This window comes from Tenrec ecaudatus, chromosome 3 (genome assembly GCF_050624435.1).
Source record: "Tenrec ecaudatus isolate mTenEca1 chromosome 3, mTenEca1.hap1, whole genome shotgun sequence".
Lineage (NCBI taxonomy): Eukaryota > Metazoa > Chordata > Mammalia > Afrosoricida > Tenrecidae > Tenrec > Tenrec ecaudatus.
The window spans coordinates 86,230,080-86,302,168 of record NC_134532.1 but is presented as its reverse complement, the minus strand read 5'-3'; positions in this window follow the sequence as shown (position 1 = coordinate 86,302,168).

Below are 72,089 nucleotides of genomic sequence, written 5' to 3'. Positions count from 1 at the left end.
CATGGGAAAAAGATGAGGCTTCATACTTCAGCAGAGTTACAGCCTTGGAAACTCACATGGGCAGTTTTACCTGGTCCTATAGAGTTACTAGGAGTTGCAATTGACTCGATGGCTGTGTGTTTGTATACTTATTCATTTATCTATTTTTAATTGTACATGCTTTGAGGCTGCAGATTTCATAACCAGATTAACTGCTTTGAAACCTGGGTCCAGACTACTAGTAAACCACAATTATTTGTTATCTAAACACTGGGATGTGTTGTATGAGTGTGACTGTTTATTGTCCTTCTCAATTGACCAGGATAGGATGTCCAGATGTTAGGTCAAGCACCAGTCTCCTTGTTATCATGAAGTAGTTATATGTGATTAAATCACATACATCTCTGTTTAAAAGGCCAACTTCCATCATATGAGGGAGCCTGAATATATCAGTTAAGAGTTTTAAGATCAAAAATAGAGTTTTCCTACTGTGTAGTCTGCCTCCATATTACAACATGACATTCTCTCAGACCTCATTTTCTCATTATTCCTAGTGTTTGGCCTATAGTTTGGAGTATACAAAACTGTAGGAATCTTATGCCCACCTCTTGATGGGGACTTCTAGTGCCAACACTTATGGGAGCTAATTCTATTCACCGTATTCTCTCCCTTTCAATCTCGGTCTATCTATGTATATGTTATGCCACACAGAATGCGCTCTACTTTTATTGCTCTGTCTTGTATAGCACCCTTTAGCTTTTCTTGTTTCTGAATGCCTTTGAGTTGATGCCAACTCATAGCAGCCCTGTAGGCTAGGATGGAACTGTTCCATGAGGTCCCCTGACTGGTAACTGTATACAGGAGTAGAAAGACAAGTCTCTCTCCCTATTCAGTTCTATTATTAATTGAAATGATCATGTAGAACTCACAGACAATATTCATGTATGTGAATATGGAATTCATTAAGAAAGTTAACAGGAGGCAATGCAGGTGGGGACTGTTCAGAATACAGACGTTCAGTCAGGACTTGTCGCAAAGGTCTTGAAGGACTGGTAGGTAATATATGTCCCCAACCTCAGACCATTCTGCAGTGAGCCTCAACTAGAAGACACTCCATTCCAGCTCCACGATTCTGTGAAACCAATTCCCTGAATTAAATCTCCATTGGCACCCCATTCCACAAGCCAGATATTGCACCAAATCACTCAGGTTTACTTGCGCTGGGGGGGGGGGTGGTGAGAAATTCACCACTCAATCACCTGCACTGCCTCCTGTTTCTGTGGCTGGTCAGGCACCTCTTGTGTGATACCAAATTGTCTTCTCGGTCAAGGGCGTTTGTTGTGCAGGGGGATTGGGGCTCAGGGGATTCATTCCCCTTCTAACTCTTCCTGGTAATTAGATCCTTTTCTCTACTGCTTATCAGAGGGATAATTTGATACTGAGAAAATATCAATCCAATGGACACCGTTAAAAATAATTCACATCTGAATGCTATCAGTGTCTGCCCTCACCGCCTTAGTAGGGTTCATGATCGAGAAGGTTTTTGGTGAAAGAAGCAGAAACTTTCTGTAGAAGAACCATATTAAAAAATTCACTCCCCTTGCAAAGAGCAATATAAAATAATCCACTGGGCCTTCAACATATATTGGGTTATATAGAAAAATGTAACACACACAGAGAAAATGAGAGAGAAGACAAAATTTAAAATGTTGTGAAAAGATCATAGAATATTTTATTGATTACAAAATTAAAATATGAAGCTATCTTTTCATGACCATCTGAGTCTTGACACACCAGAAGTTGGTGCTTCTAACTCTTTAATTATTACTTAATGGATACTGTGCTCTTCAACTAATACTACACTTAAATGATAGTTTTATATCCTAGGGAAGTCTTATACCATGTTTCTTTTGAATATTCTTTGAAAATTAGGAACACAATGAAACCTGAATGGGTGAGATCCAGACTCTTTGGTTGATTGGATAAAGTGCTCAATGAAATTCTCACACAACCCTAGCTACCAATGAAGGTGCATTGTTTTTTTTTATGATAAAAGAAGTAAATAAATCTTGTTTTCAAATGTCAGCCTTTTTCTCACTAATTTCACCTTCATTTTCTTAAAATATCCATAACTTTCTAGCTAACCTCTCTGCCTTGAATTTAAGAACCAATAGATCCCATCAGAAGCCAAAATTTTGGCGGGATGGTTATATTTCACCTCACACTGAACATGTTTTAAGAAGAGATAAGTTTCTGGAGAAAGACATTATGTTTGGTAAGACAGACAGGGAACAAAAAGGAAAATCTTCCACAAAGTGACTGACACAGGAGCCGCATAGATGAGCTCAGCATAGGGACAATTTGAACGTGGTGAAGGCCCTTTGGTGATTCATTCAGTTATACACAGTGTCTGTCTGTGTCCAAAATGACTCAAAGGCACCTAGCAGCAACAACAACAGGTTCTCTAAAGAAGGACAAAACAAACAAACAGGGAAAATGGTGACATGGGAGATAAAGAAAGAGGAGGGAGAAAAAGAGGGTTTAACTTTACTTCAAGGTAATGAGTCAAATTATTTTTAGGAAAAGGCTCATACAATTGTAGGGTGTAGGAAACCCTATGATCATAGGTCAACTAATAAGACAATAATATCTGCTGTCTCAAATATACCCAGAAGCTGATGAAGACAAAAGCTGCAGATCAAAGAGCACATTACAGGTTTTTGCTGCTTCATACCAACAAACCTACAGTTCAGGGGAAAGAACCATGCAATACTGAGAAAAAAGTAAACTGTGCCAGAATGTAAATGTACATGAAGAAGGCCCTCTAGTATGTGAATCATACAAAACTATGGATAACATTGTGATGAATGGATTTGCTGTACATTTCATTTTGCACATGTGGAACCTATACACAGACCTAACCAAACAAAGGGATACTGCATGGATTAAGATCATAAAAATTGCATCAGGGTTACATTTTTATACTATACTTAGTCAATATGTATGCTGTGCATATATTCTGAGACATGGGATAATATGAAGAATAAAAGCACATAAGGTGAGGTGTGAGTGGGGGAGGCTCATTTACAACCTGAGATATGCAAATGAGACAATCTTGCTGAAAGCTCTGGGTCCTTACTGATTACAACTCAATGAAAAGAAATCCCAAGTCCTCAAAACTGGATCGTCAACATCATGATAAATGGAGAAAAAGTGGAAGTTGCCAAGGATTGTATTTTATTTGGATCCATAATCAATGCTTGTGGAAGCCGCATGCAAGAAAAAAAAATCATCCAACATATTGCATGAGGTGAATCAGTTCCACAAAAAGGGAAACCAAACCCAAACCAAAGCTCACTTCCATTCGGTTGATTCTGACACCGACTGCCTCTGAGACAGAGACAAACTGATCCCGTGAGTCTCCGAGGCTGTGCATCCTTATGGGAGCAGACAGTTGTGCTTTCTCTCACTCTGGTGGGTCTGACACCCCTGAAATTTGAAGTTCACAGTCCAAAGCCTAACAGATCTATTTAAAGTGCTAAGGAATCAATATATTACTTTGAGGAATAGGTGTGCCTGATGCAAATCATGATATATTTGATGAACTCATATACAGGTGAGTGAATAAGAAAACCGCAAAAGAATTGATGCCTTTGCAAACTACTATTTTACCTGTATAATTTAAGCTTTATGTATTTAATTTTTATCCATATGATATTGGAGAGGACCATTAGTACATCATTGAATAAAATATGAAGAGAAAAATTGTTTATATTTTCTCTGATGTTACCGGTATAATCCCTTGTTATTCTTTTTCATGAACTTTATTAAGTTAACAAACTATTCTTAGTTTTTGGCACATTTTCTTTTAAAAATATGGTGAAATAAAACAGTGTTCTTAGTAATGTTATATATATTGAATTTTTCTCTTTCACTCTACTAATAAATAGACGGCTTAAATGTTTCGTTTTCAAATGACAAAACCACATTTTTTGTTTTCCTCAGTGTGATAAATTAAATTTAGTGATAATCAATAATCCTTTTAAAATGTTGCCAAAAAGATATTTCAAAAAGAGAGATATCCATGACAACTTAGCACTCAACATTATTAATCATCTAAGAAATTAAAATTTAAAATATGATGAATTTATATTTCACACATTTCTAAAATAAAAAAAAGAACAAAAAAAGAAGTCAAACATTGTTCATCATTTTCATTGTTCATGATAAAAATTCACTGTCAGAAACATAGAAATTGGAGCAGGGGATTTCAGATTGTACCACAATATTGTACAAAAATACTTTTTACCCAGGGAAAGAGGGAACAGACTTCAACCCGGTGCTCCAATATGTGAATGTAACATAGTAACATGAAGCAGGGAACTAATTGAGAGGTCTGAGGGCTGGCCCCAATCCCAACTATGAGGACAGCTGAACCCCCTCCCAGAAGAATTTACTTCAGAGGACAGCACTGGAGCTACAGCTCAGAGAGAGGGACATGTCTGATCAGAGTACACAGGAGCAAATGAAGGGAGAGGAAGAGAGACTGGAACACATCCTGGCCCACCAGGCCTTGAGGACGATATCCCTGCTCAGAGCAGCCAACGCACAGAGAGGACCACATGGCTGGCCTCACTAAGTGATATGCCATCCCTCACTAACCCATAGCCCTACAGGGGAAAACACTGGAGATGTAGTGTGGGAATCGTGCCCAATCTGACCCCACCACACCAAAGCAAAACAGTAAGGGCACGCAACAGAATAGCAAGGGGAACAGAGCAAGGAAGTTCCAAGGGAATACCAAAAAAAATAAACTTTGGGGCCAGGGCATGGCACCCCATCAGACTCAACCAGAAAACACTCCTAATAGTCAACAAACAAACCTTGAACTATTTACAGGTTTTTCTTTTTTATGGTGAGGGTGGGGGGGGGCATTGATTTTTTTTTGTTTGTTTGTTTTCTTTTGTTGCTCTGTTTTGCTCTGTCTTATTTTGTGTGCATTATTATCTCTGCAGGTCTATCTATATAAGATTTGTAGGATAAATCTAGAGGTGAAAACAATCGGACTGATGGTTCTGGGGGGACATGGGAGAGAGGGAGGTGGGGGAAAGGAGGTGGTGTTAACAAACCCAGGGACAAGGGAAAAACAAGTGATCCAAAATCGGTGATGAAGAGGGTATAAGAGGCCTGGTAGGGCTTGAGCAAGGACAATGTAACCTAGAGGAATTACTGAAACCCAAATGAAGTTTGAGCATGATTGTGGGACAAGAGGAAAGTAAAAGGAAATAGAGGAAAGCACTCGGAGGCAAAGGGCATTTATAGAGGTCTAAATACCGGCATGTACATATGTAAATATATATGTGATGATGGGGAAATAGATCTATGTACACATATTTATAGGTATAGTATTAAGGTAGAATATGGACTTTGGGCCTCTACTCAAGGCATCAAGAGCTCACTCAAGGCAAGAATGCTTAGTTCTATTAAACTGGCACTCCATGATGCTCACCTTCCTGACAGGATTGCTGAAGACAAAGCAGGTGCATAAGCAAATGTGGTGAAGAAAGCTGAATGTGACTGGCTATAGAAAGATATAACATCTGGGGTCTTAAAAGCTTGAAGGTAAACAAGCAGCTATCTAGCTGAGAAGCAACAAAGCCCCCATGAAAGTAGCACACCAGTCTGTGTGATCCCGAGGTGTAGATAGGATCAAGTATCAGGCATCAAAGAGCAAAAAATCGTATCCTTGTGAATGAGGGAGGGAGTGCGGAGTGGGTACCCAAAGCCCATCTGTAGGCAACAGGACATCCCCTTTCAGAAGGGTCATGGGGAGGAGATGAGCCAGTCATGGTGCAGTGTAGCAATAATGAAACATACAACTTTCCTCTTGTCCTTAAATGCTTCCTAGTCACCACTATCATTATCTCAATTCTACCTTAAAATTTGGCTAGACCAGAGGATGTACACTGGTACATATGGGAACTGGAAAAACAGGAATCCAGTACAGATAAACCCCTCTGGACCAGTGGTGTAAGTAGCGATACCGGGAGAGTGGAGAGAAGGTGGGGTAGAAAGGGGGAACTGATTACAAGGGTCTACATATCACCTCCACCCTGGGGACAGATAACAGAAAAGTGGGTAAAAGGGGGATGTCCGGCAGGGTAAGACATGACAAAATAATAATAATTCATAAGTTATCAAGGGTTCATGAGAAGGTGGGGTATGGGGAGGGAGGGGAAAATGAGGAGCTGATACCGAGGGCTCAAGTAGAAGGCAAATGTTTTGAGAATGATGATGACAACAATGTACAAATGTGCTTGACAAAGTGAATGTATGTATAGATTGTGACAAGAGTAATAAAATGATTTAAAAAAATAAAAAGAAAAACTAAGAAAACTTTTTGCCATTGTTTTGGATTTAAATGTATACAACCTATTCCTAAGTATGTTATTTAGATAAATTAACATATATTATCATTAAAGGATGCAATAATGTTGATAACAGTGTTTCATATTACCCTCTTAGATAGTTAATATTTATTTGCCAACATGGCCCATGAACATGTGGGATTAATTGAAGGGCAGAGAAATAAATGGCTCGAGAAGCCTTGCCTCTCTTGTCTTTTGCTCTTTGATGATCAGACCAGTGAACAGCTGCCTTGTTTGTTCTGTGCCTCAATTTTCAAGTTACACCACCTGTGGGACACCTAACTCATGGACTGTGTTGTAATTTGAGGTACCTTCTGCTATGCCACACTATTGGAATTTACATGTCTTGAGCTGGGGACTATGGGTACCTGCCTTCTGGCTGACTGTTGACGAGCTGCCTTGCTGTTTGCTGCCTATGCCTGGATAGCCTGAATTGCTCTACAGAGCCCTCAAGACTTGAAAGACTGCCAGTGTCTCACAGCTGTCTCACAGGAATGAGTTGCACTGAGACGTTTATACTGCTTTATAATTTAATTAACTATTTACTTCTTATGTTATATATCTATCTGTATAAATATATATAAAGTTATTAGCATTCTGGTTTTGTTTCTCTAGAGAACCCTGTCTAACACACCTTCAAATTGGAAACATCCCAATTGTCCATCAACAAGATAAACAAATTATAAATCTGAATAATGGAAACTAGTATATCAATATAAATTACTACTGATGTACATAACAGCAGAGAGTAATTTTGCATAAATTATGCTAAGTAAAAAGTGAAGAACAAAAGAAGATGTATTATATGTTTCCATTTATATGACATTCTGAAAGAGGCAAACTTTATTTGTGATGAAATAAATCATAAAGTGTTGGCCTCTGGAGTATAATAATTGAAAAACTTTATGAGATAATGGATATATTCTATATCATGAGTAGCATGTTGGTAACATGATATGTGCAGTTTTCCATAAGTCATTGAATTATAAACTTAGATTTCCTATGTTTTACTATAAGAACATTTAACGAGTTTAAAGACACTAAAAATCAATAGAAAATACTATTTAGTAAATTGCTTTTCACTGAGATTTAGCTCATTTATGAAACTATTTTTAGGTGATTATTACTAAATCTATTGAATGCATAATATGTAATAGCAATTGTAATAAGCTATTTCCTTGCAAATATCTCATTATCTATGGAGGTAGTTACCGTTGTTGCTCTTGCTAGAAGGCATACTTGAGGCTTAAGAAGGGGAGTTAGGCCCCCAAACTCCCACAAGGGTAACTCACAGAGGCTGCAGGATTAAAGCCAGAGCCAGCTTGATCTGACTAGAATGGTCAAGCCCTTTTCCTGTCTGCCTGCTATACTTTTTCCTAAGTGTGTGTGTGTGTGTGTGTCTGTGTGTGTATGGGTGTGTGTGTGTGTGTGGGTGTGTGTGTGTCTGTGTGTGTGTGTGTGTGTGTGAAATAGGTGGTGGTCTATGGAGCATATCAAAGATACGAGCAGCAATCCATGTACATTTTTGTGAAGTATTGTGAAAGAATTTTCTAGATATTGCCAGTTAGAATACTACTGAGGCTAATTGGGTCCATATTTCTTTTTAGGGGCCAAACTAGGTTTGCACATATAAAAAGTGAAAAAAAAATAAAGTATATCTTTTAACACTAGGCTATAAAGAAAAGTAGGTGTTATTGGTGACGATGGTGGTGATGATGAAAACACCATTTACATAATTGATACCGTGGTTGATTCATAGATAGTTGCGTGGATATACAATCTGTCTGTCAGTAGTAGTGTTGACTAAATTATTTATAGATTATGTTGCCTGTGCAATAACATAATACAAATGTTAATTATGTTGATATCATGGAGAACTGGGATTTTTAGTATGGGAACAAAGTAGACCTAAATACATGATCTAAGCAGTTAAGTAAAATTTGAGGTTCAGAATTTGAATAACAATTTGCATTATAACTAATGAGTGAAATAACAGAATTGTAACTAAGTTACTAACATACCTGCATATATCTGTATAGCTTTTGCATTTTTGTGCTGTCAAATGCTAATTCCTAAAAAAGTAACTCAGGATCAAGTAGCGCCTTCACCACTGCCATTGAGTTGATTTTGACTTATAGCTATTCCATCGGACTGAGTGACGCTGCTTCACATAGTTTCTCAGCCAGCAAACATTTTTGAGAATAGCTAGCCTTTTGTTTCCCTGCATGGAGCAGGTGGTATGTGTGACTTCACACCTTGCAATTAGAAAATGAACATTTAACCAACAAAGCCACCAAATCTCCTTAATTAGTACTATTACTCAATTATGGCCTCTAAACAAAACATAAAAAAAGAAACTTAAATTATTTGAGAAATGCTCGACTTTAGGTTTGGGCAGCAACATGTGCCAGCAACAATTTATCCCTGTTGGGGGAAAAAATGAACAAAAGCACAAAATACAAATGAAAACATATAAATGTGTTCAGCTACCTGTCATTTTTCATAGTACAGGATGAGTCAGCTGTCGATCATTTTTCACAGTAACAGCTTTGCTTTACAACATCGCAATGATACATTTGGAGCAGAATTGTCCAATTAAAGTATACATTATTTGATTTCATGAATGCTACTCATATGGGCTTTGATTATGGGTTCAAGTAAAATTAAATACAAAACAAAACACAATAACAAGAAAGACAAGCTTGTAGTTAGTTCAAGGACTGTTTGTTGGATTTAGGAGTGTTTTCCGGTCGAGTCTGATGGGGTGCCAAACCCTGGCCCCAAAGTCGATTTTTGGTATTCCCTGGGGACTTCGTTACTGTTCCCTTGCTGTTCTGTTCCACATCCTTAGTGTTTTGTCTCAGTGCGGTGGCATAAGATTGCATGGAATTCCCACACTGTGTCTCCATTGTTGTCCCCTATAGGACTATAGGTCACTGAGGGATGTCGTGTCTCATAGTGGGGCTGGCCATGTGGTCTTCAGTGTGGATAAGCTGATCTTAGTCAGAATATTGTCCTCAAAGCTGGGTGGGCCAGGATGTGCTCTACTCTCTCTTCCTTCCCCTTCATTTGCTCCCGTGTGCTCAGATCACATATGTCCCTGTCCCAGAACTTCAGCTTCAGTGCTGTCCTCTGAAATAAATTCTTCTGGGGGAAGGGGCAAGTGTCCACGTAGTTGGGATTGGGACTGGCTCCTCAGACCTCTCCACTACTCCATGCCGGAATGTTGCATTCACATCTTGGAATACTGAAAAGAGGGGGGAAAACAGAAGGAAAAAAAAGAAATAAAAAAGAAATGGGTAGCGGGGGCACAGGGCACTAACCCACCCATGGGGGGGAGGGTATTGTTTACATTTCCATAGGGAAAGAGGGACCAGACTTCAACATAATTATACATTTGTTGCCATCACCATTCTCAACACATTTGCTTTCTACTTGAGCCCTTATTATAAGCTCCTTACTTTCCCCTTTCCTCTCCACTCCCTCCTCCCTCATGAATCCTTAATAATTTATAAATTATTATTGTTTTTTCATATCTTACACTGTCTGATGTCTCCCAAGCTCAAAAGGACAAGTACAACATGAGTCCTCTAAGGTAAACTTAAAAATGCAAAAAGGGAAAAAGCTACTGGTGTATCATTTTTTATTGAATATTTGATCAATTTCCAAGTGAAGAAATTAGGAGAATTCTTAAAAATTTTAATCATTGCATGTACTGGTTGTTGGGCAAGTTTCAATAACCGTCCTGTTGGCTGGTCGCCCTGTATAGGTATTTATATTATACCATACAGAAAGCATGTACTTTATGAGGGACCTTGAAATGTTAGTTGTAATGATCAACGTGATACTGTTTCTTTTTTATTTTTAACCCCAGTCATAGGTAGTAACCCAGATTTAATCATCAGATTAAAATGGAAAATACCAGTCCTCCCCTCCCCTCCCTCCTCTGTTTTAGAACCATTCGTTGTTCCCTTGTTTCTGTGTTGGGCGACACCTCCTCCCTTCCCCTACCTCCCACGCTCTCATGTCCCTCCAGGACCATTGGTCCTGTTGTTTTCTTCTCTCATTATTTGTCCAGCCTATCTTATCTAGGTGGACCTGCTGACATAGTAATATGTGCATACAAATGGATATGACTTTGACTGTACCCAAGTGGCCCATAAGAACATGGCTTTGACAGAAGCAACATCGACACGCTGATAAGCAGAAAAGCCACTAACATACAAAATTTACAAGGTAAAAAACAAAACAAATTAAAAAAGACTAAGCAAAAAGATAGCAAATATTAAAAGAAAAATTGCTAGTAGTTCAAGGTCCTTTCGTTGGCCTGTAGACCATCCTTTATACTCCCTCGGGCTCCCTTTGCTCTGCTTCCTCCGCTGCTCCATTGCACCCCCCCAGTGTTTGCCTCAGTGTGGCGGGGTCAGCTCAGTCACCCATCCCCCATTGTGTCTCAGGTGCTGTCCCATGTAGGGCCATGTGTTGGTGCAGGATGTCATATCTCGTAGTGTGGTCAGCTGAATGGTCCTCTCTGTATGACGGGCCCTTCTAGCTGGTCTATCGACTTTGGGCTTGGTGGACCCAGGTGTACTCCACTACGTCCTTTCTCCTTCTTTTGTTTCAGCTTCCTTCTGGATGTGGTGTGGTGGGTCAGTTCCTTTCCCACTCCAGACGATCTATTTTTGTTTTCTGTGGTATTCCCTTCGAGTGTGAGGGTCGGCCTAATTCTGGTTTGGGCCGGCTTGTCGTCCAGCCTCTTTGTGTAGACCTCTGTACTTTGCGTTGCCCTCCTTGTTTGGTGTGTCGTGTTGGGGTCCGTATGCATGTTCCAGATCTGTGGGGACACAACCGATACTCTCCCCCGGGTGGGTTAGTACCCTGCCCCCCCCCATACCCTCCATTCAGATTCTCCCCCTCCTGGTTCTCCCTCTCTCTCCCCACTACTCCTTCTTTAAGCTCTCATGTACCTCCCTAGGTGTGGCCTGTCCTCCCTCCAACTATCTATGCTTCCTCCCGTTTATTGTGGTATGGATGTTTATTCTTCTATTTCTGTCATGCTGATTGTACTTACCTCAGGGGGCTCATGTTGTACCTGTCCCTTTGGGTCTGGCTTACCTCGCTTAACATAATTCCTTCCAGCTCTTCCCATGAAATAACGTGTTTCATGTGCTCCTCGGTGCTTTTCAGTGCTGCATAATACTCCATTGTGTGTATGTGCCAAAGTTTGCTAATCCACTCGTCTATCGATGGAAACTTAGGCTGTTTCCAAGTCTTTGCTATTGTGAATTGTGCCGCAATAAACATTGGAGCGCATATGACTGGTCGTGTTTTATTTGCTGCTTCAACCGGGTATATGCCCAGTAGAGGGATGGCTGGGTCGTAAGGTAGATCAATTTCCATTTTCTTTAGGTATCACCAGATTGCTTTCCACAGTGTCTGTACAAATCTGCACGACCACCAGCAGTGGAGGAGGGTTCCTACTTCACCACAGCCCCTCCAACACTTGCTCTCTGATTTACTGATCTGGGCTAGCCTGAGGGGTGTTAGGTGGTATCTCATGGTTGTTTTGATTTGCATTTCTCTTATGACCAAGAGCAAGGTAACTGAGAGGAACTACTGAATCCAGAATGAAGGCCAAACATGGTAATGGGTCGGGAGGAAAGCGAAAGGAAATAGAGGAAAGGAGTAGGAGGCAAAGTGCATACAGAGAAGCCTAAATACAGACATGTACATATGTAAATATATTTATGTTTATGGGGGCAATAGATTTATATGCATATATTTATGGGTTCAGTAGTAGGGTAGCAGATGGACATTGGGCCTCCTCATGCATAATCCCCCAATACAATAGCACCTCGCCCTGCTAAGCAGCCATTGCAGGATACCCATCTTCCCGACATGATCACTGAAGACAGTCGTGTGTGTAAGCAAATGTGGTGAAGAAAGCTGATGGTGCCCGGCTATCAAAAAAAGATATAGCGTCTGGGGTCTTAAAGGCTTGAAGGCAAATAAGCGGCCATCTAGCTCAGAAGCAACAAAGCCCACAGAGAAGAAGCACACGGCCTAAGCGAACACAAGGTGTTGAATGGACCATGTAGCAGATACAAAGGAACAAAAACAATTATTGTGTGATCACCTTCCTCACATAATGGTTGAAGACGAAAGTGTGCATAAGCAAGTGTGGTGAAGAAGGCGGATGGTGCCCGGCTACTGAGAGATATAGCGTCTGGGGACTTAAAGCCTTGAAAGCAAACAAGCTGCCATCTAGCCCAGAAGCAACCAAGCCCACACGGAAGCAGCACACCAACATAGGTGACCATGAAGGACAGAGGAGACCAGGTCTCCAACATCAAAGGTGGGGTGGTGGTGAGAATCACATCACCGTGAAAGAGGGGGAGTGCATGATGGGGACCCAATGCCCACCTGTAGAGAGCTGAACGCCCCTTCCAGAGGGGTAGTGAGGAGGAGATGGGCCACACAGGGTTCAGTGTAACAACAATGAAACTCAAAACCTTCCTCTAGTTCCTGAACGCTTCCTCCCCTCCCAATCATCATGACCCCAATCCTACCTTGCCTTGCGGACCTGGTTGTACCAGAGGATGTACAGCGGTGCAGTGGGGATCTGGAGGCACAGGGAATCTAGGACAGATGAACCCTTCAACACCAGCGGTGGGAGAGGCGACACCAGGAGGGAAGGGCATGTAGAAAGGGAGAACCGATCTCGGAGATCTATGTGTAACCTCCTCTCTGGGAGATTGTCAAGGGGGAGGCGGGTGAGGGGAGACGCCGGGTAGTGTAAGATAAGATATAATAATTATTTATAAACTATCAAGGGACCAGGGGTGGGATCGGGGAGGGAGGGGGATGGGGAAAAAAAAAGGGAAACCGAGCTGATTCCAGGAACCCAAGTGGAAGGTGAATTATGATAGTGACGAGTGCAACGAATGTATAAGGGTGCTTTGCTCATTTGATGTATGCACAGATTGTGATAAGAGCCTTATGAGCCCCAATAAAAAGATTTAAAAAAAAAAAGAAAGAAAGAAAATGATTAGGGCAAAGAATGTACGGATGTGCTTTATACAATTGATGTATGTATATGTATGTGTATGGATTATGATAAGAGTTGTATGAGCCCCTAATAAAATGTAAATAAATAAAAAAATAAAAATAATAATTATTTAAAAAATGGCAAATACCAGTCCACTTCAGGTCACTGAATCCAGGAGATAATTCTTTGTGCTTTCCATTTCTTTTCTGATGACTTCCACATTTCTTAGTTTCATACCTTATGCATTTCACATTCTGAATATTAGTGTATCTTTGCAGCTGTTGCTTCTCATAAACAATAATTATAGGGAACCTAAGAGGACAATAAACCTGGTTTTATCTTGCTTGGTAGACCCTTTCAAGAAGTTTCTACCAAACCCTCTGAGAACCATGCCATGGAATAAGCACTATGATGATTTTGGCCCTGGTCTTACAGGAACATGACATTCCCTAAGGCCACACCAAAAAGACTCTAAATAGAAGTCTGACGGAATGAACTAGATTTTACCTCAAAACTACCTGCACTCTCAGATTTAGGATTGAAATTCCCTGGTAGAAGAGGAAGCACTGGATGGCCACCCCAAGACTGTGGAAATGGCAGCCTTTGGAACTTGGATAAAACCCTTGACTTAATGGGTGTCCTATGAAAGAAACCAACCATATATTTAATATCTCAATGCTCCCCTTGAGTTAATATTGCAAGTATTAATCTGTGGGGCAGGATCTGCCTTTGTAAGACATGTTACAGGAAATTTTCCTCTAGCACAAACCCGCACACTCAATGTAAACAGAGCTCACAATTAAATCATTTTGTAGAAAACAGCAACTCATGGATTATAGTTGAACTTTATTTACATAAAACCACCATATCAAAAGTTCTATGTGATTGGATATATTATTTATAATATCAATGAAATAGCCTTTTACATCAGGGGGATAATGTTTGACAATGTTTTCTTTTTCTTTTTGGTAGTTGTTGTTATTGTTGGTTTGGAATTTGGTCAAAATATGACTTCCAAAATAAATCAGAGTCATTCAATACCTGTGGACAAGCAGATGTATTCTGTTCTCCTACGTAATTCTAGCTCCAAGACAACAACAGTTTTTGTTATAACACAAACAGTTTTGATATTCACCTTCATGAATATATCACTGAAGATAAGGGTGCTGCAGCAAAGCATGGTGAAGAAATCTGATGGTGCCCAGCTGTCAACTGGAATAAAGTCCGGGGTTGTAACAATTATACACAACTGCTTTATGTGATTGAACTATGGAGTTATATGATATTTGTATTAACCCCCCCCCCAAATGGTTTGGGAAATAAAAGTAAAATCCAAGCCACAGCAATCTCAGTCCACATGGAAGAAGCATACCAGCCAGTGTGATCCAAAGATGACAATAGCAAAGTCCAAATATGATGAAGGGAAAAGTATCAGAGCTTAAACTGTGACCCCCCCCAATTTTCAGGCTAGACAGGTGGGTGTTCAAAATTCATCTGCAGAACATCTGTAGTATGATTAAGCCTTTGGGAGATCGCTTCTTACCATAAGCAGAGAACTCAAACAGCTTTACTATCAGACAGAGATTATTGTAAACTTGATAGTGGTAAATTGAACCAGTGTTTAATATGATATCTGATCATTTGACCTCCTTTTGACCCATCCTGGATTTGTTCTAGGCTCAAATATGTCTGCTTGTTCCAGGACAGAACTTTCTCCTCTGACTTTTAAAATATTGTTGGTACTCCTTTCTTTCTTATTCTGCGCTTTTATATTTATATTGTTATTTTTTTCTTTCTGGTTTTCCTATTGTTTTTGTTACATTTCCCAGTTTTTGAATCACAGATGAAGTAGATGCACAGAGAGAACTACTGATGCAATGGTTTATCAGTGACAAACCAGGGGTGGGGAACTTGAGGGGAACTGGAGAGCCAACAATTAACTCTTGAGTTGAGAGGGAGCATTAGAACATATTGTGATGAATTATACATGCCCTGACCTGAGCAGACTCATGAACACAGGTGGGATGATGGTGGGGATGAATGTAGGGATGGATGAAAGATGACAGGATACAGAAAGCTGAGACCAGATTCAACCTTTTCCCATGATGAGAGCGAAGACCGCCCAGTAACAGCAGTACATTTATTTATACAGGCAAAACTGCCCAAGGATTTTTTTTTTACAAGCTCAAGAACACGATGAAGCCAAGAACAGGGAGGCAAGCTGATCTTCAGCAGTTTCTCAGGGAACCAGAGGGGAACTTTTGGTCAGACCCTACAGTGCATCTGATTCTTGGGTTGAGCTGTCAGAACTTCCCACAGAGGCTGGCCTCAACCACGGAAAATGCTGGTCCTGTCTTACTTGCCCAAGGAGTAAACAACTTCACCCCCAACATACACAGTATTTTAAAAAGTGATTTAGCTATGAAAGTGTATGCTATGATTATTATATTTTTAAAACTCCAAAAAAAGGAAAATAAAAGAAACCAAATCTATCAATAGTTTCCATGGATGAAGGAGGGAGATTTTAACAAACTTGATGTCACCTAGCAACATAAACAGCATTAATAGAATTATATTATGCTCCAAGATATGACTGACATGTGGGGGGTGATTAATAATGTTCTCTATAATAAAATTAAAAGATGTCTCTCAAGTGAAGCAGACACATTTGTAAACTATAAACATATGAATAGATTTGGGTCTGGTGCTTAATCCTACCCCCAATCTAAAAAACAATCCGTGTTTATGACAGGGTCCTTCTGGACAAATACCCTCATGAAAAAGTCAATGTCATCAGTGTCATCACAAAATCTGTCATCACAAAACGTAAGTCAATCAGTGTCATCACAAAATTTGAGGAAGAAACCCGATGGTACCCAGCTATCAGATTGAATACCATCTGTGATCTTAAAGGTTCTTCTTCAAATCAACAGTCATATAAGTGGAGCATCAACTAAGTCCAAATGGAAGAGGCACACCTGCCTACGTGATACAAAGCTTGTAAATAATATAATCCAAATTCCTAGGAGGGAATAGTAAAAAAAAAAAAACTAAAATTGTGAACAGCCAGTTTTCAGAATGCGATGGTTGATGATAGTGATGATAGTGGAACCTTCCGATTCCATTTGGAGGGTTCACAAGTGGATCAAGCCTCCGGTGAATTCCCTGTGACCAAAATCCAGGGTTGTGAGTGGTCTTGTTAAGTATAGCAAGAACATTTTAGAGTCTATTACAGCATGTGCTGTTTGCTTGAAATCTTATCAATTGATCCATTTTAAAGTTCATTTAAAAAATACATTCTGCTTTCTTTTGGAGTAAGGTTTTTCTATTTATGGGTTCTATTTCCTTTCTGATGACTTCAAAGTTTTTTAGCTTCATGCTTCACGCATTCCATGTTTTAATTATTCATAGAATTTTGCAACTGTTTCTCCTTACTTTGAGTTGTCCCCCATCAATAAACAAAGATCCCAAGGTTTTACTACCACAGGCTTTACGCCATTCACATTACCGAGGTTGACTCTACTTTGAGAAAATGCTTCTCCTCAGTCACGTTTGAGTTCTTCAAGGTGAAAGGCCCATCCTTACAATATTTCCATGCTATGCATATGGTTTCCAGGGACTATGTCTTCTGAGATGGGCAGCTGAATCAGTCTCAGTTGTCTGTGATTAGTCTGGAAGCTCTATGTAAACATGTTCCCTATGGGTTAACCTGCTGACATTTTAAATACAAGTGACATAATTTCTGACAGCAATACAAAAAGCCACCACAGTATGATAAACAGACAAATGACATTATTGAAATGGATTGGTTTTGGCCATATTAAATCAGAAAATCATATAGTTTGCTAAGCAGGTGATGACAAAATCAAAAGAAATGGCATTGCATTGATAGTTCAAATGGATATTTCAAGATATATCTTAAAGTACAATGTCTGTGATAGGATTATATCTATCCAATTTCAAGGAAATCCAATCGATACAACTTTCATTCAAATTTATTCAAGAACCACTAAATTGACAAGATTATATAATTATATTGTGTCTTGAATCTTAAATTGATCAAACATGCAATCATGTAATAATTAATTATTGGTGATTGGAATGCAAAAGTGGGAAACAAGAGGAAGGAGCAATAATTTTTAAAACTAGTCTTGGTGATAGGAAGATGAAGATGACATGATAAAATTTTGCAAGACCAATGACTTGTTCATAGCTAATATATTTTACAACCTGTAAGCCACTATACACATGAACTTCTCCCAATGGAACATACAGAAATCAAATCGACTATGTCTTTGGAAAGAGACAGTGAAGAAGTTCAATATCAGCAGCTAAAACCAAGCCAGGAGCTCACTGTGCAATTGATCACTAATTGTGTATGTGTGAGGTCACGTTGAAGCTGAGGAAATTAAAAGCATGTCCACCAGAGCATAAATATGACCTTGAGTATACTACACCTGAATTTGGAGAACATCTTAAAAATATAACTGATACAGGGAACTCTAAAGACAGAAGACCTGAGGGGAGGACCTCAAGACAACTATTCAAGAAGAAATCAAAAGATCATTAAAAAAGAGAGTAAATTAAAAAGAAGAGCAAAGTGTTTTCAGAAATGATTCTGCATCTTGCTAAGAAGAGTAGCTGTAGCAATTGGAAGAAATGAAGCCAAAAAGCTTAATGGAAATTTTTAAAAGGGCAGTTCAAAAAGACAAAGTCAAATATAATGAAAAGTGCAAACTTAGAAAGCCCCAAATGAAGAACATGCTCAGAACATGTGAGACTGGATGAACTTAATGAACATTCAAGACGAGTTGAAATTGGAAGATTCTCTGGGCAAAATGTTGAATGAAACGGGAAGCATCAAAACGAGATGAAAGGGCACAGTTGCAGAACTTAAAATAAATGGTAATTATTCAAGCATTTCAACAAGTAGCTTATGAGCCAGAGCCAATTGTACTGAAGGAAGAGGTCAAGCTGTATTAAAACCATTAGCCAAAAATAAGGCTTCGAGAATTGGTGGAATACCAATTGAAATGTTGCAACAAACTGATGAAGCAGTGGCATATTCACTCTTCTGTGCCAGGAAATTGAAGACAAGTGCTTGGCTAAGTGACTGCAAGAGATCCATATATTTCCTCTCTCCAACAACAACAAAAACCTTCAAAATAACGCTCAAATCATAGAGCAATATAATCAATATCTCATGCAAGTGCAGTTTTTCTGGAGAGCATCCAACAATGGTCATAGAAATTGACATTGACAAAGAGCTGCCAGAAGTTCAAGACAGATTCATTAGAGGATATAGAACCAAGGATATTATTGTTTATATCAGACAGATCTAGGGTGAGCAGAGAATACCAAACATATGTTTAATTGTATAATATTGACAATACAAAGGCATTCATTTGTGTGGATTATAACAAACTAAGGATTAGCTAGGGAAGAATGGGAACCCAGACAAGAGGGAGCTGTGTGGACAGAACAAGAGAATACTGCATGGTTTGAAATCAGGAAAGATATTCTCGTACCATGCTTAGTCCATCTGTGGCTTGAACAAATAATTAGAGGACTTGGATGATATGAGGAAGAATGTGTCCTCAGGACTGGAGGAAGCCTTATTAACAACCTAGTTGGCACAACCTTGCTTGCTGAAAACGAGGTTTTGAAGTAATTTTTGATGGAGATCAAAGAGCATCCTTCAGTAAGGATTACAACTCAGTGGAAAGAAGACTGAAATTCTCACGACTGCACCAACAGGTACCATCATGGTAAAGACAGGAAAACTTGAAGTATTCAAGGACTTTGTCTTGCTTGGGTCCACAATCAATGCTAATGAAAGCAGCAATCTAAAGATCATATAACATATTTAATTGTTAAATCTGTTTCACGAGCCCTTTAGAAATGTTAACCAAAGAAGTTGCTTCGAAGATAAATATGTAGTTAGGCCAACCTTGATATCGTCAACTACCTCTTAGATATGTGAAAGTTGGACATTGAATATGGGGAAGCCTGAAGGGAAAGCTATGTATTTGAATCATGATGCAGACTAAGAATATGGAAAATGAATATTGAAAGAAGCAGCAAACCTCTCTTGGAAGATGCACTACCAGAAAATGCCTGCAAGAATTGCAAGACTTTGTCTCATGCACTACGGACATGTTATCAGAAGAGACCATTCCTCAGAGAAGAAGCTCATGCTTTGTAAAGTAGAGGAGGAACAGAAAAGAGGGAGTTCTTGAACAAGATGTGTTGACATGTTGGATGTAATAATGTGTGCAAACATAAGAATACTGTGTTTCAGTCTGTTTAAATCTGCTCACTATGAGCTATTACGAACCTGACAGCAGCTACCAAATACTACAAAACAACGTGACACCCCCTTATAAGAAAAAGACCAACAATCCAGGTAAAAAATGGGCACAAAGAATTAATGTAAATTTTATTACAGTTAATATTAATGCAGCTATCACCTGTATTAAAAATTGTTCACTTTCATTAGCCATACAAGAAATACTAATTAAAATAGAGACCATTTCACATAGTTACTCTTTACAAAATTGGGTTGGGGTAGGGTATCTCAAAATAATAAACACTGCGGAGTTTGTGGAAAGATGGGATGGTGATAATGTAGAATTGTACAACCACTATGGAAAACGAATTGAAAAATAAAACACAACCAAAAAAAACAAACCCTTCTGACGCGGTAATCTCTCTCCTTGGTGCACACTCTAAAGAAATAAAGAGCAAAGCACGAGTAGACATATGCATGCCGATGTTTATTGCAGCAATTTCTATAATAGCAAAAAGAAAGAAACAGTAAAACACTTTGACAATAAAGGAATGGAAAGGCAAGCATTGGTGCATTCATAGAATGAAATATTGTGCATCTTTAAAATACAATGGTGAGTTTGTCAAAGACTTTAAGATATGAAGAAAACAAAACAAAATTTGCTTGAAAATGTTTGTCAATACCATACAGATAACTACATCAAGACACCATTGCTATAAAGGAAAAGAAAGAAAGATGAATACAGTTTTCACACCAAAGGCTGACACTATAAAGCGTGTGACAATGCCAGAACGGAGGGCGAGGAGAAGGCAGGTACCAGCAACTGCGGCCCTAGTGTGCGCAGTTCAAACAAGAACCGCAAGGACGGGGCTCGATGAGATATTCTTACTGACTTTATTCGATGGCATGGACTGTACAACTACATGGAATATGTTTTTCTTTGCAAGCATTATATTCCACAAACAAAAAGGAAAACTAATATATGTATAAATAAGAGCAAAATAGACATTCTAAGAGAGAGAGCGAGAACGCGCGAGCCCTTACTCGCCAGATCCACCCATTGTTCTGAGTGACTATGAGACAGAGAAGTAAAACTTAAATGGACGAGGGCTTTCCGTCGCATCCACGTCCATTTCAAATGAGAGAGAGAGAGAGAGAAAAAATCCCCTATTATTCCAAGCTCCGCACTTGCTTTTGAAGAAGTTATTTTTAATAGCTGCCTACATTTTATCTGGGCTCACACATTAGGATATAAAAGAAAACAGCGATGCTCCTGCGATCACCAACTGTATTCACTTGTACGCCCTCATTTAGATGCATTTTGTGAAAGGGCAGCCTTCAAATGTGAACCCAGTATATGAATGCAGAAATTATTCATGTAACAAAATTATTCATGTGAGAAATATGTAGTAAGCAAATGTTATCAAATGAACCATTTACTTTAAAGGAAAAGCTGTTACTGATGCGCCATCTATCATCCTGTATAAAGTTTCTGGCACCAAATATATATTTATATTTTCTCTAATAACAGTGTATCTCTTAACATCGAAAGATATGCCTCGTTTAACGGTAGGGTGAGAGGAGAGTCTTGTTGACTTATGGATTTGATAATGTTGCAAAACCTTTTAACATGAACAGCAATTTCCTTTATCCAAACTCACCCTTGGCCTCAATCTGGCATGCTTTGGACAAGCAGTATACTTGGAATCGTGGCCATAGAATCACGCATCAGAATGCTTTGTTGCATTTTGTAGGACTCAAAGGTTATGAAGAGTTTAATGGGTCATAAGGAACTAGAACTTTTTTTTCAATAGCCATTAGAAATTCAACACTATTTAGATCTCTGATTTTGAGAAAATCTTAAATTATTTTACAAGTCGCTCATCATATTTTCTAATCCTTAATTTCATTAGACTACCTTTTGACTGAACTTTACATTAATTGTGTTATTTTTTTAAACAAAATTAATTTCATTTTCCCTACTTTCAAACATGTACTCTGGTTCAGCACAAACACATAAACATATATACATGTGATTATCAACATTATTGGATAAATATTTACTAAGTATTATCTCTAGATCACTGTGGCTTATGTTAGTGATAATATGACACAAGTTTGGGAGAAAGCATGATGGAATTTGTAGAATTAAAAGAGCCCTTGTGCTCATCTAGCCATTTTTAAAGAATTTTTATCATCAGGGAAGTCTCTTTAATCGCTCTGTTGACTTCCAATTAGAGATATAGATTATATTCTCTGTGTATAGATTATAATATAATTCCATTAGCCACAATTTTTATACCTAATAATTAGATAGAGATTGTGCCAATAAGGGATCATTGTTACACAATACTGTCTTAATTCTACTCTTTTGAATCAATCAGTACCTGTAATGATTTGATGCTTTAGCCATGATGTTGAAAATGCATACTTAATTTAACTTCACCAGCACACTCTCTGCATTTCTAGGGGTATAAAGTAAATCAAAAGAAATTTGCTTATCCATGAGGCTTTACTTGCGCTATAGGAATCAAACCGTGTTCCTGTCTTAACACAAGGTAGAGAAAAATATTTTAAATGCTTATGAAATATATATGTAATATATACTATGGAATATGTATTTCTATAATTTCTTCTTTTTTCCAAAGCTCAACTCCATCTGAAATCTATGTACCCTAAAATATTAAATATTTCATAAATTTGAATTCAATATCATTGAGTTTAGAGAGCAAACTAAAATAAGCAGCCTCTATATTGGTCACTCTATATACTCATTTAGTTCTACAAATATTTTATTTTTATTATTTTCACAGCAAGTTAATGATCGCAAATCTTAACAAAAATACATCAGCAATGTGATAATGTATGCTCCTCCTATTTTCTACATTGCACTTTGTGTACGTACATAAATTTAATAGTTCCTGTTTGTGTTTCAACATTTCTAAACTAAGTCGCTAGACTAAATCAGTGAGACTGTATTGTTTTTCAACTATTAAGATGCAAAAGTGAATAGCAGATATTGGAATAATAAATCATCAGTTTTGTTGTTATATATTCTGCTGAAAATATATAATTTCAATATATTGTTTCTTTAAGTAGACATATTTTAGATAGAAAATTTTGCTTTCGTTTTTCATATAAAGAAAGTAAATTTGACACTGATTATACCTCAACTATAAGAAGTTTGCCTTAATGTAGCTTAATCAGTGAAGTTAGATATATAAATATTGGTTCATGTTATACTGCATTCGAGGACAGTAAATATTATTTCAATCAAATTAAAAATATTGATGTAATTATCATTCAAATAGCAAGGAATCACTATATTCTTACGAACAATAAAATAAATTAAAATGTTTGAAATCATGAAATTATTTGTAAGGTGTATTTTTTCATGAGAGAAAAAAAGTAATATTTTGAGTTACCCAAGAATAGGAATAAATATTGTTTCTTAGTATGAAAGAATAACAATTCAACTAGTATAGGCTCAGTTCAAAACAGTCCTGTGGAGGGAACAAAACAGAATGGCATTGATGGAAATTGTGTACATATTTGAAGTAGAGATGAAGAAGCAAACATGTCTTTACATATCTCTTTGATTGCTTATCTTTACACAGGTGCAGAACCTGTATAATGCATGAGTATTGCCAGGGGCACATGAGGAAGCCAAGTGCTTCCTATCAGGGAAACTACAGAAAGGAATCCGGTACCTTTGCGTGTATGTGCGTTTTTTCGAATACAAACTATTTAGAAGGGAAGAAGCTAGAAAATGAGTTTCCTAATGAGGCGTATCTTCATTTTTACTGAGCCCTGAATTATGCACAGGAAAACCACATTCAAATGAGCCCAATTAGAATTATAAGCTCAGAATTCAGATCATCATTGACATTCAAAAGATATTCCATGATAGTTTCTGGAGTCTTAAAAGTTTGTATTTAAGCAAGGAGCCAGCAAAGGCCACACAGAAGAAGCACACCAGCATGTGTGATCCAAAGATGACAATTATAAAATATGAATACAGTGAGGTGAAAAGTATCAGAGCAAAAATAAAGAATGCCCAGTTTGTGGAGGGCTATAGGGGGCAGTGGGAGACCAGAACCCACCTGAAGAGTGTCTGGTCAGACTGAGCCACTGGTACCTCTACTCCAGCCACAGGCAAGAGTCTCAAACAGCCTTACTACCAGGCAGAGATCAATTTTATCTTGATCGTGCTGGATTGAACTCGAAACATGGCCAGTTGGCCACCCCATAGAAGAGACCAGAATTTGTTCTGAGGGCAAATATCTCTTACGGTTTCCATGACAGAAATTTCTTCCCCGGCGTTTTTAATGTCGATGGGGGTTGTGAGGGTGTCTTTTCTTTCTTATACATTATTTGTGCTTTATTCTTTGTGCTGCAATGCTTTTATCCGTACCACCTCTGTATGCTTTTCATCATTTTCTGTTAGGTGTCCTACCTGTGAAGCACAGGAGGAGTGGATACATAATGATAATAACTGATACAAGGGGACATAGGGAATACAGGGGTAAGCTGGGTGATAGGCGGTAAGGTGGTTTGGAGAGCAGATAGTGAAGTCAGTAGTGGGGAGGGAACATGAGAATGGTTTGTGATTCCATAACTCATTTTAGAGGCGATGTAACCATGGGGGGGGGTGTTGCTTTAAAGTTGTACTGATTGCATGATTCTTCTCAATATGATTAAAAGATTGAACTATTGAATTGTATGATATGTAACAAATAAAGCTATTGGAAAAATAAAAAAAATAAATAGTCCATGAGTAAGACATAGCAAAATTTCCCTTGCTAAAAATGAGGGGAGCCAATTGACCAAAAAATAACATAAAGCCACCTCCTCAAGCTTTAAAGTTTTTTATATATTGCTTGCGATCTAAAACTAACTGAACTATGAACATTAAAAATTGTAATACATTCTCAAGATTTAAAAAAACATTGAGTCCTTAACTGAAATTAAACAAGATGCTAGCTCAAAGAGAAAACCATGCTAAAGAATCTGTTGTGTTAGTTCAAGGATCATTTGTTGGCCTTTAGGAGTGTTTTCTAGTCCAGTCTGTTGGGTCACCACGCCCTGGCCCCAAAGTCCACATTCAGCATTCCCTGGGGACCTTGCCACTCCATTCCCTTGCTGTTCCTCTGCACTCCTCCAGTGTTTTGCCTTGGTTTGGTGGGATGAGATCAGGCACAATTCCCACACTGTGTCTCTGGTGCTGTCCCCCACAGGGCCATGGATCAGTGAGGGACATCATGTCTCATAGTGGGGCTGGCCATGAGGTCCTCTCTGTGGACTGGCTGCTCTACTTGGAGTCATCGTCCTCAGCAGAGGATGTACACAGGTGCAGAGAGGAGCTGGAGGCACAGGGAACCCAGGGAGGATGAGACCTTCAGGACCAGGGGTGTGAGTGGCGATACTGGGAGGGTAGAGGGAGAGTGGGTTGGAAAGAGGGAACTGATTACAAGAATCTACATGTGACCTCTTTCCTGGGGGACGGACAACAGAAAAGTGGGTGAAGAGAGACATTGGACAGGGCAAGATATGACAAAATAATAATTTATAAATTATCAGGGGTTCATGAGGGAGAGGGGAACAGGGAGGAAGGGGGAAAATGAGCACCTGATACCAGGGCTTAAGCGGAGAGCAAATGTTTTGAGAATGATGAGGGCAATGAATGTACAGATGTGCTTTACACAATTGATGTATGTATGGATTGTGATAAGAGTTGTATGAGCCCCTCATAAAACAATTAAAAGTGAATTTAAAAAACATAACCAGAATTCTCCCTTGAAGAAAGAATGACAAGGCTTAGAAGCAAGGACGGTGTGTAAGAATGGTCTTGTCTCATGTACTTTCAACATGTTATGTGGAGCAACCAGTGGCTGTAGAGAAGGACATCAGACTGAGTAAAAATGTAAGCAGTGGGCTTTCATATTTAGGCAGAACTATTTAACAAAAGTTACCAAATGAAAATTCACAAATCACTATATATATACAGTCTTCTATTACTGCTATAGTAAAAACTGGACAGTTGTGAAAAAATATTTAGTTCCCAAAATATACACTCTAAATATGACTTCCAATAAGACTTCAAGAATACTAACTTTATCTACCACACTGAAAACATGGAGGAGAGATTGTACTAGACACCTATGAAAGATAAATTGCAAGACTGCAAAATAAATTAGAGAGTAAAGTCTATTAGGAAGGAAATATGCCTATTTTCAATAAACACTAATTCAACTAACCATTGATTTGCGGTAGGTGTTATGTGCCATCTGGTCAGGTCCCACCCACAGTGATCCCAGACACAAGAGAAGCAAACCCTGCCCTGCTGGTACCATCATCACAATTGTTCTTGTGCTTTAAGAAGTAGCTGCTGGGCCAACCCATCTCCTTGACAGCCTTCCACTTCTTCACTGCCTGTCTGCTTTACCAAACTGAATGTCCTTCTCAAGGCACTCATTTCTCTTGATAACTTGTTCAAAAGACACGAGACAGAGTTTCACCATCTTTCCTTCTAATAGCACTCTGTCTGTACTTGTCTCAAAACAGATTTGTTTGTCCTTAGGCTGTCCATAGCAGTTTCAGTAGAATTTGAAAAGTCACAGTTTAAATCCAGCGATTCTTCTGCTATCTTACATACTCAATATTCAGCTTTCACATGCGTATGAGGCCATTGAAGATAGGTGCACCTTTGTCCTCAAAGGAAGGACCAGGTGTGCAGAGCTTTAAAGAGGTACTCTTTAGCAGATTTGCCTAATGCAATGCGTCTCTGGACCTCTTGACTGCTGCTTCCATGAACATTGAGTGTAGATCCAAGTGCAACAAAATCCTTGACTACGCCAAGCCTTTCCAGATTTCTCATGATGTTATCTATTGGTTCAGTTATGAGGATTATGGACTTCTTTACATTGAGTTGTAATGCAAACTGAAGATTGCACTCTTTGGTCTTCATCAGCAAGTGCTTCAAGTCCTCCTCACTTGCTAGGTTATATCATCTGCGTATCTCATGCCTACCTCCAATCCTGAAGGCACATTCTTTTTCATATCAACCAGCTTGTCTGATCATTTGTTTAGCATACAGACTAAATCTACATGGTGAGAGAATACAACCCTGAAACACACTTTGCTGGTTTCTTACTGTGCACTATTCATTTGTTCTGCTCATACAACTACTTCTTAATTCATGTCCAAGTTCCACATGAGCACAAGAAGTGTTATAGAATTTCCAGTCTTAAGGTTATCTGTAGTTTGCTTTGGTCCACACAGTTGAATGTCTTGGCAAATTCAATAAATCATAACAGAGACCATATCCCTTATGATGTGTCCTCTTCTGAATTGGTCCTGAACCTCTGCCAGCTCTCTGTGAATAAACCACTGAAACCATTGTTAGATGATCTTCAGTAAAACTTTATGCAAGATATGACAAAATAACGATGTATAAATTACCAAGGGCATATGAGGGAGGGGGAAATGGGGAGGGAGGGGGGAAAAAAAGAGGACCTGATGCAAGGGGCTTAAGTGGAGAGCAAATGCCTTGAGAATGATTGGGGCAGGGAATGTATGGATGTGCTTTATACAATTGATGTATGTATATGTATGGATTGTGGTAAGAGTTGTTTGAGTCCCTAATAAAATGTAAAAGAAGAAAAGAGAAAAAAATGATTAGGGCAAAGACTGTACAGATGTGCTTTATACAATTGATGTATGTATATGTATGAACTGTGAAAAGAATTGTATCAGCCCCAATAAATTGTTAAAATAAAAAAATAAAAAAAACTTTACTCTGTATGATATTAATGATAGCATTCTATAATTACAGCATTATAGTCACCACCTTTCTTTTAAATAAGTACAAATATGAATTTTCCAGTCGTCCAGTTGGCCAAGTAGCTGTTTTCCAAATTCCTCAGCATACACAAATGAGCACTTCTAGTCCTACATCAGTTTGCTGAAGCCTTTTGATTGGCATTCCATCAATTCCTGGAGCTTCGTTTGGGGCTGAAACTTTCAGTGGAGCTTTAATTTCTTCCTTCAGTAACTTTGGTTCTCACTCATATGTTTCCTCCTGGAATGGTGGAAATGTCTAATAGCTATTTTGTTATAGTGACCCAGTATATTTTTTCTACCCTCTTTTGATGCTTCCAGCATCATTCAATATATTGTCTTTATTATCTTTCAATTTTGCAACTCAAGGCCTGGATTTTTTAATTCTTTCAGTTGAAGGTATGCTGAATGTGTTCCTACATTTTGGTTTTTAACTCCAGATATTTATAGATTGCATTATAATATTTTACTTTATCTTCTCAAACTACTTTTTGAAATTTTCAGTTCAGCTCTTTGACATCACCATTTCTTCTATGTCTGCTGTCTACTCTAAGCCCAATTTTCAGAATCTCTTCTGACATTGCTCTGATTTTTTTCATTCTTTTTCATGATCTTTTGAATTCTTCATGAATAATGTTCTTGATGTCCTCCTAAATGTAAGGTCTTCTGTCCTTAGGGTTCACCGTTTCAAAATTGTTCTTAACATGTTCTCAAAATTCAAGTGGAAATGCTTCATGGTCTTTGGCAATCCTATACTTGTTTTAATTTTTCAGTTTCAAGGTGAACTTACATACAAGAAATTGATGGTATAATAAATAATCAATTTCTGGCCTGGCTTCAGATTCTGATATTAAATGTCTCTACAGTTTCTTTCCACAGACATAGTTAGTTTGATTTCTTCAGGAAGTCCCACTCATTTTGTATTATTGTTAAAAGGTATTTGCCATGAACAAATTGTTGGTTTTTAAAAAATTCTGCCCTGCAGTTTCCAAATTCATTTCTATCACCAAGACCATATTTTCAACTACTGTTCCTTTATTTTTGTTTTCAACTTTTGCATTTCAATCGCCAGTGATTGTCAATGCATGCTTTTTTGCATGTATGATCAATTACTCACTGAAGACATTAGTAGTACCCTTCAACTTCCTCATCATTAGCTTTTGAGTTTAGCGCATAAATTTGAATAATAGGTGTATTGATCAGATTTCTTTGAAGACAGATCTAATCCTATCACAGAGTTGTATTTCAAGATAGACCTTGAAATATTGCTTATGACAATTAATGCAAAGCCATTACTCTTGACAGGGTAATTCCAGGCATAGTAAGCCATAGGATTTTGTTATCAAAATGGACCAATTCAGATCACTAATGCCTAGGATATTGATTTGTATGCATTGTATTTTTTATAACTTATAACATTCCTAGATTCATATTTCACACATTCCAAGTTCTATTAGTTTACTAGATGTTTTCAATTGTTTTCTTTTTGGGTTGTACCTCATCAGCAAATAAAAATCTCAGATGCTTTCCTCCCAGAAACTTTATTCCATTCACATAACCAGGGTCCACTCTACTTTGAGAAAACCATTACATTTTCATTGTCTCCTCCCTGAGGGTCCCAACCTCCAAGACTTTGACAAACATCTCCTTCCAAATGTTTGGTTTCCGTATCTGACCATGTTTCCACGTGATGCATAACATTTTCTGTGGCTTCTTGCACAAAAGTGGCCAGTATATTTCTTCTTTGTGTTCTTTTCTTAATCGGTAAGCTCCACTGAAACATGTTCGCTTTGGGTGACTCTGTAGGCCTTTGAAATACGGGTGATAAATCCTTGAGCATCACAGTACCAAGCAAGCCAGCACTGCACAACAAACTGACACTGGTGTTGATGTTGCTGGATAAGCTCCATCAAAATGATTACAAATAACTCTCGTTTCAGATGGGTGAATTAATGCAACTTGATAACTTTTCCTCCGGCATCTTTTCTTTGATTTGCCCCTATTTTATATTTGGATAATTTATCTTGTCATTCATTAACATTATTTAACTATATTTTATCAAGGGAATCTATATGTCTTTAGATATACATTATTTCTCAGACAAATGAAAAATTATATTATCCTCAATGCCAATGCCAAGTTCAAAACATGTTTTTATTGCTGTTGATAGGTGGTGTGGAGTCAGTTCTGACTCATAGTGACACTATGTACAACAGAATAAAACTCTGTCCAGTCCTGCATCTACCACACAGTTGTTTCTGTTTTAGCTCATTGTAACTGCATCTTGTCATGGCCCCTCCTTTTTTACACTGCCCCTCTGCTTTACTAAGCATGGTGTCCTTATTCAGGGACTAAATTCTCCTGACAAAATGTCCAAATATGTGAGACTAAGTCTCACCATCCTTGCCTTTCGGTTTAGAGATATAGAAATATTGCCTTCTGCTATAGTTTATTGTGCCAGCCTGGCCGATAAACACAAGTAGGATTAACTGAAGGGCAGAGGGATATATGGCTCGGTGAGCCTCACCTTGGTTGTTCTGTGCCTCAGTTTAAAGGGGTACACAACCTGTGGGATGCCTAGCCTGTGGACTGTGTCGCTGTAAGGTGAGGTCCCTTTAAGCCCACTTGATTGGAATGTTCATCTCTGGAGCTGGGGACTGACAGTTGATGACAGTCGGGGACCTGCCTTGCTGTTTGCTGCCTGGGTATATATAGCCCAGCTCTCTCTACAGAAGGGGACTGGCAACTGGCAGCTCTCAAAACTTGAAGGACTGCTCGTGTCTCACTGCTTTATAATTTAACTGTTAATTTCTTGTATTATCTATCTGTATATTATTTAATGGTTTATTTCTTGAATTATATATCTATCTTTATAAATATATTTATATATAATTACTAGCAATCTGGTTTCTCTCTCTAGAGAACCCTGTCCAAAACACCTTCAGAAGTGAATCTAATTCTAGATAGATGAGATATCAAGAAACAATATACTTGGCATTTTTATAATTTTGCTTAATAAAGCTTTTCATGATTTTTTAGGGATAGTTTTTATTTACTCTCATAGTGTGAAGTAGTTTTTCTTTACTTTTAATCAAAAGCTTGGCGTGTTTTATTAGCATCCTCCTACATGTAGTAAAAGAAGCAACAGACTATGCTAAGAATTTAGTTATATATATATGATTCTGATATCAGCAATGCACATAAATAATTTACTAATATTTATGTTATCTCATATATAATTTATTCAATGAGAATTCATCTAAAATTTACTGAGAACAAAAAAGTACTTTAGTAAAAGAAGCTGTTAACTGCCTGATTGACTGCATGATTGAAGCAATGGCATGATCAATGTCTTTAGTTTGGTGTCAAAAATGTGGCTTTGAGTCCTCAGCCTACTTTTTGCTTGTGGTGTTGTAATGCTGCAAATGTTAGCAACACCCTTCAAGCTATAGCTTCCTACATCTTTCAGATGAATAGAGTAGTACAATCTGTCCTGTATTTCTGTTTTCATGTGATCACAATAATGTTTTACAGAATAAAATATTTTTTTAAAAAACACAATGCTATTAGTAATACAATGAGCTGGACCTGCCTATTGTGGTTCTTACCTTTTTTAAGTAGACACACCATAAGTAGGCCATCATAAATCATAAAATTATTTATTTTACTATGAGTAAAATATTTTATTTTGCAAAAATAAAAGTAAGATACTTTACTTGTAAAGTATTTCTCAATACAAAGAAATTCTAGTGATAAATTCCTTTTTTAGTACATTGAAGAATATCATGAAAAGGCATGATATGCCTATGTTTTCATCAGACATTATGTAAACAATGAAAAGTTCAGACTCATTTACTACAAGGATTATTTTTTTTAATTTTGAAATTCTTCAAAATCTTTGCGTACAAGATAATCACTAGATCATTGTATTTTTTTTAGCAAGATTTATAGTTTATGGCTTTTCATATTGCTTTCAGAGGAACCCTGAGTCCAAGTGGAACTACTGAATAAACTTTGGACAGCTAACTTAAAGGTCGGTGGTTCAAACCTGCCAGCCGCTTTATGGAAGAAAGATGAGGCTATCTTCTCCAATCAGAAATTTTACCTAGGGGTGTGTGATTATGACTAAGTATATGGCAGTGGGTTGGGGTTTTGCTTTTGCATTTCTAAAAGACAATGCTGTAGTAAGCAGCATCCTTTTAGGCTGATATTTTATGTTTCATACAGGCCTATCTAAAAACTACTTGCTGTGAAATAAGGATTAAGCTTCTCAGCTATCAATATTGATGTGAAAGTTCAAACTAATGTATATAGTAGACACTTGGTGAAAATAGCTATTGCTTTCCTTGCCTGGAGAAACTGCAGAGAAAGACTAACATCATCATTTAAATCAAGCTGTTCAAAAACATTACCTGAAGCACCTGATCACTGCATTAGAAGTCAAAAGAGGTATGGTCGAAGATCTCAAACATTCAAGGGATATTAACATTCGAACATGTGTTAGGTTCAGTTCTCTAGAGAAACAAAACCAGGTATGATTTTATGTGTTATATATAGAAAAGTATTTATATCAATAAATGGCTTACACCATTACATAATTTGATAAATCCAGTCTGATGCAAGTCAGGCTTCTCCTCACATGTGGAAGCCGATGAAGAGGAAGAAACAGGAGACTGAGGGACCAAACCAGGAAGATGAAGCAGAGACAGAAGGGACTGCAGGCTAGTGAATGCAGAGATCCAAAAGAGGCTGCATAGATCCACTGTTGGGAGTCTGCAGGTGACAGGAGATCTAGAGATCAGATACAAGATACTGCCCTGGCAAAAGGAAAAGGGCTAAAGAGGATTTGTCTTTCCTTGTTCTCCCCCTTTTATACAAAAGGCTTATGATTTCAAAAAGATGTAATTACTCAGTGACTTGATTGACAGGTTTGGCTACACCCCTAACCCGGGTAAAATGTATATTCATAAATAGGAACATTTTCCTCACACGATGCACATTGAATTATTGCCTGTTCAAATAGCCTATGATGTCTGCCATAGCTAATTCTCATTCCAATATATCCCCCATTGAAATGTCTTAATTAAAACCATACTTGCAGCTGATAACTACAACAAAACCCCCAAACTTCCTTCTTTTACTTATATTACATACGACCTCTTATATTACGAGAAACCTTTTGTAGGAAAATCACAAATTTTAGGGCAAAAAACACATTCAAGTGACCTTTCTTAAGGTAAAAGGATATATAACATACTTTATAAAACTCCATTACTTAGAAGTTAAGGGAAAAAATAGGTGTTATTAACTTGTCCAACTCTTACAAATCTGGGTCCTTGAAAAAAATTCAAATTCTTCATATATAAGCTAATGTGTATAAGCTAAGGTATTCATAACAAAGTTGACATGACATAGTTTTCTAAGCTATAAGCAAAAATATTGTTTTTCAAATTTGCATTTAATATAAAAGTATATGATTTCTAATATAGCATACTAAAATCCCTCACTAATGTTAATTAGGCAAATTGTTGCACACATTTTATTATAATTATTTTTTAATTCTGCTTTATCGGTTTTATTTATAATTAAACATAGTTCAGAACTTGATAGAGCAGATCAGATATATTTTAGTAAAAAGCATTCTGCAAAATATATATAAAAAGACAAACTCACTGCTCTCGAGTCAACCCTATATATAGTACTGGTAAATTTCCCCTGTGAGGTCTGAGTCTACAACTCTCAAAGAGTAGGAAGCCTCATCTTCCTCCCATAAAGCATCTGGTGGTTTCAAACTGCTGACCTTACATCACCTAACTTATAACCACTACACCACCAGGGCATAATTCATATGATATAATAAAACTGTCAGTTTTCCACAAAAACCTGACATCTGAATATTTTATCAAAGATATATTTTAATAATTATCTAGAACAGTAGACATCTTCAAAGTAAATATGTACATATGTATCCTATTAAAAATTTTGTTCATATGAGTACTGAATGCTGAGGCTTCTTTAATTTCTAGTAATCTAGTTTATACTGAAGCAAAATTGTCATTTTGCTTTTGAAAACCTTCCATGATCATCAATTTTAATTCTTTGTACTCTCTCTATATATATACATTTTCATTGCCTGATTACAATTCTATATTAATGATTTCTAATTACAATTCATTCTGTAATCTCTTAGAAGAAAATCTTCAGGACCACTTCATGTCAATTACAATACATAATGATGTTTCTGTCAGGATCAGGAATTCCAAAAACATATTTATTAATTCTACTCAGCTATAATATGCTTTCATCAGGAAGATATGTTTGGGTATTTAAGGTTAGAATAATAGAATGGAATTCAAGGAAATATACATTTTATAAAAATAAATTTCATGTCTTACATAGTTTATAAATATTATCAAGTCTTTAAAAATATCTGACCATCTAGCAGCTTCAGTATATAATTTATAGTCATCTATATACCTTTAAATATGTCAAATATTATTTTTCTGAGTGTATTGAAGGGATTTCTCTAAGTGTTTTAGGTGAAAATAATCGAGTGATTATATCATATCTATTTTATAGTTGAAAACTGAGGCACAGAGCAATAAAAAACTTCTTTAAGTGGGCCATTTTTGTAATTAGAATTAAAACACAGGCTGATGATTCACATCTGGCTTATGTAATCATAGTATTAAATTATCTTTTGTGACATTATTTAAATTATATCATTCTGTTTCAGCTACTATCTTCATGTTTTCCTCATTAGCACTTTATTTTCTCTCCTCCCCAACCCCTTCATTGCCTATAGACGTCAACATTGGCTAGGTTCAACAAATATTTCCTCTTTTTTCTCATCTTCAAAACTTTAAAAATTTATGTTTAATGAAATTTCCTTAAAACATATTCTGATAAGTTATTTCACCATATTATATATAATATATACTTTCATATCAATCATCAAAGAATCAATGGACAATTTTGAAAAAAATCTATGCTTTATGAAAGACATGACATTTTTACCTCAAAACATTATGAAGTCATTTGACTTTATTGTGCACACTATTCTACAACATAATATCAGGGGAAAAAAATTTATTACCTATACTTATAGTTGATCATTTTTTGAAAATGCCTCAATTCCATTTATCACATTTTGTTAGTCTGGTAAACCAGAGAAACAAATCCATGGACACACATATGTATATAAGAAAGAGTTTATATACAACAGGAATTGAATATTGAGAAAACATCCCAGCCCAGTTCATATCAAGTCCATAAGCCTAATATTAGCCCACATATTCGATACCAATCTATAAAATCCTCTTCAGACTCACGAAACCCATGCAATGAAGCCAAATTCAGGATGACCACAAGGCAGTGGGTAGAAAATCTTTGGGTCCAGTGGAGTTGTAAGCATCTCAGTGGTGGCAGGGGCTTCTCCAGCTTCTGGAGTCTGGTTGCGTTCGTTCATGTGGCTTGACTTCTGCAATGTCTCCCAGGGAGTAGCAGAGAGAGAGAGGTGTCTTCCACCTCCAAGGAGAAAATCTCAGATTTCCCAGAATTCTCAGGAGAAGGCCATGTCCACATAGAAGTCTCATTGACTATCTCCAGATTGACAGCCTGGACTCCACCCCTACATTCTTAATCTTTAAATTGACACCAGATTAGGTGACTGCCACATCTTCAAAATATTTAGCCATCTTCTATGAAACCTCAAATACCTCCTTATTATTTCATTCAAATTATTTAAACTAAAAAATATAATACAGATTTTTGCTTCTTCCTATTTTAATTTTCTGAGGATTCTTCTCTAAAGTTTAATGTGCCAGATTTCTATTTTTTATCCATTAGCTTTCCAATTCCAGTGGAAATTTTAATTTATCAAAATGGAATAACAAAGGAAAAATTGTATTTTGTCCACCTACACATAGATGCCTTTTTCTTATTTTTCAATATAGAGTGTTTCATTCTAAAGTGCTTTCTAATTTAATTATTTAACTCCTTATTCAAATAAAATACTCTCATAGTTTTAATTAATTTTCTGCATATCTTACAATTACATGCTCCAATAAAAGTTATTTAATAATAGTGAGTTTTACTTGAATGATCTGAAGGCTGATTTATTTATCAGAGTTTACCTACTTCTTTTTTCTTTTTTGTAAATATGCATCTGTAAAAAACCATCTGCCTCATCATGCCTCAGGTGTACAATTGAGTGACCGTGAAAAGGCAGCAAGAGATGCCTGACCTCTTCTGACTTCAGGAGTTAGAAGGAAAATAGAAATCCACATAACCACAAGGTCAATTTCTGTGGGATGGAAGTAAGATGTTTCCTTGCCTTCCAACTTTTTTTACACATTTCTGACACCAATCAGTCTTTCCATAGCATTCTACTTCTCTGTCAGGGTTGATAATTCATTGGAATTGGGACACAGAACACAAACACAATATTCAGGATTGATTTGGGGGAAGTGAAAAGGTTACAATTCAGGAACAAATAGAATTTTTTCTGGTCCTAGACTTCACAGTCATGAGTCCCTTTGTCCCCTACCTTATTAGTTCAATGTCCCAAAACTCTTTTAGCGCTACCAGTAAATGTGAAAAGGGAAAAATATTCCACTATAAACCTCATTCATGTACATGTTACATAACGATGAGCACAATTTAGTCTCCTGGATTCCCAAACTTCTCAATATTATCCATAGATTGTCATGGTTCAGTTGTAGTCAATAAAACATAAGCCTCTTTCTAGTATTCTCAGCTTTCAGCCAAGATCAATCTGATGTCAGCAATAAAATCTGTTGAGCGATATCCTCTTTTGAAACTCGATTGGTTTCTGGAATCTCCTTGAAAATATACTGCTGCATCTGTTGCTGAATTACTTTCAACTAATATTCATTTACATGTGATATTCATAATGTTGATGGTGAGTGCCAGGATTCTGCTCTGACTCACAGAGACCTTATCCACAAAAGAATGAAACACTACCTGGTCTTGTGCCATTTTCACAAATGTTTCTGTGTATAAGCCCATTGTGATAGCCAGGGTTCTATAGAGAGACAAAACCAGATTGCTAATAATTATATATATATATATATATACATATATCTTTATAAATGTATGTATATATACATTTATAAAGATATAGATAGATAGATAGATAACACAAGAAATGAACTGTTAAATTACATACATATAGATAGATATATAATACAAAAATGAACAGTTAAATTATAAAGCAGCACAAATGGCTTAGAGCAACTCCCTTCCGTGACAAAGTTGTGAGACACTGGCCGTCCTTCAAATCTTGAGGGCCACCAGGTAGTCCTCTGTAGAGAGAGCTAGGCTATCCCAGCACAGGCAGCAAATAGCAAGGCAGGTCATCAACTGTCAGCCAGGTCACCAACAGTCAGTCCCCAGCACAAGAGATATGAATTCCAATTGTGTGGTCTTAAAGGGACCTCAACTTACAGTGACACAGTCCACAGGTTAGGTGTCCCACAGGTAGTGCACCCTGTAAATTGAGGCACAGAATAAGCAAGGTAGCCGCACACTGGTCTGATGATCAAAGAGCAAGAGACAACAAAGGCAAGGCTCACTGAGCCATTTATCTTTCCACCCTTCAACTAATCCCACTTGTATTTATTAGCCTGGCGGGCACAGTAAACTATCTCATCCATTATCTTAGCTACAATATCAGTCCATCTTGAGGATCATCCTCTTTTTTGTTGCCCCTCTATCAAATATTATGTCCTTCTCTAGAGACTGTTCTCTCCAGACAATATGTCTGAGGAAGCATGTAAGATGTAATCTCGTCATCCTTGCCCTCTACTGAACACTCTGGCCATGCTTCTTCCTAGATAGATTTGTTTATCCTGTTAGCAGTCCCTGGCACTTTCATTTTCATCTCCAGCACCACAATTCCAATGCAGTGACACTAATGCTGTTGCTCAATAATTTCCTCATTCTCTCGAGCCACCTTTTTAGGAATAGACATAAATATGGATAATTTCCAGTCAATTGCTATGTCTTTCTTCCAATTTTTTGGCATAGATAAATGTGTGCTTCTAGTGTTTCCGTTGCTTGTTAAACCATTTCAATTGCATTCCATCCATTCCTGTAGCTTTTATTTTCACTAATGCCTGTAGAACAGATTTCACTTCTTTCTTCGGTACAGTTGTTTCTTGGTCACATGCTACCTCTTGAAATGGTTGAAAGGTGTTGCATTGTTTTTGGTACACTGACTCTCTGTATTCCTTTTATAATGTTTTGTTGGTTACTCCACCATTCAATATTTTACCCATGGGATCTTGAGTTATTTCAACTTGAAGCCTGTGCTATGTCCCTAAAATATTTCAGCTTCAGGCATGTTGAACGTGTTCTTCCTTGTTGGCATTAGAACTCCAGGTCTTTACACATTTCATCGTAATACTCTACATGGTTGTCTCAAGCTTCCATATGAAAATTTGTTCACGTATTTTACTTCATTATGTGTCACAATATTTTAGCTACTTTACATTAATGGACATGTTTCATAGCATCTTCCGACATCCACTTAGATCTTTGTAACTTTCTTGTCATTTTAATGACAATTTGCTTTCTTCATATATTATGTTTTTGATATTATCCCATAGCTCATTAGGTCTTTTGTCATCAGTGTGCAATAAGTCAAATGTATTCTTGGGATTAAAAAAAAATTAAATTACTGTATATACTCGAATATAAGCCAACCTGAGTATAAGCCGAGGTACCTAATTATTACCGGGGAAACCAGAAAAACTGATTGACTCGAGTATAAGCCTAGGGTGGAAAATGCAGAAGCTATTGGTGAGTTTCAATAATCAAAACAAATGAAAATAAAATTACTGAAAGTTGAGATATCAATGGGGTAGTGTATTTAAATATTTATTTGAAATAAAAACAAAAATAAAAGGACAACAAGTCATTTAACATTAGTAAACCAGCACAGTAAGTGGAAAATAGGTTCAACAAAACAATAAGGTATCAACAATGATACCTTAAGAGTACTATTATCTGCACTCAATCAGCAACCAAGCTAAAATGTAAAGAATTAAAATCCTTCAAAACTGGATTCCTTATCATCATCCGTATCCCAATGCAGAGCTTCAGCTGGTGTGAGGTTATCATAGACACTGTCCTCACTGAGATCGCCGTCATCACCATCACTGCTGTCATTTTCATACAAAGCGCAGTCTTCACTGCCATCCATAGCATTACTAATACTATATTTTTGGAAGGCACATTGCACCATGTCTTCTGGAATGTCTTTCCATGCATCTTGAACCTACATTGCTATTAACTCTATGTCAGGCTTCATGAGATTTCCTTCTTTTGTTAGTTGGGCTTGACCAGATGGCATCCATTCATACCACATCCTTTGCACACGGTCTTTAAAAGGCTTATTCAAAGATACATGTCATAGGATGGCTCTGATTGGTTAGATGTGAGTAAACAAACATTCAAAGCCCTGCAGTGTCAGCCGGGCTTTGAATGAACAGCAGAGAAACAACAATCACACACGAGTTAATGGGCGCTCATCCATTACCTGGTACTTATAATGTCCTGATGCTGTTCATTGGATTCGTAGCAGTTAATCCCTCAGAAGTATATTTTATTCCTTCTGTATCATCTGTTCTTAGTCTGAAGATCAGCTGAAATCTGTCCATCATATATGTCCCAGCTGGTTTTTGAAATATCAGTGGCATAGCTTCAAACATCAAAGCAACATGCAAGGCAACACAGCAGCAGATTGAGTAGTAATTGATTAAAAATTGACATATTTGTCCATAGAATTAATTTTACTGAATAACTTTAATTATCCATATAACTATTATTTTATATATAATGTTCTATTTTTGAACCTGAAAAGTATTAAAATAATATCTACAGCTAACTTTTATATTGGAGTATTAAAATTTCCTTCACATGTTAAATAAAAATGTTGTGGTGCCAGCATTGAGTTGATAGCAGTGAGTGTGGTTTTGGATTTTATACTGTTCTAGGGTTATTATTTTGTAAAATACCACAGCATTTAAAATTTGCTTTGCTCTATCTTTCTGACCTTTTTCAGGGGTAATATTAAGGATTTGTCATATGTAACCATTTGCTTTTCTCTTCCTGACTTAAAGTTCTCTACTCATATCTGTTAATTGAAAGTTTGATTATAACTTATCTTGGTATCATTCTTCTTGAGCTAATATTATTTAGAATTTGTTTAATATCATGTATTTAGAAATCACAAAAGTCTTTCAGTCTTTATTTCTTTTATAAGTTTTCTGTTTCCTTCATTTTCTTACTTCTCTCCATCTGCAACTGCTTTATACGTCTATCTATTCAGTGGTCATTGCTCTATTTAAGGGTGTGCCATACGTATTTTATTCTCTATATGTCCTTTTACTTATTTATTTTAAAAAACATTTTATTAAGGACTCATGCAACTCTTATCATAATCCATACATACATCAATTGTGCAAAGCACATCTGTATATTCTTTATATCCTTTTGATCTTTTCAATGAGTCTTTAAGTTCTAGATTTCTTTTATCTGAGAGCTGAAGTAGCTTGCTAGTGCCTTGTAGTGATTTTTAAATTTTGCTTATTTTACTTTTATGGTTAACATATTTTTAAAATTTTAATTTCTAGTTGTTTTTTTTCTTAACTTTTTTGCATGATTTCTCCTGTGGTTAATTTTATGTGTCACTTGTGTATGCTATGGTGCCTAGATGTTTAGTCAAACTTTAGTCTGAAAATTACTACAAAGTATTTAAATTTAAATAGAGAAACTAATTATCCATAATAAAATAGGTGGGTCTTTCTGAATATATTGAAGGTCATGCAACTATAAGGGAAGATTCCCAAAAATTGATTCTATCTCCAGACTATATATACATATTATACCATATGGTCTCTCTCTCCCTCCCACTTTCCAACCTTCTGATTTGGTATATTAGGCTATAGGAATTTCTAGTCTATTATCTGACCTATTAATTGTGGAGGCCAAATTTACAGAATATTCATTCTGTCATCAGATCTACAGATTTGTATTGCAAGCATCAACCATTACATGAAAGGATTTCTCAAAAGCCCTATCTATATCTCTATTTCTCTCTCCACATCTCCTGGTAATTATACATATACATGCATCTATTATTGAATTGCTCTGTTTACCAAGAACCGTACAATAATTCATCATAGTATTTTGTGCAGTTTTTGTTCTTTTTTAAATTGTTTTATTAGGGGCTCATACAACTCTTATCAAAATCCATAGATACATCAATTGTGTGAAGCCCATTTGTACATTCATTGCCTAAGTCCCTGGCATTAGCTCCTCTTTTTCCCCCTCCCTTCCTGTTATGCCCTCCCTCATGAACCCTTGATGATTTATAAATTATTACTTTGTCATATAATTCCCTGTCCAACGTCTTGAACCATAGTTAATAGTAATGTTTTTTTTTCTTCTTTTACATTTTATTAAGGACTCAAACAACTCTTACCACAATCCATACATATACATACATCAATTGTATAAAGCACATCCATACATTCCCTGCCCCAATCATTCTCAAGGCATTTGCTCTCCACTTAAGTCCCTTGCATCAGGTCCTCTTTCCCCCCCCCTCCCTCCCCATTCCCCCCTTCCTCATATGCCCTTGGTAATTTATACATCGTTATTTTGTCATATCTTGCCCTATCCGGAGTCTCCCTTCCCCCCTTCTCTGCTGTCCCTCTCCCAGGGAAGAGGTCACATGTGGATCCTTGTAATCAGTTCCCCCTTTCCAACCCACTCACCCCTATAATCTGAAATAAGTCCAGTATCTGCTTCTCCTCAAGGATGGAGTCTGTTGATGTCTTTCTTTCTCTGTATTTGTCATCTTCTCATTTCTTTGCACAATTTATGATTTTGCATGTGTGGATGTGAAAATGGATCATTAACTGTACAAAAGGTAGTTCTACTACATTTGTTTAACCCCTTCCTCAGACTTTATAATATGATTTGAGTATAATTTTTCTTCATCTCTTCTCTCTTTTCTCTAGAAGTCTATGGCAAACAGCTGACTTGTTAAGTTTTTCAAGCTATGGTTACAACAAAAAAAACTGGAGGAAAAATTAAAGGAGTAATCACAGCAAGGTTACACAGAAGGGATGATGCAGGGTGAAGGGATGATCCAGGGTACAGCACTGATAAACACAACTTTCTTCTAATTCTTTAATGATTCCTCCCTCCCCACTATCATGACCCCAGTTCTAGCTTTCACATCTGGCTAGACTAGAGCATGTACACTGGTACAGATAGGAGCTCTCAACATACAGAATCCAGGACAGATAAACCTCTCAGGAACAGTAATGAGAGTTGTGATATCATGAGGGTAGGGGGAAGGTAGGGGGAAAAGTGGGAACCAATCACAATGATGATGTTCATCACACAGCTCCCCATGAGAGGGCATGAATAGACCCAAACATGGGTGAAGGGATACAGCAGATGGAGTAAAATATGAAAATAAAAATAAGTTATAAATTATCAAGGTTTCACAAGAGTGGGAGGGTGGGGCAGGGAGGTGATAAAGGGGAAATGATACCGGGGTTCCAGAGGAAAGAAAGTGTTTAGGAAATGATTATGGCAAAATATGTAAAAATGTGCTTGATACAATTGATTTATGGATTGTTATAAGAGCTGTAAGAGCCCACAATAAAATGATTTATTAAAAATACTGGAGTATTGATTTGGGCAAACATTGGGTTGAAAATCTGCCCAAGGAGAAGAATTTTATGAGGTATTTATAGCCTACAATCGTTTCCTGAACAAAGTTGTGTTTTTTTCTAAAAAATGTATACATTTATATATAAATAACACCATGACATTATTTTTGAAGAAAATTCATTAGTAATGTACAATTTGTCAATGACACAGCCTCATTTGCCCAAAGCAAAGAGGACTTGAAACGCTCACTGTTGAAGATCAAAGAATGTAGTTTTTATTCAAATTACATCTCAATATAAAGAAAAACTTTCTCACAATTGCTCTTATTAATGAGGAGCTCTGGTGGTATAATGGTTGCATGTTGGGCTGCTAAGTACAAGTTCAAAAGCACCAACTACTCCATAAGAGAAAGGTAAAATCCATGTCCTCCTAACAGGGTTGCAAACTTCTAAACCCACAGAGGCATTTCCATACCGTCCTTTGAGGATGACACAAGCTGGAATTGATTTGGTGACAGTGGATTTTATTTCGGTTTGGTTGCAATGAGCAATATCATAGAAAGTGGAGAAAAGATGCATATTGCCGGTACTTTGATTTACATGGTTCCAAAATCCAAATCCCTGGACACAGCCGTCAAAAAAATCAAATGACATATTACATTGAACAAAGCTACCCCACATGAAGTAAATAAGTTATGAAAACCAATGGGTTGACACCGTGGCTGCCACAATGGGTTCAAATAAGAACAATTGCAAGAATGGTGCAGGACTGGGCAATGATTTGTCCTGCTGTTCTTGGGTAGGGTTGCTCTGAGATGGAACTGACCTCAAAGTACCTGACAAAATAAATGTCCAATCTCTCTGGGAAACTCTCTCAGGGTTATGGCCCTGTTCTTTCAATGACCCTGTTTGATTCCAGGGGGTCACAACTTCCTCGTCAATATGTGTGCCACTCCTTGAAAACGTTGATTTCCAAGAAAGCCAAAACACAGACAAGCTTTACTGTGGTCATTTACAATCCCTCCATTGCTTGGCACCAATGTCATACTTTGTCAATAAAATATACTTTGCTTCTATAGACCCAACGATTGGAGTCTCAAAGTGGAAAGACTGCTAATGCCTCAAGGTGTTGCTGAGTAGACGCAAGGCTGTGCTCGAGCTATCGCTATAAAAAGAAAGAATGAAAGAAAGTCAATGTCTTCCTCCTACTCTGCTAAAAGTCTTGTGCCCATTGGTTATGAGTGCTTGAGTCTTCACGAGAGTTCTGACAGTGATAATACCGTCCCTTGAAGTTATTGTTGTTTTCCCTATGGAAGAACAGAGCATGGGATTTTATACTCTGCCATCTTTACTTATGTAAGTTAATTTTTAAAAGTGTCTTTTATTTATATATCTGACATATTGTTTACCTAACATGCATTGAATGAATGAGTATAGATTAAAAGCCCTAGGTAAATAAGTCTAGGCCACATATAGAATCAATAATCTCAATTTAAAAATTACTATTGTAAAAGCTTTATGAGGGAGGCTAATTTTTTCAACATTATAGTTCCAATTTAATTGTTTTTATTTTTCTATACAATTTTGACATTATTTTTGATATTGTAGAGATATTTTCCTAAAAATTCGCGTGAAAAATATCATACATAAAGTCATAAATATTTCAATATTTCAAGGATCTCTGGGTCTATGTAAGATCCTTATGTTTGAGCACAAGAATCACTACTTCTTCCTAAATACTCACCAATATTCGACCTCTGAAGGTCCATTTCCCAAGCTAGTATTCCTTTTTAAATTCTTTCTAAATAAACTTATAAATAAGCTAAAATCAGTTAGAGATATAGAAAATTTAAGTGAGAAAAACAAAGAAAGCAAACTGTATAATGAAATGCTATTTAAAAATAGCAGCACATATTTCTTCATAAAGAGAATGCAAATATCATCCAATTTATTCCTGAAATTATTTATGAACCCAAAGGGAAAATGTTAGTTTGCATAATGATGACTAGTCTGTTGTTCTCTTTTTGTTATTTGCACTTCTGTGTGACCTCCTAAACAACTGGAGTCAACGAACCCGTAATATATTTTCTTTTCTCTACTCTAAGCTTTTCATACATCTTTTTATTATGCATTCATTACTTAACTGTGCTGAAAGTTGCTAGCCTCACTTAAAAATGTGCCTAGTTTTAGATGAGAACAATGATTTACAAGTGTACTTGAGCCTGTAATCAAAGAAAACAATAATCAGGAAACTGATCAGTGCATAGGAAAATTAGAGAAGGGGCCAGAGCGTGACGATAGCTACAATTAAAGAATCACGGCACTTGGAAATGTCTTTGTGCTTCTCCTCTCTCTCCCTCTGTCTCTCTTTTGGTCTATGGATCATTACTGCATCTGACAAATATTTGCTTTATGATTGATTTATTTTCTTTTTTTTTACAAATCAGGAATATATATAATCTTGATCCAATGGAAATATATAAATACTTGAGCTGATGGAATTCTTAACAGACTAACAATTTTTGTAGAAAGTGAATTTGAAGCCTGACAAACTTTTCTGGAAAAAAAGAACTATAAATTTATTAGTATATTTACTCAATAGCATATATAACCTATTAGTATATGATGTGATAGCATTGAGTTGTTTATTTTATTTCTGTGCACAAATTCTCAGTAAATTAAATACCCTTTGGACATTCTCTAAAGTTACACTATGTGAGTTTTGCAATTTATCAGGATATTAAATATCCACAGATTATTTTCTGAGAGCACACTTATTGTGCTGTACTTGGTTTAATGATACCAGCGAAACAGCACTCACCACCACCCTCACCTCCAGCCCTCAGTCAATACTTGGGTAAATGTTTTATTCATAAACTTGAATAAGTCAGATAAGTTTGGCAAATGGGAATCAGTCTCGAATGGGCAGCAGACTTATCTGCCTAGGACAGGGCAGATATCTATATTCACCTTTCCTGTGTGGCAGTTGAGAGAACCCATTTGCTCCTCAGGGAATAGTTAGGTATAAACTACTTAGTTGAACACAGCAGATTCCGTTGTAAAGTTGATTACACTGATTAAATCATACCACGGGGGAGGTCAAAAGTGCTAAATTATTGAGACACTTGCCTAAGCTAAGTTGGCACAAATCTAACGAAAGCCACCAATCGGTGTCTTGGAAGACAGATCTTGAGATCTGACCTGGTTGCTGAAAGAATATGAGAGGACATCCATAGCCCCAAGGGCTGAAAGGTAATAGTTAATCATTGGTTCAAGTCCAAAGATAGCAGAGGTCAATTGGACAAATTCTTGATCCAGAATTCCAAAAAGAGTCAAGTTTTTACACAGAATCTCCTTCAATAGGATTAGGCCACCCTTCCAATGAAACTTGTTTACAGACTGTTGAAAATGGAAGAGTTCATAGTAATTTCCCCCCAGAGTATGACAAACTAACAGGCAAATGATAGATGGGAAAACAAAAGATAAGCTGCTGTTATTTGCCATTGAGTCAACTTCTCTCACATTGACCATGTCTATGAAGAAAAGCACTGATTCAAGTGGATTTCAAAACTTTCAGAAACCAGGAAAGTACAGTCATTTTCATCAATATTTTGGAGATCTAATCGTTTCTTCTTCAAATTATACAGTAAATAGTTAAGAGCACATGTTAATATAGAGATGTCAATCGATAAGTCATGTTAAGTTTCAGAGGTGAAACTGATCCCCAACTAATTGAAAAGAAGAATTCAAACTTTTCTTTTAATAGCTTTTGTGCACAGTGCCAAACTCATTGGCAGTCAGTTGATTATAACTCATTACAACTTACTATGACAACTTACTATGACAACTTACTATTCCACAGAGAGGAATGCCTGTAGGTCTCTGAAGCATTAATCTTTTGGGGAGCCAAAATTCCATCATTCTCTTGCAGAGAAACTGGTGGGCTCAAATAGGTGATCTTGCAGTTAGGAGTCAAATACATAACCAAGTATGCTATCAAGCCAGACTCCTCATTTAAAAAAAATATTTTATTAAGGGCTCATACAACTCTTATTATAATCCATACATATACATACATCAATTGTATACAGAACATCCATACATTCTTTGCCCTAATCATTTTCAAAGCATTTGCTCTCCACTTAAGCCCTCTGCATCAGGTCCTCTTTTTCCCCCCTCCCTCCCCACTTCCCCCTCCCTCATGAGCCCTTGATATTTTATAGATTGTTATTTTGTCATATCTTGCCCTATCCGGAGTCTCCCTTCCCCGCCTTCTCTGCCATCCATCTCCCAGGGAGGAGGTCACATGTGGATCCTTGTAATCAGTTCCCCCTTTCCAACCCACTCGCCCTCCACTCTCCCAGCATCGCCCCTTATACCCCTGGTCCTGAAGGTATCATCCACCCTGGATTCCCTGTGCCTCCAGCTCCCACATGCACCAGTTTTGCCCCTTTGAAGATACAAATTATATCTGTGCAATATATAGTGCCTTAAAAAGGTGATGGAAATAATTAGAGTAAACTCCATGTTAATGTAATTTGTACTATTTGAAAATATCTATGGGCAAAGGATATCATATGAAAGAGTAATTTGACCTAAATATTCAGTACAATGCAAACTACTTTAGAGAAAGCCAGGGTGCAGCTCCTATATCACATGCTAGCGAAGACTAAATTAAAATATCCTAATTTCTTGTTGGCAAGTTGAGGGAAGAATGACATATGGCATATGTTTTGTATCAAAAACTAGAGTTGATAGGGAAAACATGGTGCCATTGTTGGAGTCAGCAAGTCACATATACCCATGAAAAAAATCAAACATTTGAGACACCAAAATGTGTGCTGGCTATTGTATTATTCAAGTTTATGTGACAAACATGAAATCTAGCAATGTACAGAGTGAAGAATTCTACCAAAGTTTTCAGTCTGAAAGTTACAATCAAGATGGCTTGACAATTATTGAGGACTGGAATGCAAATTTGGGGGGGGGAGAAGGAAAATATTTGGAAAGTATGGTCTTTGTGATAGAAAAGAAGTTGGATATCATATGATAGAATTTTCTAAGACCAATGATTGCTTCATTCCACACAGTTTTCAAACAGCACAAAAGGTGACTACACACATGGAATTCTCTATTTGGAATGCACAGATGACAAGTTCACTACATATGAGATGACATAGACTACATATGTATGAAACTATATACATTCACTGCATAAGAGACTATGGAGAAGCTCAATATCAGCGGCTAAAATGAGCCAGAGGTTAATTGTGGAACAGACCTTCAGTGGCTCTTGTGAAAGTTCAATTTGAAGATGAAGGAAATTAAATAAAGTCCATGGAGCCAAAATAAAAGCTTGCATATTTCCCCTCTGAATTTAGAGAAAATACCACAAACAATTTTGCTGCATTGAACACTTACAAAAAATTGATGATTGTGATAGTTACATAATCTGGTGTCAGTTTAGTACTTGAGAGGATTAAGAGTGAAATGTGGCATTTAGTCTGTCAATTGGATCAAAGCCAATGAGGCCTCTTTGTGGGCATGGCCTCCTCCTTAGGATTCTGGGAAATGCTGCATTACTTCCTTGGATGCAGAAGACACACCATCTCAGCTCACTCACTTGGAGACTCACTCCTGACAAGGCTGATTCCCGTGAGACATCCATGAGGAGAAGTCTCGTGGATACAGTTCTGGATGCTGAAGAAGCTACATGGAGACGCCTTCCAGTGCTGAGATGCTTAGTATGCCACAAGACTTCCCATCCACTGACCTGTGATCTTCCTGCATTCAGCGTCATTGCATGTGTTTCATAATTCTGAAGAGGACTTTATAGATTGGTATTGGGCATATGGACTAAGATGGAGCTTATTGACTTTAGCTCAACTGTGCTGGGGTGTTTTCTCAATATTCAACTGTTCTTTATAAAGCTCTTTCTTATACACATGAGTGTCTTTATGAATTTGTTTCTCTATTCTACCAGGATTAGCACAATGATCTGTGGGATGACATCAAGAATAGCATGCTTGAAGAAAGAAAAAGGTAATCAAAAGGAAAGAAAAGATCAACAGAGAAGACTGAACAGATTCTGAAACTTAGTTATAGAGTAGATAAAGCAAATGAGGGAATGATGAAATCAAAGAACTCAACAGAAAATATCCAAGGACAGCTTGTAAAGAAATTAAAATATTATAATGAAATATGCAAAGGTTTAGAGTTGGAAAACAAAAAATCAAGATATACTTAGCATATCAGAAACTGAAAGAACTGAAGAAAATGTCATGCCTAGAGTTTCAATATTGAAAGAATTTCTGGGTAAAATATTGATTGATGCAGGAAACACAAAACAAAATAGAAAGAATACACATAGTCACTGTACCCAAAATAATTTATCAATATTCAGCCATTTCAAGAAGCAGTATATGAACAGGAATCAATGGTGCTAAAGAAATTTAAGTGGTATTGAATGCATTAGCCAAAAGTAAGTCTCCACGAACTGATGGAATAGCCATCAACATGTTTCAGGAAGCTAATAGAGCACTAGAAGCACTAGCTTGTCTATGTCAGGAAATTTGGGAGACAGCCACCTGGCCCACTGACTGAAAGAGATCCGTATGTATGCCATTTCCAAAAAAGAAAAAGGTGACATAACAGAATTTGTAATTATAGAATAATATAATTGATATCACACATAGATAAAATTTTGCTAAAAATCATCCAACAAGAGTTGCACACAGAAGTTCAGATCGTATTTAGAAGAGGGTGTGGAACACAGGATATAATTGCTAATGTGAGATGAATATTGCATGATAGAGGGAGTAAGGATAATCATTCAACTGTGTGAATCATAACAAACTGTAATGAACCTTGAAAAGAATGGGAATCCCAAAACACTTACTTTTGCTCATGGGAAATCTGTGCTAGGAGTAAGAGTTGTATGTTGAGGTTGGATTTTCTCACCATATTTATTCAATTTTTATGCTGAGAGGAAAATAATCAGAAAAGCTGGATAACATGGGGCATCAGGATTAGAGGTTGACATAGTAACACCCTGCTACATGAATGAAGATGTCACTTGCTTGCTGAAAGTAAGGAGAACTAGAGCTACTTGCCGATGATGTCCAAGGATTCTAGTCTTAGTATGGATTTCAACTCAGTGTGTGAAGAAAACCAAAACCCTCACAACTTTATCAATAGACAACATCATGATAAATGGAGAAAAGATTGAAGTTGTCAACAACTTGTCTTGCTTATATCCATACTCAGTATTCCTTGGAGGCAAGGAATCAAAAGACATTATATTGGGTAAATCGGCTGAGTAAGACCTCTTCAAATACTGAAAAGCATGGATGTTATTTAGAAAACTAAGTTGCTCCAGACCCAAGCCATAGCATTTTTTTTATTGTAAGTTGGATATTGAATAAGAAAGATCAAAGAAAAATCAATGCATTTGAATTATGCTGCTGGTGTGTAAGTTCGGGTAGACTAGAGAAACAAATTCATAGAGACACTCATATATGCAAGAGAGAGTTTTATATAAAAGGTAATTGTACATTAAGAAAGCATCCCAACCCAGTCCATTCCAAGGCCATAAGTCGATATTAGCCCATATGTATGATACCAATCTATAAAGTCCTCTTCAGGCTTACAAAACACATGCAATGATACCTAACGCAGGATGATCACAGGGCAGTGGGTTAAAACATCTTTGAATCCAGTGGCATTATAAACATCTCAACACTGGCAGGGCTCTCTACTTGGCTTCTGCAGCTTCAGCAGTCTGATTACATCAGGGTAGGTCGAAGTGGCTTCTCCTCAGGGATGTCTCCCAGGAAGTCAGACTTGTGTTTTATCAGTAGATCGTCTCCATCCAAGGGAGTGAGGAGTGTCTTCTGCCTCCAAGGAGGAAAATATAGGAATCCCCAGAATCCCCATGGGAAAGCCATGCCCACAAAGAGCATGGCTATATTATTGGCTATAATCCGATTGACAGACTAGATTCCACCCCTTCACCCTTAATCCTCTCAAGTTCCAAATTGATACCAGATTATGTAACTACCACATGGTGAAAAATATTGGAAGTACCTTGGGATTTCAAAAGAACAAACAGATCAGGTTAGGAATTTCAAAAGAAGAAGCAAAGTACAACCAACATGCTCCTTAGAGGTAAGGACAGTGAGACTTATCTCAAGTAGCTTGCACATGTTAGGGGAGACCAGGCAAGGACAGTGTTTTTGACAAAGTGGAGGGCCAATGAAAATCAGGAAGGCTCTTGACAAGATGGATTGACACAGTGGCTATAACTGTGGGCTCAAACAGTTGTAAGGATGGGGCAGGACTGGGCGGTGTTTGGTTTTGTTGTCTATAGTGTTGCTGTGAGTTAAAGCAGCTTGAGGACACCCAGCAACAACATCTATCATTTTCTGTCTTTTTGTGTTTTTATGTTATTTCTTCTATACACTTGGTTTTGTGTCTTTCTCTATTTTCTTATCTATCATTTTACATAATTTCAAAATGGCTCTTGCCTCTTTTATTTTGTATTGTTTTTATACTATTATATTTGCTTTATAGTTATTAATTATATTTTCAAATACATATTAAATGTCCCTTTTATTAAAATCAATCATTATGATCTGTCTTACCAACATCTAGCACTGTACTTATATTTATTAGTGTACTTTTTTCTAGTTTTATTTATGAACAAAACCTGTTTTGTATACATTATCACGCTATCATACTTCTCCAATTATATTGGCTTAAAAATTACTTAATGGAGAATTAACTAAATTAATAAATATATTTGAAATATTCTTCTAAAACTCACATAGCATACAGATGTAGCATCAAAAACTGAGAATGATTGTCTTTTTAAGAGGGAAATGCTATTTTACTTTTACTAAATTGACTTACAATGTTGCTTTATGAATATTCACTTTGCCAATTTTATCCGTACCAGGGCTATTAGAAGATCCAAATCTGAAGTAAATGTTAAATTTCATACTTGTATTGTTGGGAAAACATTAGGAGAGTCATTTGAAGTTTATCCTAAAATAATCATCAGACAGCTAATCGACAAGGAACAAGATAAATTCCCTGTGCTTAGGACGCAGGAGGAGTCAGTTGTTGTTTTCCATCTCAAAGACTCTTGAAACTTAATGGGTCTGAGTATATAGTCCAACTGTTTGTTTTATAACTGAAATACTCTCAGAGGCCAAAGAGTTCTGGGAATATCATAATTTATAATTTAGACATATCTCCAAATTCTGAATCTTCGTTTCTTTGACATGCAAATGCCTGGAAGAAGGAAAAAAATCAACTTGTTTCTCCTAAAGTGAGCCTTAATTTAGGGACTTAATCCAGATTGCAAATCTTTGACTCTACTAAGGAAGTAAGAGACATTTTATTATGTCTTAGGTTCTAAGCAATTTCCTGACAACTATCTAAAGGTCTAATTATCATAGGACTTGAAATCACAGTTGGCTGTTTTTGAAGAAGTGTTAAAAATATAGACACAGTTTATTTCTCTAAAGGTAGTTATAAAAAGCAAGAGAAGACAAATATGTGAAAGTGTGTTTTTGCATATAGGAGGTAAATTTTAGATTCACATTATAATGTTCAAATTTCTGTATTTTAAATAATGACATATGAGTTTAGAGTTAATGTACAGTGTTAATATTATTATCACACATACTTAGTGTTACTTCATGATCACATTACCTAGAAATATAAATGTCTGTAAAAAAATACAAATTCAAACGTTCAGAAAGAAAAGCTTGTCACAACAAAACTTGTACTTCTGAAGAGCTGACATCTATATCCTTAATAGAAATAAAATTATCTTGGTAAACAAAACTCAAATTTTTGCTGATATAGAAAATGCATTAAATGTAATAATTTATATCTAAGTATCTAAATTTTCATATTGATATCTAAATTTTCATATGGATAATTATCCAATCAGAAGCTACATTTAGGATTAAGTTATTTTATTTAAATATTTTTATTGAGAAAACAAGTTACAGCATACTATTTTAGCATACTTGTAAGTTTCTGAGAAACTCTTTAAAATCATGGCCAACATAGAAGATTGTAGTTAATTCTGTACAAAGAAATATGTGAAATAAATCATTTTAAATTTTAAAAAGGAGTAAGCTATTACATAAACAAATAAAATTTGTATCAAAATCTATTATTAAAGTCTGAAGATGTAATGTGTTTAAAAATTTCAGTTAATAAGGGATGTAGTATTACTTCTAGGTCATCGGGGTTATTACTGGTAATTGAAGACAATGGAGAGGGATGATCGGCCCATTGATCTCCCTGGCAGACATTCACAAAGCTGTAACGTGACTGATGAAAATAATGTCCTAATAAGGCATAGTACATATTTTTCTCCATGGATCAAACAAATAATACTGTCCATGGACTGATGTCAAATACTCGCTCCATTCTATGTAGCTTTGAAATAAACTGTCATATCACATAATCTCAGAATGCATTGCTTTAGATTAAAATGGTTTTCAAATTTCTGAAAATGTAGTAAAAAATTTACACTATCATGTTATCCAAGTTTGTTCAGACTGTAAACCCAATCTCATTGTCATGGAATAAATTCCAACTCGCAGTGACCCTATAGGACAGAGGAATACTGTCGCAGTTGGTTTCCAAAACTGAAAATCATACTGGAAGAGTGAGAGATTGAAAATGGAGGACGGGGCTGTGCACCAGCCAGTGGAAGGCCCGGCTGATATAGAGGCCCCTCCTGTAGGTCCTGGGTCTTTGGGCACCAAGATATAGGCTGGGGACAGAGGAGTGGAACAGAGCGAGAATTTAGCCAGGAATGTGAAGTTGAGAAAGACATTATTGAGGCAGGGAAAGAACTCCCGGAAGGGAAGGGAGAGCAGAGAAAGACCGGGGCATCTTGAGACACCGGGCGGGTTTCGAGACCCAAGGGTTAGGTCAGAGAAATTGCGCCTGGAAGTGATGGGGTTGGACATGTATAGGGCTTGAGCCAAGGACATATGTATTGGTGAGGGGAAGGAGGGCCCTCTGGTACTGCAGTTGCAGGGTCTGAGTCAGGACGTAGTCTGTGAGAAAATCATCCCGGAACACTGAGGAAGGGGCCTGTACTGACTCAGCCTGGAGAGATAAGCACCTTGGAATGCCAGAGGCAGGGACTGCACAGTCCATCTCTGGTCTTGAGAGGCGGCGGGAAGGGACTGCACAGTCCAGCAGGCTATCTTTCAGAAGAGCTGGGGGAGGCGGCTGCATGGTTCAGATAGGCCCAAACAGGTAGAAAGCCTCTGTTCTCTTGCGGAGCAGCTGGTGGGTCTAAATTTCTGACTTTTCAGTTCCAGCCCAACAGGTCACGTACTACACCACCATGCAGTGATGAGTGAAAATTCAGTTAAGACGCATTTTATTGAGGTCATAAACATATAAAGTTCTCTTCAGAGACACATTTATAAATTCTAATGTCATTTATTTTTGCTGTATAAATAATCTTGTCATGAAATTAAAGATTACATCCTGCTTTTTAACTTAGTGTTTTCATTAAGTACACTTTTTTCTGTACAGTAGTTTAAAAAATAATATTCTGTATTATAGTTTTGCTAAATAAAATGTCAAATTCTGGTAAGCAGTAGAGCAATTTACTTTTAATATTTATTGTTTTAAGTATTTTAAGTCGGGGACCCTTTCTACAAACGATTTAACACTTTTCCAGATGACTGTGCCAACTGCAGTCATCATTTACATACTTAAAGGAAGAAAAGGCAATAAACCTTTTTATTTAGAAGAATAATATGCTTTCATAAATCTCCATGACCGATTTTCCCTCATGTTTTATTGTCCTGAACTGATCGTTTATCCTGCTTAGTAAAACAAAAGGAAAAAGAAAACACTACACAGTGCCATTGGGTTGATTCTGACTCACAAAATATGACAAAGGATAATTGTATGGGGCCCCAGACACGAAATTTTTATGGGAGCAGATATCATCTTCTTTTCCACATGCAGTGCCGCTAGTGGGCTTGAACCACAGATCCTCTGGTTAGTAGCCCGATGCTGAGTGTCTGAACCAACAGGACTCCTTTTTGCCTCCTCACTACAAGGAGAGCTGGAGACCTAGAAATAATGTTGTTTCTTGAGTCACATTTCAGGTCCTGAAAATTCATTAAATGGCCTATCTGATGCATATTGTAATCAATAGTCTCCAAAACTGATTTTCTACTATGGAGTAAATACACTGTGTATTGTGATCTCCAAAGTATCATTTTATTTTATTCTTTTCTCAAAATATCATTTTAATAGAGATATTTATGTCTCATTTTTTCAAAAATACATGTATTAAAGTAGTTTACAATAAAATTATTTCTAATTATAAAACTCTTCACTCTTTTTAGCAACCCTAGTAAAGAATACTCTTTCTACGTTAAAACCCTAGGACGTGTCCCTACATATGTTTTTCCTTTCAGAGTTTTCTTGTTTAAACATCATCATGTTGTTGTTCTTGTTAGGTGCCATGGAGCCAGCAATGACCCTAGCAACCGTATACGCAGCACCCACTCGGTCCTGATCCCTCCTCACCATTGCTCTTTTGCCTGCGCCCATTGTCTCAGTCACTCGGGCAGTCTTTCTCCTTGAGGGCTTTCATCTTGCTTCCTTGCCCCTACATTTTACCAAGCATAACGTTCTTCTCCAGATAGTGTATCCTCTCACTATGTCGAAAGTATGTAAGACAAAGACTCCCCATCCTTGCTTCTAGTATAGTGAGTTATACATTGGACTACTAGTCACAAGGTCAGCAGTTTGAACTCTCTAGCCACTCCACAGGGACTGTTCAATTCTGTCCTATAGGGTTGCTATGAGTTTTATGAAGATGGCAACAAATGTACAATGTACTTGACACAAGGGATGCATATATGGATTGTGATAAGAGTTGTACGAGCCCCCAATAAAATTATTTTTTTAAAGGTTAAAACAGACTAAATGAAAATAAATAAATAAATATATAAAGATAAAGAGCATTCTGGCCACACTTCTTCCAAGACAAATCAGTTTGTCATTTTAGCAGAGTAGGGTACTTTCAATATTCTTTGCCAATACAGGAATTCAAGTGTATCAATTTTTCTTCAGTCTTCTTATTCAATGTTCAACTTCCACATTTATATCAGGTGATTGAAAATACCATGGCTTGGGTCAGGCACACCTTAATGCTCAAAGTAGCGTCCTTGTTTTTCAACACGCCAAGATTCCTTGTGCAGCAAATTTACCCTGTGAGATGCATTGTTTGATCCCTTGCCTGCTGCATCCATGAGCATTGATTGTGGTTTCAAGCTAGTGAAAAAATGCTTGGCAGCTTCAACCTTTTCTCCATTTAATATGATATTGTCTATTGGTTCAATTGTGAGGATTTGGGTCTTCTTAACATTGTGTTGTAATCTAGACTGAAGAGAGAAATCATTCATCTTTATCAGCAAGCAAGGTTATATCACCTGCATATGGTAGATTGTTAATAAGCATCCCTCTGATCCTGATGTCGCATTGTTCTTCATTTATTACAGATTCTTGGGTGATTTCTTCAATGTACACAATAAACAGTAAGGATCTTCTCTAAGCTTTGCCTTGCTTCCAACATAGGATCAATCAGAAATATTTGCTTTCTTTACCAATCATACAATATGCCCCCCTCTAGTTGTTCTAACTTTAACTTCCCTAAGGTACCACATCCAACCAGATAAACGTTGAGCCTTCCTTTTCACACTCATAAAGATTTTGCATCTCCCTGGCTACCTTTAATTCTGTCCAATGTGAATTATGATGACCAATTTGCTATAGCATGCTCCATATGAGCAACGTGTGCTTGTTCACATTTTGGTGGTCTTCAATTATTTTCACATTGATACAGATACTTTAGAAAGCAGATAAATCTCTTCTATTTAAGAACGCCTCATTTTAAAATTAGTTTTGAAATTTTAAAGTCTATTAAATGAAAGATAAACTAAAATTGTATCACAACATTTTGAATAGCATTTTACTTTCTAATATATTATTCAGAATATTTTTCCATTCACTCAATTCATGTGATTAAGTGGTACTCTTAAATGGTTGTAATACTTTTGTGGTTTGGAAACCATGTTCCTGCCCTCACTCTCAAATGTTAAATTATTTATTGAAAGTATCAAAATAGCAGACTTTGTAGGATTTTCTTTGGCATATCCTAGTTGTTGCTATAAGTAAGTTACTGTTGAGTGATATTTGACTTACAGAAAATTTATGTATAACAAAAACTATTGCCTGATGCTGCATTAGATTCTAGCTCTATATTAGACAATATTTTTGTGGTCTGTGAAATTCTCATAGGCTAATTTTTAGAAACAGATTGTAGTTCATAAGTCACTCTGCTGTATTTCAAATTCTGATGACATAACTTCAAGCCTCCAAGTCAACACTATATGCAAGTAGAACAGTGATGGGTTTTATGTGACATTGTTCTCAAAGTTTCACCACCATCAAGCTAAGGAAAAAACACCAATAGCAATTAATGATTAGGAGTGATGAAAATTTAACCATAAAAAATAACCTAGGTTGCCTTGTACTTTCTTCATGAATGAAAGTGTAAATAGGCATATGCCAGAGCTTCTGTAGAATTTAAAATCTGACAAGATGTGCATCCAGCTTATTCAATCTATATGCTGAGCAGATGATTCACAAAGTTGGATTATAGAAGAAGAAAGTAGCATCAAGATGGAAGAAAACAGTAAAACCTTAGGACTTGAAATTTTTTTTAGAGAGAATAAAACACTGTAGCTTTTAATATGGACTGACACTCAATGTAAAGAAATAAAAAAATAGACCAATGGACTACACATAATAAAAAAATGAAAAGATTGAAATGGTGAAGGACTTCATTTTGCTTGAATTCACAGTCACTCTCATAGATGCTCTGGTAGTAAAGGGAGTTATGTATGGGGCTGCTGACTGTGAAGTCAACAGTTCGAATCACCAGATATTCTCTGGGAGAATTATGAGACTTTCTGCTTCTCTAAAGAATTATAGTGTCAGAACCTCACTGGGATAGTTTGACCCTATTGAGTAGCTGTGAACCAGAATCAACTCAATGGATGTGAGTTTGGATTGTTTGGTTTGTTTCTTTTTTTCTCATTGAAGCATGTCAAGAAATCAAAATCCAAATTACATTGGGCATATCTGTTACATAAAGCCCGTTTAAAGTGTTGAAGAGCAAATACATCATTTTAAGACTAAGGTGCAAGGAATGCAATGTTTAATTCCATCATATAGGCCTCATGGGCCTATAAAATAGTGGATGTATCTGAATGATTGTGCTAGTTAAGAATATTGTACTATTGACCGCCCGAAGAACAAATAAACCTGTCTTGAAAGAGGTTGAGATATTGTGCTCTTTAGAAGCAGGATGGCAAGGCTTCATTCACTTTGGGTGTAAGAGAAGTCTCTTCCTTGGTAGAGAGTCAGTGAAAAAAATGAGAGGACTCTTTAACTAGATCTTTTAATGAAATAAATTGATAACATAGCTACAAAATGAACTCACATATAATAAAATATAGGATGAATTCAGGAGGTTGCACTGCTTTATTCAGTTGTACATAGGGTTTTTCTAAATTGGAACAGATTTAATGTTAGTGAAAACTATTAAATTTAGAGTGTCTTGGGTCATATAATTTCCTTGAAAATAGAATAGATTTGTTGTGTTATCGTTAGATAACATTAAACAGGAAATTAGGCTGGTGCTTCAGTGATAAAAGTCTTGCTCTCCATATGAAGGGCCTGAATTCCAATCATATGTGAATTTTACACCCCATTACCTACCTAAGTTGGAAGTTAGCTTGATAAAATAACAGCATTAGTTTGGTCTGCAAACAATCATAGGGATGAAGGAGGACTGAGGAATATTTTATCCCTTTGAGCAGATTGTCATAAAATGGAAGCTAATTTCATTACAGCTAATAGCAATAACGAAGAATGGACTTTTTATGAAACTAAGTATGATGCATGAGTAAATGGTGACTGAGTCTTATGCCAACATAGAGATATTATAAACCTGTTCTGTGTGAGATATACAATACAATTTGTGAAGTTAGGTGATAAAATTATTATTGATTACTATTTCCCATAATTAGGAATTTGATATATACAAAGGATTTCCTCCAATTATTTAAATCTATTTGGTATCTTCTGAAATTTATGTTTTTTTCAGGAATTTCTTTAACTTACAAGTTTCAAATAGAATAGTGATTTATAAATAGAAACTTAATGGAAATAGTGTGATATTTTACAATCCAATTGCAGTATCTTTCAGTTCATGTGTGTGAAACTTTTAAAAATAATATGTTTGCATTAAATTAGCTTCTAGTGAAAAACAATGTGTATTTTCATAAAATATTTTGGGTTAATATAGAATATAAACAGCTATTGGTTCATATAAATTGATATATACACATTCATTACATCTATGGTTGATGAAGTAGTACATCTTAAAGCTAAACAAATTATTTGTGCAGCCTAACTTTATGCTTCATTATTTCAACCTTCCTCAGATATCAAAATACGTTTTCTCCCCCCAGGTCTGCACGTATCATTATAATACTACACTTTTGCTCCTTAAACTGCCATTTGAAATTTTCAATCATTTTATTTGATCATTTATTCCATCGTTGGTAGCTACGCAAAGTTCAAGATCAAGTTTCAGTCTCTTCTTTCAAATCCTTTTAAAGTTCTCGAATTCATCCTACAACTTGCCTATTCTTCAGTTGTTAGTGTTTAATTGGCCAAATATGTTTTTTAAGTGCAAATGAATCATATACTTTAACTGGATGACTCATAGTATATAATTAATTATGAAAAGAATGCTACGGTCACAAAATAAATGGGCATTGTAGGATCCCAGGATCCATTGTTATAAGCCTTATCTCAGCTCTGCATAATTTAGTTTTGACTACCAGGAGCCACATGTGCTGCTGTCATAGTGTGTCACATGCTGGCCTACTACCCGGAGGCCAGCGGTTTCCCCAGCTGTTCACTGGAGAAAGATGAGGCCGTCTAGTCCAACAAAGATTTACAGTCTCAGAAATCCAAAGGGAGTATTCCATTCTCTCATATAGAATTTGTAAGAATTAAGATCCTGGCAATTGCTCTCATGGTGCAGAAATTAAGCAATGCATTGTTTGAAATAACTGAAAAGTTGCCGTTTTAAATATACCGACCTCTCTGTTTACTGAGAGGAAAGATGTTGTACTCTGCTTATGTACAAATTTATAGTCCAGAAAGCCCTTTAGGATAGTTTTACTTTGCCATATAAAGTCATTGTGAGTAAGAATCTGTCTTGGATGATTGCCATGGAAGTAGAACGTGGTAAATTTCTTAAATTCCACTTGGGAAACTCAAGTATATATCTCACCAGTATAACTCTTTGTTAATTACTGTTCATTTGTTTAGATACTTCTTTGCAGGTCTAATGCTGAACTAGTTTCATCAGGGCTTCCACATGAAGCAGACGACTGAGAAGAAATCTCTGGTGACCTACTACTGTTTTGATCCAAAGAAAAGCCAATGGAACTTAATGATCATGTACAAAATTGATGATAAAAAAGTAACATTTTTGTTTGGCTGTGCATGAGGTCTCCATGCATTTAAGGCTTACTTAATAATTTTTCCCAAATGATAGTTTCAAGGTGAAGTACAATATTTAGTCATCTATACAGAGTAAAGGGACTAACTCTCTTGCACGTGCTCCCTTTGGAACAAATCTCAGGTCAGAAGCCCTTTCTCACTTCCTCCTCATGACATAGTCCAACTTTGCAAACATACAGTTTCGGACTAAATATACCGAGGCAATATCATTATCATAGGAATAGAGGGAAATAAGAATTAAAGAAAAAGAAATTCAAGGAAAAAAATGATTCATGAAGTAGTCCAAACAGGACATCATTTCTCTAGAAACTGTTAAAAGACAGTTATCACTGCAGAGTGAGAAAATGTAAGTGAATGTAAAAAAGATAGAAGAGACTTTCAGAAAAATAAAATAACCATATAGCTAGGATGAGGGATTGGAATATGTTAACCAAATTCAAGTGTGATGCTATTTGGACAGTTGCCTCTCCCATCCAGAAGAATTTGCTTCAGAAGCCAAGCTACATCTCAGAGAGAGATGATCAGAGCACATGGGAGCAAAAGAAGGGAAAAAAGAGAGCGTGGAGCACATCCTGGCCCACCAAGCCTAGAGGATGTTATCCATTCTCAGAGCAGCCAAAGCCAGAGAGGCCCATATTGCCAGCCCCACTGTGCGACACAACATCCTGCATTAACCCATAGCCCTACAGGGAACAACACTGGAGACACAGTGTGGGAATTGTGTCCGATCTGATCCCCACCACACTGAGGCAAAACACTAAGGGTCTGCAACAGGACAGCAAGGCGAGCAGAACAAGGAAGTCCCCAGAGAACACCAAAACTAGACTTTGGGGCCAAGACATGGCACCCCATCAGACTCGACCATAAAACACTACTAAAAGCCAACAAATAGACCTTGAACTATTTACAGGTTTTTCTTCTTTTTTTGTAATTTTTTTTGTTGTTGTCATTGTTTTATTTTCTTTTGATGCTTTGTTTTGCTGTCTTTGCTTTTTAGTGCATATTATTATCTCTGCCAGTCTATCTAGATAAGATAGCCAGGATAAACAATTTGGAGGAGAAAACAATGGGACCAATGGTTACACGGGGACATGGGAGAAGGGGAGTTGGGGGAAAGGAGGTGTTGGTGACCAACCCTGAGGAAAGGAAGCAACAAGTGATCCAAAATCAGTGGCAAGGAGGGTGTAGGAGGCCTGGTAGGGATTCATCAAGGGCAATGTAACCCAGATAAATTACTGAAACCCAAATGAAGGCTGAGCATGATATTGGGACGAGGCACGTAAAAGGAAATAGATGAATGAACTAGGAGGCAAAGGACACTTATAGAGGTTTAAATACAGGCATGTACATATGTGAATATATTTATTTAGGATGGTGGGGAAATAGATCTACATACATATACATATATATAGGGTTAGTATTAAGGTAGCAGATGGACACTTGTCCTCCACTTAAGTACTCCCTCAATGCAAGAACACTTAGTTCTATTAAACTGACATTACATGATGCTCATCTTTCCAACAAAATAGCTGAAGGCAAATGTGAGCGTAAGCTAATATGGTGAAGAAAGCTGATGGTGCCTAGCTATAAAAAGATATAGCATCTGGCGTTTTAAAGGCTTTAAGATAAACAAGTGGCCATCTAGCTCACAAGCAACCAAGCCCACATGGTAGAAGCATAGCAATCTGTGTGATCATGAGGGTCGGGAGATCAGGTATCAGGCATCAAAAAACAAAAATAACATATCATTGTGAATGAGGGGGAGTGCAGATTGGGAACCCAAAGCCTATCTCTAGGCAACTGGAAATCCCCTTACGGAAGGGTCATGGAGAGGAGATGAGCCAGTCAGGGTGCAGTGTAGCAACTATGAAACATAGAACTTTCCTCTAGTTCTTAAATGCTTCCTTCCCCCATCCCCCCACTATCACAATCCCAATTCTGCCTTACAAATATGGCTAGACCAGAGGATGTACACTGGTACAGATAGGAACTGGAAACACAGGGAATCTAGCACAGATCATCCCTTCAGGACCAGCGGTGAGAGTGGCGATACTGGGAGGGTGGAGGGAAGGTGGGATAAAAAGGGGAAACCGATTACAAGGATCTACATACAGCCTTCTCCCTGTGGGATGGACAAAAGAAAAGTGGGTGTAGGGAGACGTCAAACAGTGTAAGATATGAGAAAATAATAATAATTTATAAATTATCAAGATTCATAATGGAGCAGGGAGCGGCGAGGGAGGGGGAAAAGGGGAGCTGATACCAAGGGCTCAAGTAGAAAGCAAATGTTTTGAGAATGATGAGGGCAACCAATGTAGAAATGTGCTTGACACAATGCATATATGTATAGATTGTGGTAAGAATTGTACAAGCCCCAATAAAATGCTTAATTAATAAATAAATAACAATTATACACACACATATGGTTTGCTGTACTCTATGAAACAATAAACTATTTAGTAATATTTTAAATTCAGATACTGATATTTTTCATGCATTTACCCTTTGGAAATAATTACTTATTTTTTTGAATAGGAGTTTTTATGTTTTTTATTTGTTTTTACTATCAACATATTTCACCCTGACTTTTATAATGTAATGATTAAAGTCTTAGATTTTGAAAGCAAAATGATTGCTACTAAACCCATGCTTACAAGCTTAATTATGAGAAATTTATTTATCTGTACCTCTGTTACAACTATAAAAATAAAATGACTTAATAACTCCCTTGTAGAGTTTTTATAAAGTGAAATAAGTGAATTGAAATTATTTGGTACCTCTTTTCTACACAGAGCCTAGCTACTCCTATCAAATGATTGGGTGAGATTTAGTAATTAACCCAGGGGTTTGTCCGTTTAGTCATTCCACGGGGTATAAAAGTGAGGCATCTTAAAAGCAGGAAGAGAAGAAGCCCATGACTACTGAGAAAGAACAGAGCAGTGGAGCATATGCCACGCTCCTACTTGAGTGGCAGAGACTACATAGGGCACAGCATGAAAACCATGAGACTGATCTAAAAGGTAAAAAGTTCAAGACACAGGATGCAGGGGTGAAGAAGGAGGGAATCTGAGTGCCTTTGGGCAGGTGGTTGGCTTGCATGGTTGAAGTGCCCTTTGGGCCTTTACCAGGACTAAGCTTTGTGACACTTGTTAGAGCAGAGTAGAAGCTAGGCAGCTACGTGATTGTGAGGGTGAGAAGAAGAGAGATTTATGAGCATGACCAAGAAGAGAAGAGAAGACAAAAGGCTGTATCCTAATATTTTCTAAACCCAATGAGTAGTGACTTTTCAACTTGTCTAAGAAGCTTCCATAATCATCACTATTGTCTATAGAATTTTAGGTCATAGATTTTTAGCCCCATTAGAGAAATTGAGTGCCATGTTTGACCTTTACTTCATCAGCGTCATTCTTGGGTTGATATGAGGTTTGATTTCTCTTCTCCCTTGTGTATCCAAGGGATATCCAACCTGGCTTCCATAGTCACTTCTCCGTATGTAAGTTTTTGGTCCTGAGGCGTTCAGCATTGACGTAGTCTCCAACAAATACATTGTAGTCAGGATATTAACTCCATTGTTCTTTCACTACACAATGTTGCATGAAAAGGTCCAATTTCTCCATTATCCAAAAATTTGTTCCCATAAATAAAACTTAGCAGATAAAATGGCAAAATGAAGAATAAAATATAGCACTATACAGTTTTCATTTTAATTTTACCTACCCGATATGTGTCCAAGTCTCATTTTAGTTATTATAAATACAAAAGGTGACTAGGGCTTCAAAGCAATCAAAATTTTCTTTGACTAAAACTATTTGTGTTAGTCTGGGTACTTTAGAGAAACAAATCCACTGAAACTCATATGTATAAGAGAGTTTTATATAAAGGTTAAGTGCACATCAAGAAACATCCCAACCCAGTGCTGCCCAAGCCCACAAGTCCAACATTAGCCCATATGTCTGACACCAATCTACAAAGTCCTCCTCTATCTCACAAAACACACACTATGATGCCAACTGCAGGAGGAAAGCCGAGTCAGTGAATGTGTAAGCATCTCAGTGCTGGCAGGTGTCTCCACAGGCCCCTCCAGCACCCAGGGATACATCGGGGTAGGTCCATGTGGCTTCTCCTGAGGGATGTCTTGCAGGAAGTGAGCCTTGCAAGCTGAAGCAGAGAACTGGCTAAGGCAGCTGCATCCTGGTCCGACCATCAGAAAGCAAAAGACCCAAGAACTAGAAAGAAGAGACTCAGGGAGCTATTTATCTCCCTGCCCTTCAATTAACCGCACATGTGTTTATTGGCCAGTATGGTACAATAAACTTTAACTAACTCACTATTTATTTAAAATGTTGTCTTCTTCATTAAAGCACTTTTCAGTACAATTTTCTTCAGGTTTTAATTCCTGAGGAATCTACTTGTACGGCTATTAAAGGTACAAATTTGAAAGCTATGCTTCAAAGTTTCTGTACGTTTATCTAAATTTTATGTTGCTCTCTTTGACTGCTTGACATCACTAACTAAAGAGAATTTTCAGGTACTTTAAACTTGAACCACAAAATTATGAATATCCATAAATAGCTACATATAATTTTTGAAAATAAAAGTTTATTCCTGAATATATCTATGCTTCAATGACAGGATAATGACAAAATTAATAAATTGTATTTCCCTTAATTTATTTGGTATTTACATATTAAAATATGCATACTGTCTTCTCCAATGATCTAAATTATATTTACATGTTCTAAAGCATAGTAAATATTTACATAAATTTTAATATCTTCATAGAAATATGTTCATTATATTAAACTATTAAATATTTAAATTACTGAAAGTAAGATGACATTTAATGCTGAAAAATAATTTCATCTTAGTCATATAAAATTATAATTAGACATTCAACTATATATAAATTAAAATACTTTATGATCTTTTTATAAATGGGAAAATAATTACTTTTTTAATTGTATTTTAAGATGCCTTTGCAAATTACAATGTCTATATTAGGGATTAACATTAATATTTGTTCCAAACCATTTGGTAAATTGCAAATTCAAGCACTTGCAGTTTCTAGCCATTTACCTGATTGAAGGATTTACTAAAATATGTTATTTACTTCAAATGAATAAAAATACAACCATCAGTACCTCCCAGGCTATGCTAACACTTAATAAAGTTTTATTAGCTTGGTTGTCCAGTGTGTTAAGTGGGACTGAAAACAGAGGGGTTGTTACAAATCCACTAGCTGTTCTGTGGAACAAAGATATAACAGTCTAAGTTCATGAAGATTTAAAACCTTGGACATCCTAAGTAGTATTTCTACTCTTACCTACATATTTTCTATGACTCAGAATCGGCATAATGGTGGTAGTTTTCTTTTTTTTGTTTTCAATACAATGTTAATTTATAAGGTACCTGCCTTTTTTGTGTGCTTTAAGCATTTTACTAAAGCACTCTGAAAAAAAACACAAAAAAAGCACACAAAAACTATTAAAACTCTTATAAAATATGTACTTACTCAGTATATATAAGTACATATTATATATATATATATATATACATATATATATATACTGAGCAAGCCATCAGAGAATCTCCTTTCATAAACCAGAAGGTGGAATCAGGATTGAAGGAAGGCTTGCTAACAGCATGCAATATGCCTGTGACACAATATTGCTTGCAAAAGTGAGGAAGTCTGAAGCATTTGTTAATGAAGATCATAGATTGACACCTTCAAGGATTACAACTCAATATAAGGAAAACTAAGTCCTTACAGCTGGACCAGAAGGTAACATCATGATAAACAGAGAAAAGATTGACATTATCAAGAATTTCATTTTACTTGGGTGTTCAATCAATGTTCATGGAAGCAGCATCAGGGGATCCATCAAGGCAATGCTTGGCATTTGGGTAAATCAGTGGCACAAAACCTCTTTCAGGTGTTGAAAGATGAAGATATTACTGTGGGATGAACTTACCCAAGCTTTGGTGTTTCTCATATGCTCTTGAATATTGGACATTAAATAAGGAGGACTAAAGAAGCATAGATGCATTGGGCTTGTGGTACCGGTAAAGAATGTTGAAAGCACCATGTGCTGCCAAAGCAAAACAGATCTGTCTTGAAAGAAGTCCAACCAGGAACTCCTTAGAAACATGGATGCAAGACTTCATCTCACTTATTTTGGACATGTCAAGAGAGACCAGTTCCTGAAAAGTTGAGGGATAGAGAGAGGAAGGCCCTTGAGAAGATGGATTGACAAAGTGGCTACAACAATGGGTTCTAACATAAGAACAGTTAATCCTGATAGATTGCAATATCAGAAATATTCTAATCAAACATATATATAAATTTCTACCCAAATTAAAGTATTGGTTCCCACATGTTATCATACCTACTCATATGTTTGCGTGTGTTTATGGCTCATTTTAATCTAAACAACCCCACATATGTCAGAGGAGAACTGTGCTCTTTGGGTTATTCAGCGAATGACTTGTGGGGATTGGATAACATTAACTTTTTTCTAAGATGCCTGTGGATGAACTTGGACTCTCAAACTTTCAGTTAACATCATAGTTAACCATTTATACCAAACAGGGTTTACAAAATAATGGTAAACTCTCTTAAATATTAAGAATGCTATATCGCCAATGACATGATGAACAGAAATGCTGGTAGATAGTTTTTGTTGGGAAACTAAAATATTACTCCATGCAGGAGCATGTTTGAGACGGAAGTCGATTAATATTAATGACTGAGATGGTAACAGGCATGGTCTGCAACAAAAAGACCATAATGTCTTTCTGTATTGATGTGATTTGAGTTGTGATTGGCAAGAATCTGTATAAAAAGGTTTCTGTAATCTATCGCATTCTCTTGGGTGACCATGGAAGCAATTACACTTTCTGATGATACTTTACATTCAAATTTTTTAGAGTCATCTTCAAAATGAAATTACATTAATGCAACTTGTTAATATACTTGTTAGACAAAGTGATGCTTATTATTGCCACTTACTTGTTATGAGTCATTGAAGTATTTCCAAAAGTTATTGTGACATATCCTCTTAATTATTTTATATTTTCTTCCATTTCTGGATTCTAGCTAATTTTGTTTTGCAGCACTAGATTCTGTAATAATTACCCAGGCCAATTTGCAGGAAATGTTAATGCTTTTCATCTCATAAATGTCTGGTGGGAATAGAAATTCTCCCGTGAATTGCTCATCTTTGTTATAGTCTCTCTCTAGTTACTCATTATATTACATATGTTGAGATATAATGAAAAAGCAACTCTCTTGAACCAATCACATTTTATGAGATAAATCAATAATTTAACTTCCCCTATACTTTATAAGCTGGCAAATCTCATAGTGGATTTAAACTTATTTATTTATATTTTATGCACTAATGTGTGAAAAACTAACTATATTATTGATATACATGTGTATATGTTCTTTCAGTGTAAGCAACACAAGTATATGAAAATTGTCTAATTATATAGCTAAATATATTCTGAAAATGAAAAAGTGAACCACAATACGTGTAGTAGTGTCACAAATTCTTAGTCTAGAACCTCGCTTTTTATCAAAGAGAACTATTCGTTTGACAACACCTTATAACATCCATAAACAAATGATTAATATGGTCTGCTCCATGTTTCTCTAGGCTGTTCCTGGCTTTTTCTATTAGCAGGAGCTCTGGTGGAATAGTGGTATAGAATGGGTGGCTCACTGTCAGGTCAGCACTTGGGAGACAGACAGGGCCTTCTACCAAATGCACAGGAGCAATGCCACCTACTCTTTCAGGGTCGCTACGAATCCGCATCAACTCAATGGAAGAGAATTTGGTATTTCAATTTATAAATAAATTGGCCTATCTAAATTGATGTTTTAATTTCTGCAAAGCTAGTATTTTTATTGTAATCTCATTGTATCAATAGGAAATAAGAATATTTATATTTTCCAATGTTGAAAATTAAAGTATATTGATACCTTTAATTCTCATGAACATAATCTGACTGTTTTGTATTTATATATTTTGTTTTATTTTCTTATCACTTAAAGTTCATTTCTGACAAGATATTTTTCAAATTATAATTGTGTTGATTGTTATGCTAGAACCCCTTGCCCAAACCCAAAATATTATTTTATTCATGGCTTTTTAAATTGTTTTTCTATTTTAATAATGTATTATCTTTATATTCATCTTATATCTGTACCCATATAATTCACTTCTGATTGGATTTGCTGCTTTGTTTTATTACCATTTTACTTATTAATTCAAGAGCTTAATTCTTATGCTGATTTTTATTTTTGTGTGTTGTCAAATTTTAACTATTCATTTATTTGAAAATTTAAGTAAAATCATATGAGCTCTCATTCACTTTGTGAGATAGATTGTTGGATAGATAGATGATATAGGTCTAGCTTATAATTTTCTGATATTTTCTGTTCATATTAACAAGTAAAAAGGACTGTTATTTCTCCTGTTTTTATAGTATTTTGACATTAAGCTTTCTTTAGAAGATATAATTATAGAGAATTCTTTGAAAATATGCCTGACAGATTTTCTTGATATTATAAAGATTTTCATGAATAGTTTATAGAGACATAGAAAACTTTGTTGCCATGATTTTTGTAGGTGTATTTGTAGCCTTATGGTTGCATTATTGTGTATTTTTTGGCCTTGAGTTAGTTTAGATAAATAATATGATATGTAAAAATTTTGTAGAAAATAATTCATTCTGTGAGTTTAATTTTTCTGTAAGCCTCTGAAACTTACTTGCACATATTTTCCCAAAGTTATATTTGTTTGGTGTATGCTTACTGTAGGTTTTAACTTTTGCTTACTGTATTTTAAATCTTTGACAATAATATAAGACTATTCTCATATCTGTTAAAATTCCTCACATGCACAGTCATGTCTGTGATGGGACATTCCAAAGTAGAAGTTTTGATATAATTGATGTGGCTGAATCAGACGTAAACCAAACTCTATCTTGAAATAAAACTTAATATGAGCTACACCCCTTTCTTTGCCTTCATAAGAAGATAACCTGACACTTAGAAGGTCCTTGAAAATAAGACTCTGCCTGATATTACCTGAGCCCCATAAGCAGAGCTGATTACCTAATGTAGAGCTTGAAAACATGCATGAGGGGAGTTTATAAATATTTACATGAATTTTTTATGTGGTCTTAGAATTATTTATGATCCTAACATGTTTTGGAAACAAAGAGGGTTTTTGACTTTTGAAAGTTTTTTGAAACTGGGACATTTAAGCACATATTTTACAGATTCTAATGTTATCTTTTAAAATTGCTATGAGTAAGGTGCACACTCACCACCTCAAAGAAGGGCCCCAAACTAGTGTTTCCTAGTAAAGCAGCTGAACAAGCCGCATCAAAGTCAGTGTAACTACTGTAATAGCTGGAGGTATTCCAGAGGTGTCTCAGGAAGGGGGAGTTCCTTAGACTTCGGTATGAAGCTCTCTGACCTCTGTGAAATGATTTCAGAAAGGATTTTAAAACATCAACAACTACTCAAGTGTAAAATATGAAATTTGGGAAAAAGTAGATTGCTTCCTATACCCTACTACTAATTTATAGATGAAACTTAATTAAAACCCTGTACTCCCCATATTTCTCCATGGTCCCGTGGTTCAAGTTCTACATCTAAATCCACACAAAACAAGACACAATGAGTAATACTCTCAAAAAAACAACAGCATTTGTGGGTGTTTTAAGTTAGGTTCTTTATTGATGCAAAACCAGTAACACATGGGAATATTTATGCCATAGGTATGATATCAACATATAGGCTGTTGGATGCAAAGGACCATAAATCTATGATCAGTAGGGCAGATAGCCGAGTAGATGGCTGGCCCCTGAGGCTATCAGAGCCACCGGGCAAAATGTTGGGTCATTGGTTCAAGTCCAAAGAACTGGAGGTCAGTGAACCAGATGCAAGGTACAGATCCTGCAAAAGTTCGCTATCTACCAAACAGTGTTAACTTATATAGAAATTTAGACCACATCTACTGGAATCTTTCTTTAAATTGCATGAATGCTATAGCCTGAGTAAACTGAGTAACAGAATTACAATCCAGTTTAACTGTTTTAAAACTGATTTGCTGTTCACATTTGGGCCTATGATGGTGGTGATTACACTGTGTTAGCTAACACCACAGGAGGATTACTGGACCTTCACTGATAAACTCATGAAAACCTTAGCCCAATCAAGTTGCCAGAAAACCTAACTATGACAATGGGCAGTTAAGAATTCATTTAGCTCCAGCCCTCAAATGGATGTAAGTATATGTTAGCATTGATTTATACATGTTCACATTCAGTTTTTGTTTTCCTTATCCAACTACCACAGGCTTCGTAGCACAGAAGCTACAAATCAACTTAAAAATATTACAACCACTTAGTGAGCCCCAAGAACTCTTTGCAATCATAGGACCCATTTTATTAGCCAAGTTATCCAATCACTTTGTAATATCTTTCCCATTTATTATAGACAACCCAATTCTTATCATCTTCAGTATTCCAGTTTTGTAGAATGGACAAAGGGAATAAAGAAAATTCAATTGCAAAATTCTGTTAAATCCACGTTGTATCCTGGAACAAAATTATTATTTTCATACTCCTTAACTTAAGGGCCAGCCCATATAGTCCTTATCAACTCAACCTATATGAAAAAATCACTTGAGGACCCAAGGTATTCCCTTATTCTGCGTGCTGTTGTTAACTACCAGTGCATCATTTCTCACTCATTGTGATTCTATGTACCACAGAATGAAACACTGCCTGGCCCTGGATTATCCTTACAAGTTCTATGTTTGAGTATTTATACTTATTCCAAAGCAAGATTTCCCAATAGAATGCTCAAATTATAGAATAATATAACCGATATCATAGGAAAGTAAAATTGCGCTGAAGATCATACAACAATGATTGCAGTAGTACATTGATGGGGAGCTGTCTGAGATTTAGGTCACATTTAGAAGGTGATGTGAAACAAGGTATATCATTGCTGACTTCAGATGAATTTTGGATGAAAATGGAATACCAGAAAAAATGTATATTGTTTATTATGCCAAGGCATTCAACTATGTGTTGCTATGTAAAACTATTTAAAACCTTGAAAGAATGAGCATTCCAGAATGCTAAATTATCCTTATGGAAAACTTGTGCATGTGTCTCAAGAGGCAGTTATGTGACCACAACAAGGGACAAACACTGTGCAAAAACAGGAAAGGTGTGCAACAGTGTTGTATGATCTTACCATGCTTATTCAATCTGTATGCTGAACAAAAAATCAGAGAACTGGGTAGGGGTATATAAAGAAGAGTGTGGCATCAGAATTGGAAGAAAGCTTATTAATAACCTTCAATAAGCAGATAATATAACCTTGCTTGCTAAAAGTGAGGAGGACTTGCATGGCCTGTTGATGAAGATCAAAGATTTCAGTGTTCAGTATGGATTATGATTTGATATAGATAACATCAAAATACTAATACTCACAACTGAACCATTGGGTGATGTCATAATAAGTGGAGACAATGTTTGAAACTGGCAAATATTTTGCCTTGCTTTGATCTACAATCAATGTTTATTGAAGCAGTCGTTAAGATATCCAAAGAGTATTTGAATTAGATAAAATTTCTCTACAAGACCTCCTTACAATATTGAAGAGCAAGGCTATTGCTATGGGTGTTTTTAATTGCCGTGTGTGCACATAAAACTTGTATAGTGAATAAAGACTGAGGAAGAATTGATGCAATTGAATTGTGGTGCTGGTGAACAGTATTGAAAGTACCATGAACTGCTAAATGGACAAATTAATCTTTCTTGAAAGAAGCATGTTCAGAGTGCTTCTTAGAGCCAACAATGGCAAAGCTTAATCTTACATACTAAGGACTTATTGTCTGGAAAGGCCAGTCCCTGGAGAAGGGCATTATGATTGGTAAAGTGAAGGGGCAGTGAAAAAGAGGAAGGCCCTCAATGAGAGGGATCAACACAGTGGCTGCAACAATGTGCTCAGGCCACCTGGATCCACCTGAGGAACAGAAGTGGAAGAAAGGCAACAATGAAGAATGGAATGTGCTAGGACATATTCCACAGAT